Consider the following 72,089-nt stretch of genomic DNA (forward strand, 5'->3'; position numbering starts at 1 on the left):
TGAATTAGAGGTCTTCTCGAATGCTTTTGGATCTGGTCTTCTCCAATTTCATCCTTAACATTTCAACATGCCACATGTCAAAATTCAAGCAATTTGGATGAAGATATCCCAGCCTTCCATCAGGTCAAAGTAGCATTACCCGATTTGGAGGAAACAATCTTTTGAAGTTCAAAATCCCACCAACCTTTGCCATATTTCTGCACTCACATGTGAGCTGGTATTTGAACGTTTGGTATCAGATTATTGGGTGGAAAATGTGTAATTTTTGAATTTTAAAGACTCCCATTTGGTCTCACACATGCTTCACATGTGTGAGACAAGTTTTGTATCTATATTATGCAACAAATGAATGAAATGAAAAAAATGAATTGTGTTGTCTAGTTAGTGTGGCCTATTTTAGCATCTTCTCTTCTTCTTCATCTTCTTCTTCTTCCTTCCAAACTAAAGCCCTAACAAACCTCAATATCACCATACCAAAAACAAACACAACAATCACCTAAATACCAAACCAAAAACCGGATTAAAGGTTGTATATAAGACTAACACCTTGTATACAACACTCTTGGCCAAGTGAACCCAAAAACCACACCAAACTCCAACATGGTATCAAAGCTTTGTTTGAACCATTGAGGGACCTTGTGAGCTTTATCTCTAGCCAATTTTCTTATGAGAGAACCCCCCCCCCCCCATTTCATTCTTTTCACTTTTGGTTTAAAATGGTACAAAAATCTCGCTAGAAAACTCACCAAAAATCCAACCCAAGAGCTACTTTCTTCAAAATTCGGTTTTGTGTCATGGCTTCTTGAAGTTTTGCACCACCCACTCCACCAAAATTTAATGGCCAAAACTACTCCATTTAGAGCATAAAGATGAAATCCTACCTATAAGCCTTTGGACTTTGGGATGTGATGGAGAAGGTTATGATGTTGAGGAGTTGAGAGCAAAAGCCACACAAGCTTAAAGACTTGCACATGAGACCGAGATAGCCAAAGGATTCAAAGCCTTGACAGCCCTTCATTCTTCAGTGAGTGACTCCATCTTCACTCGAATCATGTCTTGTACAAGTGCTAGAGAAGTTTGGTTAAAGTTGCAAGAAGAATTTTAAGGAAATACTAGGACTAGACAAATGCAAGTTTTGAACTTAAGAAGAGAGTTTGAAACAATTAGAATGAAAGAAAATGAGTTGGTTAAGGACTTCATCGATAGACTACTAAAGGTTGTGAACTAAATTAGAGTACTTGGAGAGCCATTGATCGACCAAAGAGTTGTAGAGAAGGTATTGGTGAGCTTACTGGAAAAATTTGAAGCTAAGATTTCTTCCATTGAGGAATCAACAAATCTTAGTGAGATTACTTTGAGTGAGCTTATAGATGCCCTCCAAGATACCGAACAAAGAAGAACCATAAGAAATGAGGAGTCTTTGGAAAGTGCTTTTATATCTAGTCAAAGCAAAAAGAAGAACAAAAAGAACAACAATAAGAACAAAGGAGGAACCGGCTATGGAGGTTTCAACAACAACAACAATTTCAAAAACAACAACAATGCAAGGTAATAAAAAGGAGTACAAGGACAAAACCATGGAGGTTATCCACCATGCCCCCAATGCAAGAAGTATGGACATGCACCCAACAAGTGCTTTTGGAAACTAGATGCAACTTGTGACAAATGTGGGGAAAGAGGACATGTTGACAAAGTATGTAAGCAAGGAAGGAAACAAGTAAGTGTTGTGAATGAGGAGACCGAGACCTTATTTGTAACTACATGCCTTAAAGCTACAAGTAGTGGTTTTGGTTGGTTGGTAAATAGTGGTTTTTCACACCACATGACTTTTGAAGAAACCAAATTTATGGAGCTTAACCTATCCTATAAGACAAGGGTAAAGATTGGGAATGGAAGCTTCATGGATGTAGAAGGAAAAGGAGACATCTCATTGAAGACCAAAAAATGTACAAAACTTATCCAAAATGTTCTATATGTGCCTTCATTGTGTGAAAACTTGTTGAGTGTTGCACAATTGGTTGAAAAGGGATATGTTTTAAACTTTGGTTATGATGGTTGTTTGATATCGGATGCTTGTGGAAATGAGGTGTTTAAAGTTGCCTTAAAAGATAAAAGCTATAGGTTGAATTTACTAGATAGTAAATAAGCTTTGAGAAGCAAAGTTGAGTCCATTTATCAACTTTGGCATAATCCATTTCTCAACTTTGGCATAAAAAGCTTAGTCACTCTGTTATGGTGCAATGAAGAATACAAATGCTTTGGTGAATGATATGCATATGATTGATGATGTTAAAAATGTGTGGGAAGTTTGTCAACTTGGAAAGTCCACTAGGTTGCCATTTCCTAAAGTGGTTGTACACTTTTGACCACATTCCATGTATCTAAAGTCGAAAACATATCATAGAGGTTTTCATTCTCTTTAGTAGTCACATTAGGTTGAATATAATCACTTAAATAATTGCAATACACTAAATTATTAGCCTTTTAAAATCAGGAAAATTTATTTAGCAAGTAACTTCTGTTTCTCCCATACTTTTCAACTATGTTCCCAAGTCGTATTTTAAGGTAGCAGTGAAAACTTTCCTTTGATTTGCAATAATAGTAGAATGATAAAAATAAATAAAAAAATAAAGTTATGGTGTTTAGATGAGAGCCACAATTTAAATATTTTTGCTTTCATAGTAATTTCTGTATTTGGAAGCATTCATCAAACCCTATCTAAACAAACTTCTCTTGGTATCAAATTTTCTCAAAAGGATCTTTACTTTGGATCACACTTAATTTCTCTTCAAGATCCTTAATTCTGGTTAACCAATAATATTCTTATTCCACATTTCAAGGATTTAGTTGTAATGCTAATTTTGTGCCTAACTACCACAGCCCTATCATGATCTACTTTAATATTTAAGTTTCATGAATGACTTCTTCACACATCAAATCCTTTGACCATATCTCCAATATGTGGAATGGTTTAGGAACTATTGGATGATCAACAAACAAATTGAATTGGATTAGGATGGGTCCAAAGTAGAAGCAAAGAGCTGAAAAACTTTGGTTTGCCACCTCTCTTATTATACCACGTAAAGGTGTTTTCAATGACCTCAAGATCGATTACCTAATATGAAAGTTTCCAAATAGAAATTAGACTTACAAGTGACTTTCCTCTAACTAAGTTTCTTTCCTTGATTAGTAATATTGTCATAGTCTCCTATAAACACCTAAGAATTGCATCCATAATTCATTAGTAAAGTAAGATCGAGCTAAAACTTCCTTTGAAAATTTTGCTTAGCAAGATAATAAAAAAAGCACAATATCTAATGGTGACCCTGGTAGGAGATAGTCTCCACCCCAATTAGCCATTGAAAAGAGAATTCAATTTTCATCATAGTTTCTCCATCCAAAATAAAGTTAAACCCCATTTACCCTCCACAACATTGATAACCAGGCTTGGTCTTAATCAAGAGAAAGATCCTAGAGTGATTATTTATGCAATAGGCTATGAAGGCATTAAATTATTAAGGATATCTCAAAACCTTGCAGTTCCACGAGATTACTTTCATCATAAAGGTGGAGACATTGATAAATGTACCTACTTAGCTATAAAAAGCACCTCATTAGTAAAATTCTTCCAACTCATCCACAAATTTAAAGTTTTAGAACTTCTTTGTAATATACTCCTTTGGCTTTAGTTTTGGAGACTTAAAATGAATCAATATCTTAACAGGGGACTTAAAATGAGTCAATATCTTAGCAGCCACATTCTCTTTCTTAACCACCTGAGTCTCCTTATCAACTAGGTTTGGAGAAGCCCTGTTGCAAAAGGGTTTAGTAGATGAAGTTGTCTTTACTTCAAAAGAGTGACAATTGCTTAAGCCAAGCTACATTCATCAGGCCCATCGGTCAAGACCTTAGAGCTACATTCTTACCTCTTTTTAGTATTTTTAAACCTAAAACTAAGATCATAGGCCTCACGTTTGCATTTTAGGCCCATCTTTCTATTCGTCTTATTCTTAAACCCTCTCCTTACTAAAACTACTAACAAAGTTATTAGCTAGCTTTTTAAGGTCTCTAATAAAATCAAAAGCAATCTAAGAAAAGTCAGCTTTGGAGCCACCACCTCTACTATCTATACACTTTATGGTGTTACTTTTTCCTTTTTATCTAGCTCATATTATTGCTTCTATGAGTAATAGCTTCCACGACCCCAATTCAGTATGGAAGGTTAGATTTAACATGACACTTCATTAGACGTCGTTTTTAGCATTTCAATTAATATCATTTAGAAAAGAATAAAAAAATTTCCTTTAGAATGCTTAAAGAGGTTGGAGTAACATCATGGTAACCATGAAGATTAACAATGTTGAAAGTGGATGACATTCACAAATCTAAAGGTAAATCAAGCTTATTAGAAGTATCCTCGCAGTGCTTGAGGATTCAAAATTGCCTTATCATTTTGTTCTTCAAAATTGGAAATCTTTCTTTCTAGGGTGCAGCATAACTAAGTCTCCAAGATTGAAGGTCTTAAATTTTCAATGTGTATTGGCTTGAGCTTTGTACTTTTGATTTGAAGATTTTAGTGTTTAAGTGACTTAATTGATGTGTTTCACTAATATGGTTGGCCAATTTAGTTGTTGGCTTGTCGATGCTATTAGAGTAGGTGCAATATCTAAAATTAGGTTAGGAACTTTAGTGTAAGCAATAGAATAAGGACACAAGCCAGTAGATTAATTGGTCATCGAATTGTATGCAAATCCAATTCATGCCTAAGTTGAATCCCATTGCTTTTGTTTATCACTTGCCAAGCCTTTGTGCATATGCTTAGCACATCAATTTAAGCATCATAGACATTACTAAAGTTTGATACAGTGTCAAATATCTTTCATAGAGTTCTCAAAAAGTAACTAATGAATTTCACATCATAATTACTAATAATAGTCTTAGGAACTTTATGTAATCTAATAATTTCTCAAAAAAATAAAATAAAATTAGTAACATATAAAGCATCTATGGTTTTATTTTAGGGTAGGAAGTGTACCATCTTAGAGAATCTGTTAACGACCATTAGGATAAAATCAAACCTCTTTTGAGTCGTTGATAGACCAAGAATGAAGTCCATAGATAGGTCCTGCCAAATGTTGTTACGAATTGGTAGTAGATTGCATAATCCTATGTTTCTAGGAGTTACCTAGTGCTGTTGACAAATTCCACAACTTTAAACTTAGTATGCAATATCTTGTTTGAGGTGAGGCTAGAATAATAGAGCCTCTAAGAGTGAAATAGTCTTATCCTTTCCAATCTGAGTTGTTAGGCATCTTAAGTGCAATTCATGTATTAGTTTGAGTCTTAATGAACTTTGACAAATACAAAGTTGTAGACCTTTAAATAGATAGCCATTATAAATGTTGAAATCACTAATTGGATTATGAATACCAATTTTCTACCATATTTCACCAAAACATACACTTTTTGTAGAGAGATCTTTAGTAAAATGAAACTAGTGACTGTTGCCTGCATGGTTGTTAGCAAAGTCATTTTCTACTCAATGCATTTGCCACTTTATTCATTGTGCTAGGTTATGCTTGAACGCATAAGAGAACTTCTAAATGAATTCAATCCATTGGGCATGCACAGGATCAAATTTCTTTTGAGATTGTATATACTAAAGGGCTGGTCATTATGGATGATGAATTCATTAGCAATTAGGTAGTGTTCCCAATGTTTAAATGCTTTCACTAGTGCATGCAGTTTCTAAACATAAATATACACTTTTGCCCAACTACATTGAGTTTTTATTGAAGTATTCTATTAGTCTTCCATCTCGAGTGAGAAAAACTCCAACTCCAATTTCAAATACATTTGTCTCTAGTTCAAACACCTTGTCAAAATTAGGAAGCATAAATATAAGCACTTTAATTAGCTTTTGCTTCAATAGCTAGAAACTTTCTTCTTGTTTTAGATCCCAGTTGAAGTTGTTTTCTTAAGGTAATCAATAATTATGCTAGCAATGATACTAACGGAGTAAATTTAGTCACTGAATACAAAGATCTATTATAAGCAAATTCAACATGTGGTAAACATTCCTCCTAAGTTCTCAAATTTCTACTACCTAATGCTCTCAACAATACAAACAAAGTCCTATTCACTATTTCGGTTTGTCCATCAGTTTGTAGATGACAAGTAGTTGAAAATAAAAGCTTAATACTTAACTTAGCCCACAAAGTTTTCCAAAAATAATTTAAGAATTTAGCATCCCTATCCGAAACAATAATCCTAGGCATTCCATGCAATCTCACAATTTCTTTGAAAAATAAGTTAGCAACATTAGATTCATCATTAGTTTTATTACATGTAATAAAATGTGCCATCTTAGAAAATCTATCCACAACAACAATCCTTACCTGTCCTAGACCTAGGCAAACCAAGAACAAAATCTATGGACAAATCTACCCATGGAAAGGTGGGAATCGGCAATGGCATGTAAAGACCATGCGGCTTCAATTTAGATTTGGCTTTTTGGCATTTCAAGCATCTTTCAATATTCTTTCTACATCTCTCCTCATGTTAGGCCAATAAAAATGTTCTTTCAGTAAGGATAAAGTTTTAAAAGCTCCAAAATGACCCATTAAACCATCCACATGACATTCCTGAATTGGTAACTCCCTAATGCTACAATTAGGCACATAAAGTTTGTTTTCCCTAAACAAATACCCCCCAAAAATGTAAAATTTATTAAAACCATGTTTTGAACAGGTCCTAAATATTTCTCCAAAGTCACAATCATACTCATAAAGTTCTTTTGATTGTTTAAATCCAAGCAATCTAACATCTAAGGTAGAAAGTACATACATTCACGATAATGCATTGGCGACCACATTTTCCATATCTTTTTTGTAGCGGATGACATAAGGAAATGTTTCAATGAACTCCATCCACCTAGCATGCTTTCGGTTAAGCTTCCCTTGGCCTTCATTGTGTTTCAAAGATTCATGATCTATATGAATCACAAACTCCTTCGGCAATAGATAATGCTACCACGTTTCCAAAGATCTCACCAAAGTATATATCTCCTTGATATATGTCGGGTAGTTTAGTACAACTCCATTTAATTTCTCACTAAAGTAGCTATGGGTCTTCCTTCTTGCATTAGAACAGCTCCAATGCCTACACCTAAAGCATCACACTCAATTTCAAAAGTGTTAGAAAAATTTGGCAAAACTAGTAAAGGTGCATTGGTTAATTTTTCTTTTAACAAGTTAAAAATTTTTTCTTGTACTTCCCCCCATTTAAAGCCAACATTCTTTTTGATAACTTCTGTCAAAGGTGCTGCAATTGTGCTAAAATCCTTGATAAATTGTTGGTGGAAAATAGCTAAACCATGCAAGCTCCTCACTTGGGTAATGGAGGTGGGTTTCGGCCATTCTTAGATTGCTTGCACCTTGGATTGATCAACTTTTATACTTGCAGCACTTATTACAAATCCTAGGAAAACCAATTCATCTTTACAAAAATCACACTTTTTCATGTTAGTAAACAACCTTTCTTTCCTAAGAATATTTAAAATTTGCCTAAGATGCCCTACATGTTTATCAAGGTTTCAGCTATACACTAAAATATCATTAAAATACACAACCACAAATTTACGTATAAATGGACGCATAACATGATTCATAATCCGCATAAAAGTACTAGGTGCATTAGTTAAACCAAAAGGCATGACTAGCCATTCATACAGCCCATATTTACTCTTAAATGCGATTTTCCATTCATCACCTTCTTTCATCCTAATTTGATGGTATCCACTCCTAAGATCAATTTTAGAAAACATGCAAGTACCATGCAATTCATCAAGCATATCATCTAATCTAGGAATTAGATGTCTATATTTAATGGTGATATTATTTATAGCCTTACAATCAACACACATTCTCTATGAACCATCTTTCTTAGGCACTAACAAAACATGAATAACACATGGACTCATACTTTTATGAATATAACATTTATCAAGCAACTCACTTACCTACCTTTGTAGCTCCTTCGTCTCCTTGGGATTACTTCTATATGCAGGTGTATTTGGTATGGCAGCCCTTAGGAAAAAATCTATTTGATGCTTAATCCCTCTAATAGGTGGTAATCCATTTGGAATTTCATCCGGAAAAACATCAACAAATTCTTGCAAAAGAGAAGAAATAGAACTTGGCAATTCAAGTTCTTTGGGATTAGTTTGATCATTCAAATACACATCCTTAAAAATCATAATCAGCAATGGTTTCTTAGTTGAAATTTCTTTATTAACATCCCAAAAACTCAAATTAAAATTTTTATTTTTCCTCTCTTTTCATTCTTTTCCTTTCTCACTCACGGATTTATTGGTTGTAACATCACTCTCGGTTTTTGCATCAAATTTCTCACTCTAGGGTTTATTAAAATTTTTCCATTCAACCTAGGTTTTAGAGGACTTAGCTTTGACAGCAAGCTCACCTTTTCCCACTTGAATGGATGGTGAAACCGTTGGTGCCATACTAACCTTCTCTTTAAGCCTCTCGGCTTCCCTCCTTTGTTGCATTTGTAATTGGTCTCTAAAAACTTCCTTCGAGGTCAATGGCTCCAGTTTAACCTTCTTGCCTTTAAACTTAAAAACAATGGAGTTCTCTCGACCATAATGAGTACCATCTTTATCAAATTGACATGGCCTCCCCAACAATATATGACCAGCATGCATAGGCATAACATCACACAACACAACATCCATATATTTATTTATGCTGAATTTACTTTGGCTTGTTTATTTACTTTCATTTCTCCACTATCATTAAGCCATTGTAATCTATATGGTTCTGGATGTTTAATAGTTGTTAAGTCTAATTTATCAACTACCATGCTACTAATTACATTTGCACAACTTTCACTATCTATAATCATATTACATATGTTAGCTTGAATTTTACATCGGGTGTGGAAGATATTCTCTCTTTGAACTTGATACTCATCTTTGTATACAGTAAGGACCCTCCTTGCAACTAAACTCAAATTAGCCCCTGAAGGTTGGAGTGTTTCGGATTCCTCATGCCCATCCTTTCCAAATTCTTCGTCATCCAATTTGGCCTCTCCCTTACTTTCCTCACTTTCGAATTCTAATTCACCATTGCCTTTCAGCACTATGATTCTTCCATTTGAGCATTAATTGGCTATGTGTCCTTGTCCTTGGCACTTAAAACAAACAATTTCCCTAGATCTTGAAGGTTTAGGATCAGATTTATCTTCAATTTTGTGTGCTTGGACAGATTCAATTCTAGTCTCTTTCCTTGGCCCATTTGAACTTTTTTCTCCAACTTTTGATTTTGGCTTGTTTTCATAAGTAGGATTGTTTCTCCAGCCACTTGGATTTGACCTTCTACTGTTGGAAACACCTTCAAACAGTGAACTTACACCTCTCCTCCTAAATTGATGCTTAAGTTTACCCACATGCAACATCTCTTCCAATTCCACATATTGTTGCAATTTTAGTTGATTGGCTATCTCACGATTCAAACCACCTGAAAACCTTGCCATAGTTGCTTCTCTATCTTCATTCATGCTTTCATGCTTAACCTCATCATAAGCATCTCCATCTCCTTGTAATAATCCTCCACGGACCTATTTCCTTGAGAGAAAGATTGAAGTCTTTGATGCAACAACCTATGATAGTGTGATGGTACAAATCACTTCCTCATGGCTCCTTTTATTTGTCGCCATGTAGTAATCAAGTCATCACCAACTCTTCTTCGTGTATTTTGCTCATTAGTCTATTATTGGAGTGCATAGTATCCAAATTCTATTGCTGCCAATTTAACTTTCTTGGCCTCCAAATAGTTGTGACAGTAAAAAAGTACTCCATTCGCTCCTTCCAATCCAAATAAGCTTCCGAGTCACTTTTTCCTATGAAACGTGGAATGTTTACCTTGATATTCCCAAGATCATCATCTTCATTCCTTTTTGGTCTCCCATGGTTTTGCCTTCCTTGGAGTGCAAAATTTTCATCAAACTCTTCTTCCAAGTCATCTTCAATGTAACATTCCCACAATTCCTCTCTATATCGCCCTCGGCCTCCTCAACCTCGACTTCGGCATCCATGAGCATCAAACCTTGTATTCGGCATTTTTTGAGATGTTTCTAATTCATCCATCCTTTGATTGATATGGTCAAATTGAGTATTCATCCACTGTAATTGCTCCAAGATGGCCCTCATGTCTGTGTGCTTATCTCCATTTCCCATAGCTCGGGAATCTCCTTTGAATCCTACGGACTCTTCTTCATTAATTCTCAATGATGGATCTCCTCTTCTCACCCTTGAATTTGCCATTTTAGTATGAAGAACACAAAAATAAAATAGGACCTCACCAAATTCACTCCCTTACGTGTTTCACTCAAACAAGGTCTCAACACTTGTGTTTGCACACTAGTTTCGGCTTTTGACCCTCTTTTAAGCTCACAATCTCTTGTCTTTTTCCACTCAAAGAATTATCTCGAATTCTAATTAAAATACCCACTAAACAGAAATTAGATCATAAGTATGTTTTAATTAAACTTATCAATAAAACAGTAGCAAAAAAAATAAACAATACCGAATGAATTATTTAAGCACCTAATTCTTGGCTTTTCTAAGCAAAACTAAAGCAATTTAACAGAGGAAATTTCGGAATCAACAAGAACTAGACCAGATGGTAAGAAATTAAGAGTTCAAGAATAAAATTTAGAAAAAAAAATTCAAACACAAACAAGAATCAAATCGAACAAAAATATAGGATAGTTGTTGGTTGTTGTTCTTTGTAATTCAAGTTTTTGTATCAAATCTTTTATCTAATTTTAATCCAAATAATTTTAGCACTCACAAATACAAATTTCCAGCACAAATAAAGTCCCAGAAACTCCAAATAATGAACAAATATGCAACAATTTAGCAGCTCCAATAATTTCCAGCAAACAAATCAAATTCCAAATTCAACAAACTGCAATTTTTTTTTTTGTGTGTTCAGCTTTTCTCCTTCTTTTATTTATTTTTTTGTTAACTCACAGAATGTAAAACAACTCTAGTAGCAAAGATCAACTCCAAAAATATCAATTCAAACACCAAAAAACTTCCAAACCCTTGATGACCAGCAACAAAAATACAAATTTGCAATTTTCTTTTTTTTTTTTTTTTTTGTAAATTTATATATGTTGCCGCAAACACACTTCTTTTTCTCTCTTTTTTTTTTTTTTGAATATATGAATGAAAATATTTAAGATCAAAAATAGCAAATAAAAATCAACAATAAACTAAATTACTAAGAACAAAGATGAAAGACAACCAACAAACAAGGAAACAAAAAATACGGTAAACAAAGAATTTTAGCTATGAATGAATTTTTTTTTTTTTTTTAATATGCAGAACGTGTATGATGATAGAAGCAACCTTAACCTAATGCTAAAGTTGCAGATTAACACAAAACAAAATAAAACAAACAAAGATAAATCAAACCTGAACAAAATTCAGCTTTGATACCGAATGATACGAACTTAGGTCGATACGCACCTAAACCCGTATTATATTAGCCCAAATCTCAATTAAGTTCATATTTTAATGGAATGACCTCAACCCCTAACCAACCTATGATCAGAAATCTTGGTATAATGAAGACGCCACAATAGGTGATGGATATCCTATTGATAAGTCAAGACCAAAACACTCACTCTCTAATGGTGTTTTAGGTGTTCAAAGAGAATAAAAAAAATTCAATCTCACAATTAATTTTCTGTATATTATTAAAGATGTATTCTTCATAAAAAATAAGCCTGTAAATAGGCTAAAGTCACAAACAAATAAACACTAAAAAGTGAAGCAAAAACCGACCGTTAAAGAATAGGAAACCTAGTTTGGCCGAAATTTACCTAGTTTCCTAAACTAGTTTGGGTTAATTAATTTCTTTATTTTGAATTAGGAATTAACTAATTTACAATGAAAATAATAAAATAATAACTTCCCTAAGTTGATTTGTCCAGAAAATAAATAAATAGAAACCAAATAAAAGACTAATTTCCTAAAACAAAAAGTCAAAATCAAATTAGGAAACTAAAATACTATCTCTTTGACTTAGTTGTCTTTGACCAATCTTTGACCAAGTTAAGCTCCAAATCAGCTTTCAATATGCTTTTTAGGATTCTAAATAGGATTATCATGGAGTCCCACACGTTTCCCTTGCTTGGATCAAAGAGAAAAAGCCAACTCAGTAAAATACAGTAAAGCCAGCAACAAAATACAGTAAAGCCGTCCAAAACTCCTCCTATGCACACAAGCCCATTTTGTTTGCTTTTGATGTTACATTTACCTAATTCCATAACCTCTTAAAGATATTCATTGAATCCATGAAGTATTGGAACCATCTCATGCTGCCTAGAGTCCACATTTGCACGAAAACAGCTACCCGGGTCCATATCGGCTTCCACCACTTGTATGCTCAAAACAAGCCTCCTATCTTTGGGTATGGACAAGCCCCTTTAAGAATGAATTATTCCCTGTATAAAGGCAGCAAGGTTTTCTTTAAACCTCTTAGCTTGAGCCCTAGTGATCGGCCCGTTCTTCATCTGTATCGGGTCAGCATCCTAGTGGGTTGTCGGTTGTGCAAGTTCGGGTGGATTCTCATCAGTTTTTACTGAAGTATTCTATTGGTCTTCCATCTTAAGTGAGAAAAACTCCAACTCCAATTTTAAATACATTTGTCCTAGTTCAAACACCTTGTCCAAATCAAGAAGCATAAGTATAGGAGCTTTAATTAGCTTTTTCTTCAATAGTTAGAAACTTTCTTCTTGTTTTTTATCCCAGTTGAAGTTATTTTCTTAAGGTAATTAGTAATTATGCTACAAATGATACTAAACCCCTTGATAAACCTCATGTCAAATGTAACAAGGCCATGGAAAATTCTGACCTCAAAAGTAGTAGTTGGAGATTTCCACTCTTTTGTAACTTTTACATTCATTGGATTTGTCTTAATGCCATGATGGTTATTGACAAATCCAAGGAATATCAGCTTTAAACTCATGAAATTCTTTAAGTTTAGGTAAAAAAAAATTTCCTATAATATTTGAAAAACTTGCTTTAAATGCTCTAGATGATCTAATTCAGTATTACTATAAATGCAGATGTCATCAAAATAGACTACCACAAACTTGCTAATGATTAGTTTGAGAACGTGGTTCATAAACCTCATAAGGTGGGAGGTGCATGGCAAACACCAAATGGCATCATTTGCCATTCATACAATCTTAATTGAGTTTTAAATATTGTTTTCCATTCATCTCCTAGCCTAATTCTGATTTGATGGTAGCCACTCCTCAAATCTAGCTTTGAAAACATTCTTGCATCCATAAGTTTATCTAGCATGTCCTCAAGTCTTGAAAAAAAGAATCTGTATTTCATTGTAATTTTGTTAATGGCTCTACTATCAACACACATCCTCCATAATCCATCCTTTTTTAGCACAACTAGAGCCTACACAACATAGGGATTTAAATTGACCCTCATCATATGCTTTTGTATTAGGTCATCTACAATTCATTGTAAAATTTTCATTTTCTTTGGGATTCATTCAATAATTAGGTAAATTTGGTAATGATGCACATGGGATGAAGTCAATTTGATGTTGGATTTCCCTCATAGGTGGTAATGCATTTAGTAAGTCATTTGGTGCAATAGAGTGAAAATTTTCAACAACAACAATATCACCAAATATCTATCTTAATCCAAGTAATTCAACACAACTCACAAACTACACCAATGGATAAAGTTTGATTCAATTCGGTTCCACTAATGTATTTCAGCAATTATGCAATCTGATGCAATTTTTTTTATCAAGATAAATATAATGATAATGCAAAATTAATGATTAGAATTTAGCAAGAAAAGATCACACAAAAACCAAATTCTTCAAAGAGAACAATTGATGCAATTTCAGCCAAAATTCAAGATTTGGAAATGGAAAGGACACTAAAAAGCTTTAGACTGAAACAAAGCTTGATACTCAAGGAAACCTAAACAAGAATAAAACTAAAAAAAATTCTAATGCAAGAAATTTTTTTTTTTTCAGATGTTGGTGATAATGAAAAACTAACATAAATATATTATAATGCAATCTAACCTAGTGCTAAATTACAACAAAAACACAAAAATTAAATTAAAAGATAATCACACCTGAAAATTAGAAACCTTTCTCTAATACCAAATTGATACGAACCTAAGCAATCCAACCTAGATTCGTACAAACTAATACTCGATCATCTAATTGATTCAGGTTCTTGTGGAAAGAATGATGCCACAAAAGGGTTGCGGAATTACCTTATTGATAAGTCAAGAATTGAACTTTAATTCTCAAGTTAAAAAAGTTCAAAGGATCATTGTCAGCGAACCAAAAGGTTTAACTCTCACAAATATGAAATTTTGCTAAAGATCAAAAGTTATTGTATTAATGAAATTAAAGCCTTTTTATAGGCAAAAATACATGTAAAAACAATAAGAAATTCATCCCAAATACTTTACTAAACTTAAAACCCTAAATTCTAACTTATTTCCTAATTTAAATTAGACAAGTCAACTACTTTTAGTTTAGAAAAGTGACTAATTATATGACAGCATAAGATTACGAAACTAGTTAATTGTTCAACTAAAAATAATTGAAGACATCATAAAAATTAAAGGTTTCTTAAAATCAAAATATGACTAAAATTGTAAAAATTGAAGAACAAGTAACTTGGTGATAAAGTAAGACACATAATTGGCCTAAAAATGAAACAAGCTGATTTCTTTCTTTTCAAGCCATGTTGGATAGCCACTTAGATGGGATATGTCATGCCATGTGTCCAAAGATGCCATTCATCAAAATGCCACATCATCATGCTCTTAAAAAATTACCAAATTGCCCATAACATTGTCTTCCTTCATAACTTTATATCTATAGCCTTCAATGCTCAATATTGTTGCCAATTTTGATTCTTCCTTAGCAAAACTCTTGCATTCTTGATTGATAAGCATGCCCCAGATAAGACCATTCAATGCTATTTTAAACCTCTTTGCATGAGCTCCAGTAATCGGTCCTGTTAGCAACTCTAATGGCTCATGACTTCATCTTTGAGTGCTCCCATGATGATCCTCATCATTCCCCGTCTGTTGAAAGATGTTTACTACAGAGCTTTAGGTATGTATAGTAACTTCTACACAATGCTAACAAATGGCTGCCCTTGATCTTCATTTACAAGGCCTTCATTTTTAATTAATTCTGCTTTTACATCCTTAAATTCAACAGGCTTACTGTTAGCATATTCTGCATTTCCCATATGGTTAAATTGTTTTCTGAGGGCATTCATTATATTTGTGGCCAGGTTGATTGCATTTGAAACATTTATAGGTTAACCTCAAGCATAAGGGTTAGAAGGTTGAGATGTGGACTAATGGTATAGTTGTTTGGTGTTTGTTTTAGGTTAGGGACTAGGTGGCTTGGTGTTTGGATTGAGTGGTGTAGGTTTGTCACTATAAAAGTTAAAAGGGGCTTCTATTTTGCTAGAGCTCGGCTAGTGCTTCTTGTAACTGCTTCTCAACTTTAGTTATGAAGTAAATGGTATCATCTAGATTACATGCTGTATTCAACTTAAGTATATCTTGGATTGGCAAGCTCAATCCAATCATATACCTGGTGACTAATTGCTCTTTATTTTGATTAAGGTTGTTTCTAGCATACAATCTACAAAATTCAATAGTGTAGGATTCTACACTCTTATCACTTTGGTTGTAGTTATGATGCTTTTGGAATATGATTCAATGGTAACCACGATTCAAAGACCTTGCTCTTAGCAATTTTCTCATTTTGGGACAAGTTTCAGTTCCTTTCTCTTTGCTGTTGCAATTCAATTGTTCCCACCAAACTAAGGCTCTTCCATTGAACCTATAGGCCACCACTTTAACTTTCTTTACTGCTGATGCATAAGTGGACTCAAGGAATGCCTTAGCAGTAGCAATCCAATTTAGAAATTCCTTAATGCCAAATTAACCATCAAAATATTGAATATTTATCTTCAATTTAAATTCATAGTGATGGTGTTAAGCATTATACCTACGTTGCTCTTTATAATGTGGTTAATAAAAGTTATGGCCACCAATCATCTCCAATTCATCATCCCATTTTAAATTAAGGGTCAGCTGTCTCTAAAAGCATCATAGGTAAGGTTTCTAAGCAAATGGTGGTGGTTATAGAGCTAGAATTTAAGGTCAATCCATAAATGGGTATCTAGTAGATATGAGTCTTACTGAGTGGTTTATGGGGGAGTTTGATGGGTTTGAACGTCGATAAATGAGTGTAAAGGTTGTTCTAAGCTTGCAACCCATTTACTACCTCGTCTTGCTAGTGAGAATGGAGTAGAGCTATCGTACCTCTCTCGTGAGTGATTTTGCAACTTTTCCACTCATGTCATGAAGTTTTGAAGTGCTTTAATACTTGAGATGATGAGAATCCACTTGTACCCGTACAACCTACAACCAGCTGGGGTGCTGATCTTGTACAACTAAAGACCAAGCCAATTACAATAGCACAGGCTAAGAGATTTAAGGATAACCTGGTTAGTTTCATTCTAGATGTGATTACATCTGAAGAAAGCATGGTCATACCTGAAGATTCAAATCCTGTATTGTGCATCCAAGTTGTAAAGGCAGAAATGGACCCGGGAAGTTAGTCAAATTCAGTCGCACCTTTTGTTTCCTTATCATTGGCCAGTTTTGACCTAGTTTTTTAGGGTTTTGTTTTATGACTTTAAACCTATTTAAAGGCTTATTTTTCAATAATAGGTAGATCATTATTCAAATAGAAATTTAATTGTAAGAAAGAATTATCGTTGTTCTCTTTAAACACCTAAAACATCGAATAGAGATAGAGTGTTTTAGTTTAATTTATCAATAGAATATCCATCACCTATTGTAGCGTTTTTATCATATACCAAAGTTTCTAATTACAAGTTGATTAGGGATCAAGGTGACCATAAGAATCTGAACTTAATCACGATTTGGGCTGATATAATACGGGTTTAGGAGCAAGTCGACCTAGGTTCATATCATTTGGTATTAGAAACGAATTTTATTAAGGTTTTATCTATCTTATTTGCTTTGTTTTGTTTTGTGCTATTCTACAATTTTAACATTAGGTTAAGGTTGTTTCTTTCTCATACACGTTCAACATTAAAAAAAAAAAAAAAATTCTTCCTAGCCAAATTAGGTTTTGTTGTTTTAGCCGAATTTTTGTTTTCTAGTGTTGATTTTTCTTTTCTTTTTTAATCTTAATTAGTTGCATTCATATATTCAAAAATTTTGCAATTTGTTTTGTTGGAAATTGGATCGGGTTTGACACTTTATTGGCTTTGGAGTGTGCATTTTTGTGGTGATTGTGACGCTGGAGATTGTGTGATATTATTTTTTTAGTGACCCAAAAAAAAAAAAAAGGAGAAGAAGAAAAGCAGAAATTAAAATAAAATTAAAAGGCTGGTTTATGAGAATTGAAAATTTGAGTTTGTTTGGTGTGGAGTTTCGATTGAGAATTGTTGGAGTTGCTATTTATTCATTCAATATTGGTTGTTGGATATTAGAATATTGTGTGCTAAATTAATTAGATTAAAATTGTTTAAAGGATTAGAGACAAAGACCTAGATTATGAGAACTACAACCAACAACTATCTCACATTCTATTCAATTTGTTGTTCTTGTTAATTAATTAAATCCTTTTCTAAATTTGATCTTTGAATTTTGGTCCTTCATATTTTAGTTTACCTCTTTGTTAGAACCGAAAATAGCCTTTGTTAATTTTCTTTCTTTTTGGTTAGAAAAGTCGAGAATTAGGTGTTAAAATTCACTCGGTAATTGCTTGATTTATTGCTATTTTGTTGATAAGTTTAATTAGGACATACTTAGATCAGGATATACTTATGATCTAATTGCTATTTTGAATGTGTTTTAATAGAACTTTAAGATATTCTTTTTAATGGAAAAAGACAAGAGAGTATGAGCTTAGAAGAGGGTTAAAAGCCAAAACTAATGTGAAAAGATGAGTGAATGAGACCCTTTTGAGAGAAACATGTGAGGGAGTGAATTTGGTGAGGTTGATAGATTCAAGAATGAGATGAGGAGGAGGCTCGTTAAGAAATCTTGAAGACGAATCCATGCAATTCAAAGGGGAATCTAGAGCAACGGGAAGTGGAGGAGAACCTACCGGTATGTTGGCAGTTTTGGAACAACTTTAAAGCATGAATGCTCCCTTTGATTAAGTTGATCAAAAGATGGATAGAATTGAACATTCCCTAGGAGGATCTAACCTAAGGTCAACATTAGAGATAACCTAAGGTAAGAAATTCATGGAGGCCGTGGTCGAGGTTGAGGAGGCCGCGGATGTTTTAGGGAGGAATTTGAAGGAGATAACTTTAGAGATAACCTTGAAGAGGAGTACGAAGATATATTTACACTCCAAGGAAGGCAAAACCATGGAAGGTAAGCCCGAGATGAAGATGATGATCTAAAAAATATTAAGGTCAACATACCACCATTTTTAGGCAAAAGTGATCCGGAGGCTTACTTAGAATGGGAAGAACACATGGAGATAACCTTGAGAAGGAGTACGAAGACATATTTGCACTTTCAGAAAGGTAAGCCCGAGATGAAGATGATGATCTTAGAAATATTAAAGTCAACATACCACCATTTTTAGGCAAAAGTAATCCGGAGGCTTACATTAGAATGGGAAAAACGCATGAAGATGATTTTTTATTGCCATAACTATTCCGAGGCAAAAAAGGTTAAGTTGGTCACCTTGGAATTTGGATATTACACACTATAATGGTGGAATAATGAGTAAGGTACCCGAAGGAGAGTTGGTGATGAACTAATAACCACTTGGCGACAATGAAAGGAGCCATGATGAAGAGATTTGTGCGGACACATTACCATAGGATATTGCACCAAAGACTACAATTTTTATCATAAGGAAGTGGGATAGTGGAGGACTATTACAAGGAGATGGAGATGCTCATGATGAAGTTGAGCATGAACGAGGACCATGAGGCAACCATGGCGTGGTTTTTAGGAGGTTTAAATCGAGATATAGCTAACTAAGTGGTATTGCAACAATATTTGAAGTTGGAAGAGATGCTACATGTGGCCATCAAAATTGAGAACCAATTCAAGAGGAGGGGTACTAGCTCATGGTTTGGAGGGGTTTCAAATAGTGGGAGGAGTAGTTCAAGTGGTTAGAGAAGCAATCTCATATTCAAACTAAGGTTAAAACTGAAACAAGGTGACGAGAGCTCCAATCGGCCAAGGAAGGACAATCTGGCCAAACATACACCAGCACCAAAATCGAGTGGTAAGTTTGATTCTAAACCATCTAGAACTCGAGATATTATGTGTTTTAAGTGTTAAGGCTAAGGACATATTGCCAATCAATGTCTAAACAAAAGAATAATGGTGTTGAAGGATAATGGAGAACTTGAGTTCGATAATGATGAAGCTGAAATTGAAGTCGAACATGAAAAAGAAGAAATTGAAAATGAAGAACAAGATGAACCTGTGAGCTTACAAGCTTCAAGATCCGAGCTTAGCTTAGTGGCAAGGAGAGTCTTGACCGTGTACAAAGATGAGGATGAAGTGCAAAGAGAAAACATTTTCTATACTAGATGTGATATTTAAGGTAACATTTGTAGCATGATTATTGATAGTGGAAATCATGATAATGTTATTAGCAATGTTGTAATGGAGAAATTAGGATTAACAAAAATTAAACATCCTGAATCTTATAGACTTCAATAGCTAAATGATAGTGGAGAGACGAAGGTACATAAACAAGCCAAGGTAAAATTTAGCATTGATAATTATATGGATGTAGTTTTATGTGAAGTTGTACCCATGCATGCTGGACATATTTTATTGGGAAGACTGTGGTAATTTGATGAGGACACCATACATAATGGTCGAGAAAATACCATTGTATTCCAATTTAAAAGTAAAAAAATTAAGCTTGAGCCATTAACTCCGAAAGAGCTATATAGAGATCAATTACAAATGCAACAAAGAAGAGAGGCCGAATGGCCAAAGGAGAAGACAAGCATGCCACCCATGTCTTCATCTACCAAAGAAGAGGGCAAGGCTAAACAATACAATCAAGGTAACATTTCTAAACCCGAGAGTGAAAAGAAAAAGAAAGAGGAAGCTAAGAGAGAGAAAAAAAAGTGAAAAAGCCAAGAGCATGAGAGAGAAAGAGAAATCCGAGAAAGAGAAAGAAAGGAAAGAGCAGAAAAAGAAGAATTTTTATTTTAGCTTAGGTGAGATTAAAGACATTTTTTAGTAAGAAACCTATGTTGATCATGATTTATAAATATGCTTATTTAAATCATCTAGATAACCCTGAAGAGCTTGTATTGCCAAATTCTATATCTTCTCTTTTGCAGGAATTTGATGATGTCTTTCAGCAGAAAATTCCTAGCAAATTGAGGGATTGAATAGCAAATTGATTTTATTCTCAGAGCTGCGATTCCTAAAATACCTGCATATTAAAGTAATCTCGATGAAACAAAGGAACTACAAAGTCAGATAATTGAATTGTTTGAAAAGGGATATATTAGAGAAAGTATGAGTCCATGTGCTGCCCCTGTTTTATTAGCACATAAAAGATGGTTCATGTTGTATGTGTGTAGATTATAGGGCCATAAATAATATAACCATTAAGTATAGGCATCCTATTCCTAGACTAGATGATATGCTTGATGAATTAGATGGTGCATGCATATTTTCAAAGATTGATCTTAGGAGTGGGTATCATCAAATTAGAATGAAAGAGAGGAGATGAATGGAAAGCTACATTTAAGACTACGTATGGATTGTATGAGTGGTTAGTAATTCCTTTTGGTCTAACTAATGCTTCTAGCACTTTTATGAGATTAATGAACCATGTTATATGACCATTTATTGGAAAATTTGCGGTTGTTTACTTTGACGATATTCTTGTATATAATAGAAATTTAGATTATCATGTAGGACATCTTAGGTTAGTTTTAGAAGTACTTTAGGAAGGAAAGATTGTTTGCTAACATTAAAAAGTATGATTTTTTCCAAGATGAGCTTTTTTTTCTAGGATTTGTTGTAAGTACTTTAGGAATTAAAATTGACCAATCTAAAGTCAAGGCAATACAAGAGTGGCCGAAACCTACATCAATTACCCCGGTAAGGAATTTTCATGGTTTGGCTAGCTTCTACAGAAGATTTGTCAAGGATTTTAGCACCATTGCATATTCTTTGATCGAAATTGTCAAAAAGAATATTGGATTCCAATGGGGAGAAACACAAGAAAAGTCTTTTAATTTATTGAAAGAAAAATTAACTAATACTTCTTTATTGGTTTTACCAAATTTTTCTAAAACTTTTGAAATTGAATCTGATGCTTCAGGTATAGGTATTGGGGCTGTATTGATGCAAGAAGGAAGACCTATAGCTTATTTTAGTGATAAGTTGAATAGAGAAGCATTAAACTATCCAACTTATGATAAAAAGATGTACAATTTGATAAAAGCTTTGGAGACATGGCAACATTACTTAATGCCAAAGAAGTTTGTGGTTCACACAAATCATGAATTTTTGAAGCATATCAAAGGCCAAGGGAAGCTTAACCGAAGGCATGGAAGGTGGATTGAATTCATCGAGACTTTTTCTTATGTTATCTGCTACAAGAAAGATAAGGAAAATGTGGTTGCTGATATATTATCCCGAATGTATGTTTTATTTTCAACCTTAGATGCTAGATTTCTTGGTTTTGAACAATTAAAAGAACTTTATGAGCATGATAGTGGCTTTGATGAAATATTTAGAAATTGTGTTAAACATGGTTATAATAAATTTTATATCTTTGAGGGGTATTTGTTTTGGGAAAGTTAACTATTTGCACCTAATTATAGTATTAGGGAGTTGTTAGTTAGAGAAGGTCATGGCGGGAGTTTAATGGGACACTTTGGTGTTGTAAAAACTTTATTCATATTGCAAGAATATTTTTATTGGCCGAATATGAGGAGAGATGTGGAGAGAATATGTGAGAGGTGTCTAAAGTGTCGAAAATCCAAGTCAAAATTGAAATCACATGGACTTTACATGCCATTGCCAATTCCATCACATCATGGGTTAATTTGTCTATGAATTTTATACGTGGTTTGCTTAGGTTTAAGATTGGAAAAGATTCCATTTTTGTAGTTGTTGATAAATTTTCTAAGATGACACACTTTATTACATGTAATAAAATTGATGATACATCTAATGTGGCTAATTTGTTCTTTAAGGAAGCGGTGAGATTTCATGGTATGCCTAGAACTATAGTTTTGGATAGGGTTGCTAAGTTCTTAAGTTACTTTTTGAAAAACTTTGGGGGCTAAGTTAGGGACTAAATTTTTATTTTTAACTACATGTCATCTACAAATTGATAGTCAAACTGAAGTAGTAAATAGAATTTTGTTTGCATTATTGAGAGCATTAATTAGTAAAAATTTAAGAACTTTAGAGGAATGTTTGCCGCATGTGGAGTTTGCTTATAATAGGTCTATATATTTAGCTACTAAATATTCTGCATTTGAAATCATTTATGTTTTAATTCTTTAACTCTATTAGATTTAATATCTTTGCCTTTAAATGAATGTGCTAATATTGATGAAAAATGAAAAACTGATTTTGTTAAGTAGATTCATAAGAAGACAAAAAATAAACATTGAAAGGAGGATAGTGAACATGCTAATGTAGATGCAAAGTGTTATTCCCTCCATTTTCTAAGAAGTTAAATTATAGATTTTTTTTTTTTTTTTGGGTCAACCATTACCGAATATCTCTTAAATAAATTTTGTTCACAAATTCTATCAAAAAAATAAAAAAAAAAAAGAAAAAAGAAAAAAACCAAAACAGTTTACAAATGTGGCCGTCTAGCACTAATTGTTGGCTGGGTAAGCGTGCGCCACTGACCGATGAACATTTAATTTAAGCAAAGGTACGGGGCTTATCTATAATTTTCAAATCTATACGGGGGGTGTAAATTAAAAATGAGAATAATAAAATAAAAACTACTGCAGAGCTAAAATTAATAAAAAATAGGAAAAAGAAGCTGAGCCCTAGCTTTTCGTCGTCGACACAAAAACCTCACACTCAGTGTCTCTTGCGCTTCTGTTGTCCGGGTAACATTTTCTTCTTCGTCGCTGCAAGAATCAATATCGTTCGGTATTTATTTTATTTATCTATTATTATTATTAATATTGTTATTATTATTTTTATCTTAAAATAATTCGTTTTTTATCCGTAGGATTCAGTCTAGTCCTATGGCACCAATTTTTCGCCATCATTGATTACACTAATTTCTTTTGTAATCGTATGGAAAATTTAATCCCATTTGACTGGAGAAAACGAGGACGTAAAAATCTCGTTTCTCACATGATATTGATTCTACATTTTAGCTTTTAATATTGGAAGAAATAGTAGTTTGGAGTGATTATGATTTCTGTTGTAGGTAAATACCCAAATTATCCTTGCTATGTGTTGGAGTTCTGTGCTTATTTGTTATTTTTGCTACTCTGTTCGGAAATTGTGCTTTTTTCTCTGTTTTTTTTTTTTTTTTTTTTTTTTTTTTTTTTTTTTTTTTTTTTTTTTACTTTTGTTCTATTACTAAGCCAAGTTTCGAGTGTGTCGAAATTTTTTTTTTTTTTTTGCGTGGTTTTTTTTCAAAAATTTTTGTTGATGTTTGCAAATATTTCTCAACTGTATATATCATGTATATGGTACTGCTTTTATGATGTATGAAATGCATATTTTTGTATATAACAGTGTGTTGTTTAAATGAAATGTGACGTCTAGTTTTCTTTTGAGTTTCATTTAATTTGATTTGCATTGTAGGAGCTAAGTTTGAGCGGAAGTTCTATTAGATGGCAACCAGATCAGACCAAGATATTGATGATGATTTTAGCGAAATTTACAAGGAGTACACTGGCCCTCTAGGATCTAATGCCACCAATACACAAGACAGAGCTAAGGCAAACAAAAGGTCTCATGCAGGTTCTGATGAGGAAGAGGAACCTCGTGATCCCAATGCTGTTCCAACTGATTTTACTAGCCGAGAAGCTAAAGTTTGGGAAGCTAAGTCAAAAGCTACGGAGAGAAATTGGAAGAAGAGGAAGGAAGAAGAAATGATCTGCAAAATATGTGGAGAATCAGGTCACTTTACACAGGTATTCATTTGATACTCCAGGTTGTGGTATATTCACCGCTGGTTCTGTTAGGACTCACTTTGGTTGGATTTATGGTTATGTCAAAGTTGAACTGTTATCGTTGGATTTATCTTGTGCATACACCCTTTGGAGGGAGGTGGTTGCTTTGTTTGCATACAAAGAAAAATACCATCATAAGCAGTTTTCTTAATTGTTTCTCATTTGGATTTTGTGTCATCCATAAACTTTCAATTCCCTTTCTCCAGTGCCACTCTAATGCTTCTTAAATAACATTCAATAGGATTTTTCTTTAAAATGGTTAACTTATATACTCTTAAAGAAATTGGAATGCTTTCTTGATAAAGTTACAGAATATTGTGTTGATTTGTTCTTACACAAGCCATAATAATCAGTTTTTGACCTCATAATGCGCAAGCACTTTAATCCTATATCAAAATGTAATATTTAAAGATTATAGAGCACATGTTAGAACAGGAGAATTTGAATTTTGTTTGGAATTGTTTCTGCGCTTGCTACATTTATAGGGTTGCCCTTCTACACTTGGAGCAAACCGCAAGTCTCAAGATTTCTTTGAAAGGGTGCCTGCAAGAGAAAAGCATGTTAAAGCACTTTTCACGGACAAAGTGATACATAAAATAGAGAAGGATATTGGGTGCAAAATAAAAATGGAGGAGAAATTTATAATTGTTAGTGGCAAGGATAGGTTAATTTTGGCGAAAGGTGTGGATGCTGTGCGCAAGGTGATTGATGAAGGTTGTGATCATAGAGGTTCTTCTAGTTCCCATGTCACCAGATCTAGGTCGCCAGAGCGACGCACTGATTCTCAAAGATCTCATTCTGGTCCTCGAAATGGATCACAATTTCAGCATAGATTTCACAGGCAGGAGAAGGTTGTGGAAGATCGTGTTCGCAATAGTCTGCAGAAATATTCAAGAGATTCTCCACAAGGTAGGGACAGCATAGGATATGTTTTCGGCGTGCATAGGAAGCTGGTAATCCCATGTTCGTAGCTTCTTAGGTTCCAACAGAATTTCCTTACTGTTCTCCTGTATATCTTCTCCCTTACTGAATTCTTAAATGATGCTGCTTTTTGCTTATCATTTTGTTTGCAGCAAGAGGTAAGTTCTTATGTTCAAGCATTATGTGTACAGTTCTGAAGTAACTTTCGTGGGTGGGTCTGAATTGGTCGGATTGTCTCCAAATTTAGTGAAAGCATATCTGGACTTTTTGCCTCGGATGGTTTCACTGTGAATATAAGATACTATGTTGAATTAAGCCATCTTGAATCAAGTGCTTAACATACTCTTCATTTCATGAAGCTTATGGTAATGATGGAGCCAGAGGCCGTGCAAGCCATTCAAAATCTCCAGCACATCCTCCTTACTTGGGAAACTCATATAATTCATACGATGGTCATGATCAAACCATGGGTGCTTATAGAACTGATGGATGGGATTCTGAGAGAAGAGGATCTGATATTCACTCTGGCCGTCAGTTTGATTACCCTGCCTTCCCCCAGACATTAGAGGAATTAGAGATGGAGTTTAAAAAGGAGGCAATAAAACTTGGAAGAATTCGAGACAAGGAAGAAGATGAAGAAAATTATAAGCACCGTGAGGTATGAACTTGATTTTCTAAGTGTACATGGTTGTAAAAAATTTTTAATCTCCAGGCCTATTGTAAAGTAATTATTAGCTTCTAGAAGGCTTTATTGAAATCTGACTAAAATTTTCATTTTTTATGCTTTTAATATTAGAAGTTTGTTTCTACCTTTAATTATACCAACTTCACTTGGTCAATAAGCAGGATTTTATTTTAATTTTAAATCAACTTGGAAATGTATGAAATGGCCCTTGTTTCCAATTTCCTTATAGATGATTTTGTTGCTTAGGGAAATATGTTTTAGCATTTGAGCTTTTAGAGTTTAGTGTTGATCTAACAGACATTTTGGAGTAAGCTTTCATCGATATGTTAAAGCTTGAAGTTAAATGTCAAAGATGAGAACAACCATCAACCTTATTTGAGTGTATTCTTCCATCAAAATGTAATACAAAATTGAGAAGAACAAATCCTATGATACAACAGCTAAAGCATGCAATTTTATATTGTTTTAAAGAGCAAGGCTATGGTGTGGACGGTCTGCATATATTGACTACGGTTTTTGAAAAATTTGTCTTCAATACTCATACACAGAGAGAGTATTGACGACCGTTTTTTTGAAAACCTTCGTCAATACCCATGGTCTGCATGCGGATCGTCCGCACCGTAGCATACCCTTTGTTTTACATATATTATCAGCTTTGTTGCCTGGTTTGGGACTGTGGAAATATGATTGATTTAAAACATCCCCATAAGCTGCTTGCTTTTATGTCTATTGGTTAGAATATTTTTGATTTCTGACTATTGGTTCTACGGTTATAAGGCTATTAGGGATATGGGAGAAAACTACATGAAGAAACTGGCTCTCATGAGGGGTATGCATGCAAAACAGTGGGAGGAATTTCTTCAACTCGATGCCCAGAGGCGTCAACAACAGGCACATCAGCAATTATCTGCTTCAGGTTTTGGTGGTTATAAACAGAAGACTTTTCCCGATTATGATGGCCCCTCAGCAAATCCTCATTACGGTGGGGCCAATATAGCAATGGATTCCAGGAACAGGTTCCCAAATCCTGTGGAAAATTATCCTTCTAGACCTCATGATAATTTCAGTGAGTTCCAGCGCCAGAGGCGTGAAGATTATGGGAAAGCTTACCATCGATACTAAGTTGGATTCTGGAATTAAGTTAGGTGAGTTGCCTTGTTCTTAAGGGAAGCTAGAAAATATAGTTCGATTTATCTCATAGTTTTGTCATATAATTTTTAACATCTCGTGATCTTCTCATCCAAATCTGTGGTAAGCTCTACATATTAGAAGAGTTGGTTTTGGGTGGGCTCAAATGTTAAAGTTTATTATATATATATATATATATATATATTCAGAGATGTTAGAATTCAGAAACTTTGCTGCGCGCGAAATGGACTACACAGTGGGGTTTAGCTTTCTTCAATGCAATTGCTATGTGTTTAGATATGATGGCAATTATTGGTGTTGTTTCTGTGGGTACTTTCTTCTGCTTATTTGGCAGCTTAAACTTCACTTCAAAAATTTTCAGGGTTCTGTCTGGTTGGTAGGGCAAGGGCATAATGCAAATGGGAGCTCCCAATCTGGGTGAGTGGTGGTTATGATTTTGGATTTAGAACTCTGCAATTTAATGTTTGACAGATGTTTTTATTTTTATTTTTTTTTCTCTCCCTGTTGTCTTCTTCTTCTTCATTTTGTTAGGTGCATTGTGTTCTGAACTTCAGTGTTGTTTGGAAGTTATCGTCTACTAGATTGAGATTTTTTATTTAAATGATTTTCATACTAGAATATACCAAAAAGACTAACTTTTACCTTACAGAGTTAATACGATCTCTGCAACAGTATTGTGTATATTTTGAGAGCACTAGGTACCAAAGCACCAAGGTAAAGGACATCTGTAGTGTCTATTTTGCTATGCCTGGTTCTAATACGCAAAACTAGTTATCTACAATTAGAATACACGCCAAGAGAACTTTTATTTATTTTTTATTCCTCGTGAATATGCCTAAAGAGTACCTAGTGGTGAAGAAGATAAGGGCTTCTTTCATGAATTATGCTTTGGTATGTTGTCTAAGGTCCTATATAGCATAATCGTTAATTTTGCCATTGTTATTATTAAATTGTTTTTTCCTCCGTGAATACGCCCAAAGTGTACCTAGTGGTGAAGAAGACAAGGGGGTCTTTCACGAATTATGCGTTGGTACCTTGTCTAAGGTCCTATATAGCATAATTGTTAATTTGTCATTGTTATTCAAGTTGTATCCAAATGGTACAAATCATTATGGTCCCCTTTTGTTAACGGTTAATATTGATTGCTGTAGTGGTTCTGATTTTCAGTTGGTGGCCATTGGCCTGATTTTCTTTATGTACTAATTGAGTGAGTGCTTGGGAACCCATTGCGCAAGTGGCACAATTACAGATTTTATGAATTGAAAGGGTTTGATTGGGAGTGATTATTTGGATGTCAAGAATTATCAAATCGGTATTTCTTAAAAATTGGCCAAAAATGTCATTTTCCCATAACAAAATATCGAAAAGTGATTTTAAATTTCATTGCCAAACACTATAGGAAGCGATTTTATTTGATTGGAAGTGAAATTAGTTATTTCAAAATCGCTCCCAAATAGGCATTAATAGTCGTTTCTATTTGCACAATGAGCATGTTTGGTCGCATATAAGTTCACCTCATATTCCAATCATTTTAGGAATGGCGATTAATAATATGTGTGTGTGTGTGTATCTATATATATATATATATATATATTGTTTTGTGCTTGAAGTAGAAGCTTTTTAACTTTATGATTAATAGAGATTTTTAAATTAATTCGTAAAGCTTTTAATAAGTTATATTGTTTTAATGATTAATTATCATCAAATTTTGTAACTCCAACTTTTAGGAAAGATTTAATTATGTGATATGTCTCTGAACCACTCTTTTTAAGTTTTAATAATATACCTATTTGATGTATTGGAAATTTGTTGGTGAGACTAGTATTGAGGTTCCATTTGCTCAACTTGGTTTATTTGGTTTTTGGAAATTTTTATCCAGTCTTAGTCTTGGATTGACACTGGTCGTGTTTACCAAATGACGGTCATGTTTACATGAATCAAAGACTCTCTGTGTCCTATTTTATATTAGGAACTATACTTTTCACGTCTGTCCCTTTTGTACTTCTCGGCTCAAGCAAGAGTCACTGTTACTGGAACATTGGCAAGCCACCCTAAGAGTCATAACTCTAATATATATATATATATATATAGGGTAATTTTATAGTGCGGTCTATTCGTATGCGAATCCGTATCAAAACTGATATTTTTGCGGTTTTGGTACAATTTGCATGCGGATAGTACATATTGTAGTCTCACCCTATATATATATATATATATGTATATAAAATATAATTAGGTAGTTTCTCATAACTATTATGAATTTTGATCAAAATTTTATTTATTAATTTTTAAATCTCAATAAAGATTGAGATTTAAAAATGTATTTCCGATTTATATAAATTAGGATCGAGTTTATTTTATTTTTTAGAGTTTTAATATTTCATTAGATTTATATAAAATTTTAAATACATTTTTAAATTGTAGCCATTGAATATATTTAAGGGTTGGTGTGTGAAAACTGATGGGAAATTTATTTGAAAATTTTGATAAGATATTAACTGTAGATATAATATATATATTTTTGGAAAATGTATTTAATTGTAAATTAAGAACAAAAGGAGAATAAAATATTGTAAATTAAGAATAAAAGGAGAATAAAATTTTAGGAGAAAAAACAATTGGATAGAAGTACAGCAAATACTTAGGAATTAGGTTTCAATTAAAAAAAAAAGAAAAAAACAAAATAGAACAAGTACTTTTTTTATAAAAAAAAAAAAAAAAAAAAAGAGCAAATAGTAAGGAGTAGCGAAACATGAATAGGAATAAGTTCTAAAATACCTTCTTTTTTTTTTAATTGAAAAAAATAAAAATAAAAGTACCGAAACTATAATGCGGCTATTTGGAGTCTTTCAAGTGTTTGGTTTAGGGCACAAGAATAGTTCTGAAATTAATTAAACAATCTGAATTAATTATAAAGTTTATATGGCAAACACATGGATAAATAACATGAAGACATGGATAAGGAGAAGCTTCCCAACACCAGTGTGGAAGCTATAAAAATAGCATTTTTGTGGACAGCAAAAATACAGGTCTTTTGAAAATTCGGTTGCATTTTGAAAATAGTAAGTTCCGCACCTCCAAAAAATTGTGTAGAATGCTATAAAGAGCAAAGTGTCAATAGCATGTCACTAAATAGGAGAAAAGGCAGGAAAAAGAAATAATATCATGAGCTAAACATTCCTGGTTACATATCAGTGATCAAATATATTGATAAGCTGATGAACTGTACATTTTGAAAGTATTGAAGAATTGTCGTATCGAGCATAGGAGAAATTACAAGAAATGAAGCCAAAAAATAAAACGCGATTTACCCTAAAAAATACATGACAAGGAAGAAAAAGTGTAAAGTTCGTGGCAAATATGATACTGATAGAATTAGATGATCCACCTGATGATGGTTTTTGGGCAGTTCCTCTATTTTCTTGGCTTGTTTGATTCGTTGAATCTTTGCCCTCTTCTTTCGAGCAATATGAGCTAAGACCTCTCTTATGAACCTCAAATCAGCAGCATCCAATGTTGGACCATTAGGAGATCTTGGCGGTTTCTGAGCCTTTCTAGCTGCATTCTTCTTTTGCTTCTCTGTTATAAACTCTATAGATTTCACCAAAGTGCTTTTGCTTTGGTTCAAAGTCTTCTCCTTTGCTGGTCTTTTGTTTGGAATAATCTCTTTGCCCCCATTTTCGAGGTCAAATTCAAATTCTTTTCCACTTGAAGCCATTAGAAGAAAACCAAACAGAGCTTAAAGCAAGTTCTGTTTCTTTTTCTGCCAAGGGAAGGAATTGATTTTTCGTAATATTGCTGTGGTTGTTTTCATCAATCTCTAAAAGATTTGCAATATATATATATATACACACACACATATATATGCATATATATTAAACAAAGATAATAATCATAAAAGATTTATATGATGTCCTTAAAAAAAGTACCATCTAAATGTTCTTTTCATATCAAATTAGTGTAAAAATTCAACAAACAATTTTTTTATTTATAATGTTAGGTAATTTTTGATTTTTAAAGCATAAATATGTATATTTATCCCACAACTTCTAAGTATATATATTTATCCCACAACTTCTAAGTGTATGGGGCTTATCATCAGACTAGCCTTATCCACAATCTACCCTCTCCCCATTCCTGCCCCGCCTCCTTAAAGATATTCCTAACTCTGCCCTTCCTGAAAACCATATAAACAATATCACACATACGAAAAGAAAGATTAAAGAAAAACCAATTTATAGTCGAGGTAAGAATTTTACTGTCTGGCCTTGAGACAATTTTTATCCTGCACTTCCATATGATAAACAATGAATGTCTACTAGACCATAAAAACTTTTTTTAAGAGTAGCGGCACTTCACACTCAGAAAATCAACAAAACAAAATTAGTGAATAGTTTTGTCTTTTGTGTAGATGAATATATGTATAAAACAATTTTTTTTCTGCATCTCAAATGTAGAAAGCCAATGACATGTATAGAGAAGGATTGCATAGATGTAATGAGATACAACGCTTTCAAAAGTATGAAGCGTTAAAGGTACCACGTTTCCAAAACCAATGAACCTTTTTTCAATGTATATTGTATCCATCCACGAAAATATAGTTTTCTAATTAAATAAATAATTCAAGAATTTTCGAAAATCAGGCAAACAAATTTTTTAACACAAGTAAATAATAATTAATCAAAAAATAATTAAAACTAATTTCTATTCACATATAATTCCTAAACATAGAACTCTTAGTATCAATTCGATAAAAAATTTGGAGAGATATGTTTGGTAAAATTGATTTTGAGATATGGAAGTGATTATATAATAATCTTTGTTGTTACACAATAGTTTTAGAATAGGAGGTGCTTTTAAAATTATGATTATCCTACTTTATCTGACCTTTTTTTTTTTGGGTAAATATTTTTATTTTACTTTGTATAAAATCAATTTTTGATTTTTTTCAAATATTTTGAAATACACATATAACCCTTATCTAACGAGTCCCTCTGGTAGGCCTACATGTTTGAGTTGACGATATCATATCAGAGCCGTATCAGTATTATCCAATAAAATCCAATAAATTAACGGGTTTTAATGGAAAAATACGATGATACATGATAAATCCATTAGATCCATTAAAGAGGGATACTATTGTAATCACATAAGTTTTATAATATTAAAATTACTTAATTTATTAAACATGTATTAAATTATTCTTTTTTAGTTTGATTGTTAAAAAATCTAAAACAAACAAGAACCTTTGTAAGTTTTTAAAAAAAAAATATTATTTCATTATTTGAAAACTAAATCAAATTTAAATTTTCAAATTTGTATTTATTCTTAATGGTTAACGGATCGGATGATAGGTTATATGATAATTTAACGTGGGTACGAATTTATTTATTTTCACATGAAAGATTAACGGGTTGTATTTGATTTAACTAAATTCCACAAAAATACGACACAACACAACACGAACACGATTCAACAGGATACGTTGCCAGATCTACCCTCTAGGGATAGCTGATGACAATATCCATTACTTGCATGAGGTTTTGGACTTAAAACACCCAATGATATAATAATAAAAAATCGTAACTAATGATTTAATTCACATTTATATATATTATAATATCGATCATTTGGAGAGAAAAAAAAAAAGGGCACAATTATTTGTATAAACTTGATTTTTAGCTTCATTATTTTTCCTCATTATTTTTTCTTTGAATTCAGCCAAGTTTTTTTGCCCTATTTATCCGTTGTTACCTATAACTTTCAATTTTTTTTTTCTCTAATGTTATACTTGTCGTATATTTATTGCTAAATAATTTATTAAATTAATATTTGATTATTAAAAGTTCAAACTACTTAATCTAAATTCCAACTTTAATGTAACAAGACAACGTACTTGCATATAAATTATCTTTTTGTTCAAGGTATAAACTTTTATGCATTATGTCCATTTTAGAAATTACAAAATGTAAAGCAATTACACTTTATAATTTACCATAAACTTATTTGCAATTTTTAAGGGAGGAACCATACTAGAAAGAGAATAGAAAGGGCCCTCAAAAAACATGATTTATGGAATAAATGCAGCAATCAATGCTTCCTTTTTCATGAATTATTACAAATTATTTAATATAAAGGTAATTAAGTTAACTTTTACCTATGAACAAGATTCTTAATTTAAGTAGCGTTCATTTTTATACCTTGCAAAATTAAACAACCACCATAATGCCCTCTTATACATCTGGATGCTAAACATGATGACTGCGATAGGAAAACACAAAAGTTAGGATTAGTTGTTCTTTAATATCCTTTAGTTTGGAAAGCTACAATTTTGGCCTTCAAAATTTAAAATGTTCCAATTCAGACTCTTTAAGTTCCAATTTATTGCATTTGAATTTTAAACAAATAGTAGTTAATGGTTTGAAAGTATAAAATCGCTTTTTCTTTGTTTTTTTTTTTTGGGGATAAAAATAAATGGCCTAAGTTGAAATAAATTAATTATAGTCCTAAATTAGAGCACATTTTTATTTTAATATTGATTAACTATTAAACAAATTGTCAATCACTATTAGCCCAAAAAAAAAAAAAAAAAAAAAAACTCCAACTGAAACATTTTAAATTTAAAAGCCAAATGTGCAACTTCACCAAACTAGAGCATGTTCAAATGTAATTAACTTCAAAAATTGTTTGAATAAAAAAAAAAAAAAAAAAAAAGAAGACTAATGTTTGAACTATTAACCATAATTTATATTTTATTTGAAGTGTCCCGAAGGATAAAATCATAATTGTTTCGTAATTGCCTGTTCCTAACTTGTATGGAGTGCATGCGTGGTCCCTTTTTATTAAAAGCAATTTGGTCATTTCTCTTGAAAGTTTATTTTATAAGCTCTCCAAAACAACAAGAAAGAGAAATCATTATGTGAGGAGAGCTAGGGTGTCTTAAATTAGGGCAAGAAAGGAGGGTGGAGGCAAAAGAGTAGGTTTCTTCTAGTGAGCATAACTTAGAAGAATTGGCTCTTTTGTGGGCAATATCTTTCTTGTATTTATTTAGATTGAGATTTTTTGTTTATATTCTATTAAGTTGGAGACTATATTGTATCCATTTGATTTAATAGTGGAATTCAATTGTTGTCCCATGGATGTAAGGATATCTTGGTGCTGAACACGTATATTCTTGTGCCTTGTTTGTTAATTTGTTGCATTTTATTTTCTATTTTCTATATTGTTAACTTTGTGAGATAGAAACTTTGGGATACTTGTTTGTTAGATCTTGGAGCAGGAGTGCGTACAAGATGTTTGATAAATTGTCAAACTTAGGTTGTGCACAACAAATAGGTATCATGGTAAGGTTTTAGCAACCGAGTATGGCAGGAAAGCCAAGTAAAGTTTTTAATTCAAAGTTTGATGGAACAATCAATTTTGATTTATGTCAAGTTCAAGTGAGGGATGTGTTGATCCGACAAGGTTTACAGAAGTTGTTAAGAGGAATAGATGGAAAATCAAGTGATATATCAAAGGAAGATTGGGACACTTATGATTTATAAAAATGTAATAAAATATATTTGTGCTTGTTAAAGGATATTATTTCTCATATGGTAAAGGAGAATTAATAAAGAGCTTGCGGAACAAGTTGGAGAAATTGTACAAGGTAAAATTTTTGTATAATCGATTATATCTCAATAAGATATTGTTCAACTTTTGGATTCAAGTTGCTGTGTCCATGAATGACCATTTCATTGATTTTAATTAAATTATTAATGGTTTGGCTGATATGAGTGAAGTTCTTAAGGATGAAGACATGATCATTATTCATTTTTTTACTTCCAAACTAATAGTTTAACTATGGTGCCTAGTTAAACTAATAATTTTAACTCTCTAGTACTAGAAGAACTATGACTATAATTATTAAATATAAGCATCTTTTATTTTGGTTTTTATTTGTTTATTTGCTGGACAAATTAACTTAGGAACGTTGATATTTTATTATTTCAATTGTAAATTAATTAATTCCTAATTCAAAATAAAAGAATTAATTAATCCAAATTAGATTAGGAAATAATTGAAGTTCGGCCAACACCATTCTTTCCTTATCACTATGTGGCCACTTGTAACCTAGTGTTTTTGGGTTTTTTTTTTTTTTTTTTTTTTGGTCTTTAAAACCTATTTAACAGTTTATTTTCTCAATAAAATTTAGTACATTATTTATACAGAAAAATATCTATGAGAAAAAATTCTCTTTGTTCTCTTTGAATACCTAAAACACCTAATAGAAATCAAGTGTTTTAGTTTGACTTATCAATAGGACATTCATCACCTATTGTGGCATCTTCATCATATACCAAGGTTTCTAATCATAAGTTGACTAGAGGTTAAGGTTTCCAATAGAATCTGAACATAATGAAAATCTAAGCTAATATAATATGGGTTTAGGAGCAAGTCGACCTAAGTTCATATCAGAATGATTGTCATGGAAAATCGAGATTGATTCCTAGCATACCAAATGACTAAAGAAGCATCAAATACTGCAAAACAAAGGAGATTATGAAATTGAGAACTAAGATTGAATGCAAGAATACACATAAGAAATCTTTATAGGAACCCAAGAAGTCCAAAACTAAGCAAAACGCCACACCAATACTTCCCCAAATCCCTTCAACATAAGCACAATTAACTTTTCATATTTAATACAAAGGTTGCTAGGAAAAGGTAGCATATAAAAAATAGCAACAAAAGCCTCATCAACAAGAAGATGATTTTAAATGCTTCCAAACCTAGATAAAATAAATGGAGGAAAGAATGAAGACCATACGTATTTTATTTTGGCAAAGAAAGGCACTTCCATAGAGAAATACTTATAGAATTTTAGAGAAAAGACTTGATCGGATGTAGTGGTCTCCATATCATTATAAAAAAATTAAGGACAATCTGGTTAGCTTCATCTAAGGAGTGATTCAATCTCAAAAGGGTATGACAATACCCGAAGATCCAAAGCCCATCTTGTGTATCCAAGTTACGAAGCGAAAATGGACCCAGCAAGCTGTTTTGGTACATTTTTGGACCCTGGACAACAAGTAATGGATTCAATACTTTATGAACTCAATTGATGTCACTAAGAGGCCACGAAATCATATCAAGGTAGAATTGTAGTTCTTGTAATTAAGTCTCTGTATCAAATCCTTTAGCCAATTTTAATCCAAACAATTTTAGCACTCAAAATTCAAATATCTAGAACCAATATAAAATTAACAAACAGCAACTCCAACACTCCTCGTTTAAGATTTCACACCAAACAAACTCAAATTTTCAAACTTCCACAAACTGGCCTTTGTACAGTAATTTTTTTTTTTTTAATCTTTGGCTTTTCTTTCTCTTTTTTTTTTAATCACTCATAGAATATAAACACAAACTCTGGTAGTAAGAAACAACAACAATAATCACAATTCCAATTCCAAAATTCCACTAAACCATATCCAAACTTTCAACAGAAACAAATTGCAAAAAGTTGTGATTTTAATGAGATATGTTCTCAAAACTCCTCCTTTTTTTTTTTTTTTTTGAATACATGAATGCAACTAATTAAGATTAAAACAGCAAAGAAAAATTAACAATAAGCCAAATTACTAAGAACTAATATGCAAAGCAACCAACAAACTAGGAAGCAAAAACTTGGCTAAACAAAGAAACAAATTTAGCTATGTAGAATAATTTTTTTTTTTGTTTTTTGCTTTTTTTGTTTTGTTTTGTTTTGTTTTTGTTTTTGTTTTTGTTTTTGTTTTTGTTTTTTTTTTTTTTTGTGATGAAGAATGTGAAGAAGATAGAAGCAACCTTAACCTAATGATAAACTTGTAGATTAACACAAAACAAAATAAAACAAATAAGATAGATCAAATCTAAACAAAATTTGGCTCTTATACCAACTGATTACGAACCTAGGTCGACTTGCTCCTAAACTCATATTAAATTAGCCTGAATTGAAAACTAAGTTTCGATTTTAATGGTCACCTACACCCCTAAACAACTTGTGATTAGAAACCTTGGTATTCGATGAAGATGCCACAATAGGTGATGGATGTCCTATTGATAAGTCAAACTAAAACACTTGATTTTTATTAAGTGTTTTAGGTATTCAAATAGAACAAAGATAATTGTTTTTCACAAATAAAATTGTGTATAATAACTAAGTTGATTTCTCATTGAAAAATAAGCTTTTCAATAGGCTAAGAGTATAAAACAAAAACTCTAGAATATTAGGGTAAAATTCGGCCAACATTGGTAAACAAAAACAAATTGCCAAATTTCACAACCTTTCCTAATCTAATTTATATTAATTAATTCCCTAATTTTGAAATAGAAATTAATTAATTTACAATCAAAATAATAAAATAATTACTTTCCTAAATTAATTTTTCCAGCAAACAAATAAATAAACACAAAAATAAAGATTATTTCCTAAAACAAAAGTCAAATGTACAAATTAGGAAACTAGTTGACTAGTTTACCAACTAAGCTGTCTTTATCCAATCACCAGCTAATATAGACTCCAAATCAGCTCCAATATGACATTTAGAATTCCAAATAGGATTAATATTGATTCTCATACATTTCCCTTGATTGGAATAAGAAAAACTAGCTTGAACAACAAGAAACTTCAATCTCAGTGCCAAAATGAGCATTTTCGGCCAAACAGAAGGCTTGTTCGCAAATGGCCTGTTTGATCACTCTTGCTTCTACCTTGACATGATTCCATGGATTCTTGATGATCCTATCTCATTCATAAGCTAACAAACTCAACCCTTGCTGCCCAGAACCCATAAATGTTCCAAAACAACTTGCCAGGTCCATATCCGCCTTCATAACTTGGATGCATAAGACAGGCTTTGGATCTTTGGATATTGTTATACCCTCTTGAGTTTGAATCACACCTTGTATGAAGCTAATCAGTTATTTCTTGAATCTCTTAGCTTGTGCCCTCATGATTGGCCTTGTCTTCATTTATATCGGATCAGCACCCCAGCGGGTCGTCGGTTGTACGGGAATGGGTGGATTCTCATCATTACACTAGCAAAGTATGGTTTGCTCCATTGAAACCTTGCTTGTGTTTCCTTTTGTTGTAGCCAAGAGCCATCTTAGGTGAAGGTTGATTTTGTTTGTTTTTCTTAAAGGCTTTCATAGTTTCTTGTTTTAAATTTTAAGTATGATAGTATTTTGTATCTTGATAATCTAGCACGTTGAATCTAATAAGAATGTTTAAAGAAAATTAGTGATTTTGGTAGAGTATAATGAACTCGAACTATATGGATTTTCTAGGCATAAAATTTTCTAAATTTTTCTTTTGGTTTCTTTTATTTTTCTTGTTCTAAGATTTGACCTTGATGTCTTGATCTTCAGATGTCTTTTAGGTATAATGATCCATGCATGTTGTTTTTCTTTAAGACATTTTATGAGAAAGTGATGATTGTTGGATGGTGTTGAAATGGGTTATGTTGGATTTCAAACTTTCAATTTTCTTTTGTTCCTTTTGATTTCGCCTTGGATTTAAGAAGATGTTTTGGGTAATGGTTGTTAGCTGGTTAATGTTTAATGGTATGTTGAGTTTTTTAAAGGATCTTATATAGTTGTTGAGATGAAATTTAAGATGGTGGAACTAGTTCAGTGGAGTTCATGCTTTAAGTTTCTTTTGCATTCTTTTTTTTTTTTTTAATTATTTTAAATGAAAATGTTTGATGGTTGATCTTCTGAAATGATGTTGAACTATAGAATTTTCATGGGCACATTGATTTAATTGATGATTTTGTAAGAAAAAATTAGAAGAATTTCCAGAACCTATATGTATGGAATTGTGAGAATTATTTGAAGCCTGTATGATACCGTAGTCTCTTTAAGACAAATTTTGCTCCACCAGTGCAGATGGCTCTATGACGTTCATCTCTCAGGATACAATGGATTAACTTAGATTTTGAACATAGCACCACCAAAATCTTCCACTGCAAACTAATATGTACCTAAGCTTTACCACTTTTTTGAAGAAGAATATATTGATAGGGCGGGAGGGAGAGAGGGATAAGAATGGAAATCCTTTTGGTTTTGGGAGTGTGATGTTTTTTAAGAAAAAGAAGTTGTGGTATCAACACAAAGAAAAATTAATCAAGTAGTGATTTTTACTTAAAGAGGATTCGCAACTCCATTAACACCCATAAAGCACTTAGCAATGCCATTAATTATTCGTTAAATCATTCAAATTTAAAAAAAAAAAATAAAAATGTTACAAATGTTGCAATCCCCCACATGAATGATTTAACAACTAGGAACAATGCAGGACTCTAGTGGTAAAGCTCTATGGTTGGAATCTACATAGGATAGGGAAATGTTACTTTTTGAATCTTCCTTTGTGAGACTATATTTACTTACTGGCAAATGGTAGATACAATATCTTTGAACCATCTGGTTGTTTGTGTAAATACAATATAGTTCACACATGATTCTTTCTTGATACACTTCAATTCTCACTGTTGTGTTTATTTTGGCCCTGAACACTTTCTTAGTTCTACAAGAGTTGCCCTTAACAATTTTCCTTTAAAATGGCCACTCTTCTCTCTCATGTAGGTGATTTCTATTTCCAATGTAATCAGCATGTTTATGCATAGATTACCAAATGCACACAGATAGAAATTATTAAAAGCATACTGTGCTTAACCTTCATCTATCACTATTTCATCATCAGAATGGGTAGAAGATTGACCCCCATAGTGATCCTTACCAGTCTTCACAATTGTGTTCTCCCATTGAACCTAGATATTGGGATCTCCAGTTAACTAGGTTGGGTTTCCATCGCATCGACTTTCCTTACGAGCTTCAATCCCATTCCCTTTAATGACTTCTCAACTAAATCTCTATTTAACCTTTTGGTTCGCGGATCCATAATGTTATCTTTCTACTTTATATACTCTATCGAGATAAGTCTAGTTGAGATTAACTATGTAATGGAATTATGTTTAAGACAAGTGCATCTAGACTTTCCATTATACATAATATTTTGTGCCTTACCAATCACAGATCGACTATAACAATGTATACTTATTACTTGCATAAGTTTAGACCACCTTGGAATGTCCTCTAAAAATCGCTGTAGCCATTTAGCTTTTTCACCACATTTATCTAATGCAATGAAATTAGATTCCATCATCGATCGAGCTATAAAGGTTTGTTTTGAGGACATTCTAATGTGAACACATAACCACTCGTAGACTTTGAATTCTTGATATCTAATATCCAATTTGCATCACTTATACTTCTAATACAGCAAGATATCTTGTATAGTGTAGTCTGTAATCACGAGTATATCATAAGTATCTTAGTACTCTAATGATTCCTTTCCAATGATCTTCATTTGAATTACTTGTGTATTTACTCAGTCTATTCACATTGTAGGCTCTGTCTGGTCTTGTACAACTCATCAGATACATAAGACTTCCAATTATCCTTGCTTATTGCACTTGAGATACACTAACCTCTTTATTCTTGGATAAGTGCAAACTCATATCTATGGTTGTTCTAGCTACACCGGTATCATCTTTACTAAACTTAGCCAATATTTTATCCATATAATGTGTTTGACTAAGAATGATTGCATTCGAAGTCCTAGTAATTTTCACTCCTAAAATCACATTGGCAAGCCTCATAGCTTTCATGTCAAATTTGGATTTTTGCATGGCTTTTGTAGTTCGGACCATATTGTTGTCACTGCCTAATATACTATATCATATACATACAAACAAAGAATGATATATCCATTCTCTATATCTTTTACATAAACACATTTGTCACATACATTTATTTTAAATACATTATTTAGTATGACACTATCAAATTTTTTATGCCACTGCTTTTGAGCTTGTTCTAGTCCATACAAGGATTTCACTAATTACAAATTTTCTTTTCTTGTCCTGGTGTGGAGAAACCCTCAGGCTACTCCATGTAGATCTCTTCATCAAGATCCCTATTAAGAAAGGCTATTTTAATATCCATTTAATGTACTTCAAGATTCCACAATGTAATGATCACTAGTACCATCCTTATGGGATTTATTCTCGTCACTGAAGAAAATGTATCAAAATAATCAAGGCCTTCTTGTTGCTTATACCCTTTAATTACAAGCCTTGTCTTGTATTTATCTATTATTCGATCTGCTTTCATTTTTCTTTTATTTTCATCTGTAACCGAATAGTTTACAAGCTGGAGGAAGATTTACTAACTCCTAGGTGTGATTTTATAAGATGGAATCAATATTACTTTTTATAGCTTCTTTCCATAAATTCCCTTTTGGAGAGTTTACAGCCTTTTGAAAGCTTTGAGGTTCACTTTCTAGCATGTAAGTAAGAAAATTCGGATCGAAAGATTGTTCCATTCTTACTCTCTTGCTTCGTCTAAGCTCAATCTCAATCTCAACTTCAGTTTTTTGTCCTTGATCACTATCATGGTTATGTTCATTGATAGTATAATATGTTCGTTTAGACGAACTCGGTCCTTATTTGAACTTATGTGAAAAAATACGATCGAAAAATGATGCATTTGTTGATTCCATTATCATGTTCTTATGTATATCAGGAATTTCAAACCTATACGCAAGAAGCCAATATGCATTATTACCTTCTTCCTTCCCAAAGCTCATAGAGTGTCTTCACTTGATTCTTCCAAGGCACCTTATTTAAAACATAGTTTGCCAACAAAATGGCTTCCTCCTAAAAGTTTTAAGATAATCCAAAACTTATAAACATTGCATTCATTATATCTTTTAAGGTATGATTTTTCCGTTCAGTTACATACTCACCACCTCGATCACTTTTTATTACTTTAATCTTTTTGTTGAGTTGATTCTTAACTTCAGTTTTATAAATTTTTTTTTTTAATTTTTTCCTTGCTTTTAAGTAAGTATACATAGCAATATTTCATATTATCTTCAATAAATATGATAAAATACTTTTGCCTCCTCTAGTTTGTGCAAATTTCAAGTCACATGTATCACTATAGATTAAATACAAAGGTTCAGTATTCTTTTCAATTGTTTGATATGATAACCTTGTTGTTTTTGCCTCTACACTAATTTCATATTTATATTTGGAATCAATTTCAAATGTGGGAATATGATTCAAGCTAATTAATCTCTGCAGAAAATTATAGTTAACATAACCTAGTCTACTATGCCACAAATTGGAAGACTCAAGTAAGGAAGCAAAAGAATTACTAGCTTTATTAATCTCATTAGGCTTTACAGTCATTATATTTAGTTTAAACAAACCATTGACTACATAGCCTTTCTCCATAAACATTCCAAACTTAGACAAAACAACCTTATCAAACTCAAACACCAAATGAAAATCATGCTTACTCAGAAGCGATCTAGACACTAAATTCTTACGAATATTTGGAACATACAGCATATTGTTTAGAGTCAGGTTCTTTATAGAGGTCATCTTCAGGACTACCTTGCCCTTCCTCTGGACATCAGACATGGCATAATTTCCCATAAACAACTTCTCTCAATTTTTACTTGCTTTGAAGGAAGTGAACAAGTTCTTATTTGAACATACCACTTTTTAAGGTTTGATCCACCAGGTTAACTTCAAAGACAATAACACTGAAATCAATATCATTAATCTCTTGCATGGTTTGCTCCACCATCCATGGCTCTTTTTTATTCTTCTTTTTCTAAAATCTACAGTCCGTCGCTTTGTGACCCATCTTATCATAGTTGAAGTATTTACCTTGAAACTTGGCTTTCCTAGAGATTCCTCCTTTAGGCCCCAGTTTAGAATCTGTGGAATCTCTTGCAATCTTTTTGTTATTCTTGGTGCTTTGACTATGCTCTATGATATTGGCTTTAACATCGGCCTGTGAAAATCTTTTTTCAGATCTCCTATTGTCATATTTGATATGAAGTTTTCCAATAAGAGTCTCCACATCCATTTTCTTCCTCTTATGTTCAAGATAATTCTTGAAGTCTTTCCTCTTATAGATGCTACTTGAAAGGTTTTACTAATTATCATCCTTTCAAAATGAATCTCTTGAATGAACACTTGTAATTCATGTACTTGAATCATCAGAGGATTTGAATCCTCCATGTTGAATTCCAAGAACCAGCCTACTACAAACTTATTGGCACTATCATTCTCTGTTTTATATTTGCGGTAAAAAATTTCCCACAACGCTTTTGCTTTTTTTGTGCTATAGTAGACCCCATACAAAGCATCTGATAAGCCATTCAAGATATAATTTTGACATAAGTAATCAAAATACTTCCACGGATCCATCATCATGAATGTTTCTTTATCACTGTGTTCATTACTTGGAGGTGCATCTTCAGTTAAAAACCTCGGAAGGTTTAGGGTGGTCAAGAAAAACATCATCTTTTGTTGCCATGTCTTGAAGTGTATTCCATTGAATTTCTTTGGTTGCTCAGCATGATTTAGAGGTATAGGAACTGGTGCAGGAGTAGGCATTTAGACCACAAGAGTTAGAGTTGGCACTTATGCAGCATGCACAGTTGACCTCATATCAAAAGTCACATTATTAAATCCACTTGCCATTTCTCTAAAGTCACAAAACAGAAATCAATTAATTGTTATTCTAAACCCTAACAACTAAATAAATCTAATTTCAAGGAGGAAAGTACAACAATGTGATTTTTCTGTATTTCTCTTTATACACCCTTAAAATACTGTATGGACATGTAAAATTGCTGTATACACCTAAGAATTACTTAAAATTGATGCCACATTGACATCATCCATTGACATCATCCATTGTCGTCATGTTGATCTGGCATGCTAATGTGGCATTATGCTGATATGGCATGATGAAATCACCATCTGGTGTCACACGTGGCTCTGCCATTACACAACATGTGGCACCCTAATTCCCTTTTGGGCCAATATGTCACAGGCCAAGTTTTGGTATTCGGCCTTGCATTTTGGTTGAAACACCATCCTACTTTGGGCTAAGCATTAACATTGGCCGCACCCAGTAAAACTGCAGGCTACAACCCACATGCTCATAATTCAACATGCCAACCCATGGATTGACTCCTCTTCAACATCTAGTCGGTCATTTGATACGAGCCTAGGACGACCTGCTCCTAAACTCGTATTATATTAGCCCAGATCTTAATTAAGTTCAAGTTCTAATGGAATTGACCTCAACCCCTAACCAACCTATGGTTAGAAACTTTGGTCTAATGTAGATGCCACAATAGGGGATGGAAAACCTGTTGATAAGTCAAGCTAAAGCAACCAATTCCCTAATGGTGTTTTAGGTGTTCTCAAAGAACAAAGAGATAATTAATCTCACAAGTATTTGCTTTATCAAATCAAAGTTATATTCTTATTGAAAAATAAGCCTTTAAATAGGCTTTGAAAGAAACAAAATAAACCCTAAAAACCCTAGGAAAAACAGGCCACACAAGGAAGAATTCTAGCTTGGCCGAACCTTTCCTTTTCCTAATCTAATTAATTAATTCCCTTATTTTCAATTAGGAATTAATTAATTTGCAAACCAAATAATAAAATAAAAACTTTCCTAAACTTATTTGTTCAGTAAGTAAATAAATACAAATCCAAAATTAAAGATAGTTTCCTAAAACAAAAAAGAAAGTAAAAATAACTTAGGAAACTAAATATGGTAATTTTCGGCTATGTTGGTAATGACCCTTCTTTGACCTAATTGGACTCCAAATCAGCTTCAATAGTCTTTGTGGAATGCCAAATAAGCTTATTATGAAGTTCCTCACGTTGCCCTTGCTTGGAAGTATGATAAAAAGGCTAATACAGTAAAATACAGTAAAGCCAGCAAGGAATACAGCAAATTTGGCTTTTCTTCCCTTTGTGCGCAAACCATCATGTTGTTCGGCTTTGAAGCTGCTTTGGCTGGTTTCTATGACTCATCCACCATATGAATTGAACCCATAAGAATGGGGATCCAATTCATACAACCCGACCTCCATATTGGCACTAAAAACGTCACCCGGGCCCGTTTTGGCTTCTATTGCTTGTATGAGTAAAACAGGCCTTGGTTCTTTTGATATGGGCAACCCCTCTTGATTATGACTTATTCCTTGTATAAAGACAGCAAGATTATCCTTGAACTTCTTGGCTTGGGCTCTAGTGATCGGCCCCACCTTCATCTGTATTGGATTAGCACCCTAGCGGGTTGTCGGTTGAACGGTCTCGGGTGGATTCGCATCATTCCCCTCCTCTTGAAAATGATTTGTCCTCAAATCAAAGTCATCACTGCACCAAAAGGAGACAAATCAGCAACATTGAAGGTGGGACTAACATTATACTCACCCGGTAGATCAAGTTTGTAGGCATTGTCGTTTATCCTCTCCAAAACTTGAAAAGGTCCATCTCCCCTCAGCATGAGTTTTGATTTTCTTTGTTCGGGAAATCTTTTTTTCCTTAAATGCAGCCACACCCAATCTCCAGGTTCAAAAACCATTGGTTTTCGGCCTTGATTAGCCACCTTTGCATATTGCTCGGTCCTCCTCTCAATATTTGCCTTTGTCTTCTCATGAATCTGTTTTACAAAATCAGCTTTTTGTTTTCCATCTAGATTAGCACACTCACTCAAAGGTAAAGCTGTTAGATCTAATGGAGTCAAAGGATTAAAACCATAAACAATCTCAAATGGTGTATATTTAGTAGCTGAATGTAAAGACCTATTATAAGCAAATTCAACATGTGGCAAACATTATTCCTAAGTTCTCAAATTTCTACTAATTAAACCATGTACAAGGTTTCAATAAATTCAATCCACTTGGAATGCCTTCAGTTGAGCTTTCCTTGACCCTTAATATGCTTCAAAGACTCATGATCCGTATGAATCACAAACTCCTTTGGCATGAGATAATGCTGCCACGTCTTCAAAGCCCTCACGAAAGCATACATCTCCTTGTCATATGTCGGGTAGTTTAGTGCAGCTCCATTTAATTTTTCACTAAAATAGACTATGGGTTTTCCTTCTTGCATTAAGACAGCCCCAATACCTACACCCGAAGCATCACATTCAATTTCAGAAGTCTTAGAAAAATTTGGAAAAACTAATAAAGGTACATTACACAATTTTTCTTTCAACAAATTAAAAGATTTTTCTTGTATTTCCCCCCATTTAAAGCCAACATTCTTCTTGACAATTTCATTCAAAGGTGCAGCTATGGTGCTAAAATCCTTGACAAATCTTCTATAAAAATTTGCCAAGCCATGGAAACTCCTCACTTGCATGATTGTTGTAGGAACCGGCTACTCTTTGATTGCTTGCACCTTAGCTTGATCCACTTTGATTCGTGTAGCACTTACTACAAATCCTAGAAAAACAAGCTCATCTTTGAAAAAATCACACTTATTCATGTCAGTAAACAATCTTTCCTTTCTAAGAACTTGCAAAACTTGCCTAAGTTGATCCACATGCTCATCCAAATTTCGGCTATACACCAAAATATCATCAAAATAAATTACCACAAATTTACCAATAAATGGACGCATTACATGATTTATAAGCCTCATGAAAGTACTAGGTGCATTAGATAATCCAAAAGGCATAACTAACCATTCATACAGCCCATATTTAGTTTTAAATGTTGTTTTCCATTCATCACTTTCTTTCATTCTAATTTGATGATAACCACTCCTAAGATCAATTTTAGTAAACATGCAAGCACCATGTAACTCATCAAGCATATCATCTAATCTAGGAATGGGATGTCTATATTTAATGGTGATGTTATTTATAGCCCTACAATCAACACACATTCTCCAAGAACCATCCTTTTTAGGTATCAACAAAATAGGAACACCACATGGACTTAAACTCTCACGAATGTATCCTTTATCAAGCAAATCATTTACTTGTTTTTGCAGCTCCTTTGTTTCTTTGAGATTGCTTCTATATGATGGTCTATTTGGTATGGTAGCTCCTGGGACAGAGTCAATTTGATGTTCTATCCCTCGAATAGGTGGTAGTCCACTTGGAATCTCATTCGGGAAAACATCTCCAAATTCCTTCAAAAGAGAAATCATTGAACTTGGCAATTCAAGTTCTTCAAAGTTAGTTTGATCATTAAAATAATTTTCTTTATATATCATGACCAGCAAGGGTTTTGTACATTCAATAGCCTTATTAATATCCGCAAGACTCAAAAATCAAAATTCTAGTTTTTCCTCTCTTTTCTTTCTTTTCTTTTTCTTCCCTCGGTTTGGCTTTCATTGGCAGAAATTTCCAGATTTTTGGTGCTCTCGGGTTTGCTCTCTTTTCTCACCCCTCTCTTGGCTTTTTCTTGGTTTTTCCACTCAATTTGGGTTTTAGAAAGCTTATCTTGATTAGCAACCTCAATCTCACCTTCTTGAAAGGATGGTGAAGCCGTTGGTGCCATACTTGTTTTCTCCTTGAGTTTTTCAGCCTCCCCCCCTTTGTTGCATTTGTAGTTGATCTTTGTAGACCTCTTTGGGAGTCAATGGCTCCAGCTTGATTTTCTTCCTTTTAAACCTGAAAACAATACTATTTTCTCGACCAAAATGAGTAGCATCTTTGTCAAATTGCCATGGTCTACCTAGTAAAATATGTCCAGCATGCATTGGTACTATGTCACACAAGACAACATCCTTATACTTACCTATATTGAATTTAACTTTGGCTTGCTTATTTACCCTCATCTCACCACTATCATTTAACCATTGTAACCTATAGGGTTCTGGATGTTTAATTGTTTTCAAGCCTAATTTATCAACTACAAGATTATTTATCACATTGGTACAACTCCCATTATCTATAATCATGGTACAAATTTTACCTTGTATTTCGCAACAAGTGTGGAAGATGTTTGTATCTACTCTTCATCTTTGTAGATAGCAAGAAATCTCCTTGAAACCAAGCTCAACTCGGCATTAGATGTATCTACAGGTTCGGCTTCATCATCATTGCAATCCTCCTCTTGCTCGGTTTCAGCTTCACTTTCTTCATTTGCAGATTCTAGCTCACCATCACCCTTTAGTACCATGATTCTTCTATATGGGCATTGGCTGGCTATGTGTCCTCTTCCTTGGCACTTAAAACAAATTATTTCTCTAGATTTTGAAGGTTTAGGATCAGATTTTACCTCACTTTTATGGGCTTGGACAGATTCGGTTTTATGCTCCTTCTTTGGCCGATTGGAGCTTTCTTCCCCCACCTTCGGCTTTGGTTTGATTTCACTAGTTGAGTTGTTTCTCCAGCCACTTGAATTGAATCTCCCACTGTTGGAAAAACCTCCAAGCCGTGATCCTACTCCCCTCCTCTTGAATTGGTGCTCAAGCTTAATGGCAACATGCAACATCTCCTCCAACTCCAAGTATTGTTGCAATTCAAGCTGGTTGGCAATGTCACGGTTCAAACCACCAAGAAATCTCGCCATTGTTGCCTCCCTATCCTCATTCATATTCAGCCTCATCATTAGCATCTCCATCTCTTTATAATAATCCTCCACGGACCTACTTCCTTGACACAAAGATTGAAGCCATTGATGCAGCAACCTATGGAAATGTGATGGCACAAACCGCTTTCTCATGGCTCCTTTCATTTGTCGCCATGTTGTGATCAAATCATCACCAACTCTCCTCCGTGTGCTTTGCTCATTTGTCCACCATTGGTGTGCATAATGGCCAAACTCCATTGCTTCCAACTTCACCTTCTTACCCTCCGAATAATTATGGCAGTTGAATATCATCTCCATCTTTTCTTCCCACTCCAAATATGCCTCGGGATCACTTTTTCCCACAAATGGTGGGATGTTGATCTTTATATTGCTAAGATGGTCATCTGTTTCTTCCCTCCTATACCTTCCTCAGCCAGCTCTCTCTTGGACAGCAAAGGTTTCATCCATGCCTTCCTCAAAGTCTCCACCGAAATTCTCCTCCTTAAATTCCTCTCTCGGTCTTTCACGGCCTCCTCGTCCTCAACCTCAACCTTCATGGTATTCTTGCCTATTTATTGTGTTCAGAATTCCTTGGGAAACTTCTAGCCTTCCCATCCTTTGATTCATGTGCTCAACTTGAGCACTCACCCGCTGTAATTGTTCCAAAACAGCTTTCAAATCCGTTTTCTCACCATTCCTAGTAGCTCATGGATCACCATGAAATCCGACAGACTCTTCTTCATTAATTCTCAGTGGTGTGTCTCCTCTTCTTATTCTAGAACCTGCCATGTTAGTAAAATACTGCAAAAATAAAATAAATCCTCACAATATTCACTCCCTCATGTGTTTCACTCAATCAAGGTCTCGACACTCGTGTTTGCACACTAGTTTTGGCTTTTACCCTCTTTTAAGCTCACACACTCTTGCCTTTTTCCACTCAATGCATTATCTCAAAGTTATAATTAAAACATCCACAAAATATAAATTAGATCACTAGTATGTTTTAATTAAACTTATTAACAAAACGGTAAGCAAAAATAAGCAAATACCGAACAGAATGAAAATACCTATTTTCGGTTTTTCTAGACCAAATAAAGAAAATTAATGAGAAAACTTTGGAATTTTGAAGAACTGGACCAGATGGTAATATATTATGAGTTCAAGAATAAAATTCTAGAAAAAGAAATTCAAATACGAACAAGAATCAAAGAGAACAAAAATTTAGAAAAGTGTTGGTTGTTGTTCTTGTAATTCAAGTTTTGTATCAAATCCTTTAACTAATTTTAATCCAAATAATTTAGCACCCAAACTCAAATATCCAGCAGCAAAGATAACTCTCCAGAAACTCCAAATATGAAATAAATAATCAACACAGCAGCAGCTACAAGAAATTTCCAGCAACAAACTTCAACACCAATTTTCAACAAACCGATATATATATATATATATTTGTAATATTCGGCTTTCTCTTTTTTTTTTTTTTTCACTCACTGAATATCAGACACAACTGCATTAGCAAGAATAAACAACAAATTTGCAATTCCAATTCCAAAACAAACACCAAACCCGTGACTCCAACAAAAACAAAAGTACAGTTTTTTTTTTTTTTTTAATATGTCGCCACAAACCCTTCTTCTTTTTTTCTTTTTTTTCTTTTTTTGAATATATGAATGCAAATATTTAAGACTAAAACAGCAAAGAAAAATCAACAAAAACCAAAATTAACAAGAACAATGATGAAAACAAACAACCAACAAACTAGTAAACAAAAATACGATAAATATTGGAAACCTAATTCAACTAGGAATGAATTTTTTTTTTTTTAATGATGCAGAACGTGTATGGGATGCATGCAACCTTAACCTAATGCTAAAATTGCAGAATAACATAAAAATAAATAAACAAATAAAGATAGATCAAACCTGAACAAAATTTATCTATGATACCAAATGATACGAATCTTGGACGACCTGTTCCTAAACCCGTATTATATTAGCCTGGATCTTAATTAAGTTCAAGTTCTAATGGAATTGACCTCAACCCCTAACCAACCTGTGGTTAGAAACCTTGGTATAATGTAGACACCAAAATAGGGGATGGAAAACCTATTGATAAGTCAAGCTAAAACAACCAATTCCCTAATGGTGTTTTAGGTTTTCTCAAAGAACAAAGAGATAATTAATCTCACAAGTATTTTCTTTATCAAATCAAAGTTATATTCTTATTGAAAAATAATCCTTTAAATAAGCTTTGAAAGAAACAAAATAAACCCTAAAAACTCTAGGAAAAACCGGCCACACAAGGAAGAATTCTAGCTTGGCCGAACCTTTCCTTTTCCTAATCTAATTAATTAATTCCCTTATTTTCAATTAGGAATTAATTAATTTACAAACCAAATAATAAAATAAAACTTTTCTAAACTTATTTGTTCAATAAGTAAATAAATACAAATCCAAAATTAAAGATTGTTTCCCAAAACAAAAAAAAAGTAAAAACAACTTAGGAAACTAAATATGGTAATTTTCGGCTATGTTGGTAATGACCCTTCTTTGACCTAATTGGACTCCAAATCAGCTTCAATAGTCTTTGTGGAATGCCAAATAAGCTTATTATGAGGTTCCTCACGTTTCCCTTGCTTGGAAGTATGATAAAAGGCTAATACAGTAAAATTCAGTAAAGCCAGCAAGGAATACAGCAAATTCGGCTTTCTTCCCCTTGTGCGCAAACCACCATGTTGTTCGGCTTTGAAGCTGCTTTGGCTGGTTTCTATGACTCATCCACCATATTAATTGAACCCATAAGAATGGGGATCCAATTCATACAACCCGACCTCCATATTGGCATTAAAAACGTCACTCGAGCCCGTTTTGGCTTCTATTGCTTGTATGAGTAAAACAGGCCTTGGTTCTTTAGATATGGGCAACCCCTCTTGATTATGACTTATTCTTTGTATAAAGACAGCAAGATTGTCCTTGAACTTCTTGGCTTGGGCTCTAGTGATCGGTCCCACCTCCATCTATATTGGATCACCACCCCAACGGGTTGTCGGTTGAAACGGTCTCGGGCAGATTCGCATCATCATTCTTGACCTATTTCACTGGTAAACAGGTCGACAGACCCTGTTGAATGTTTTTCCATCAATTCCTTGCTTTCTAACAACCAAAAAATCACTGAAAAATCTTCCAAATATTTCTAAAATCATGGGTAATCAGATTGTTAGGACCCATTTAGGATCCCTTCCTAGAACCTTATATAAGCCTTGATCCCAAGGGAAACCCTACCGGACCATTCTATAGAAAATTTGGCAGCATCTCCCCTAAGGTAGAGCATGCCCTAAAAATTACCTGCATGGAAATACACTTCTATATGGTACCACCTTATCCCTCCCACTTTACTACAAATAATTCCACAATTGGCGGCGTTTCGATAACAAAATATAAATACAGATGCACATATTAGAAATAACTTCATTAACACAAAATACCTTTAATTGTTCACGTCAGCCCACACCACCCACTTAGTGTTGTGTTACATTTCAATATCGTTTATGATGCACCAATGCATAATATACATAGGAGGGAGATAACATAACAATAATAATGGTAATATTAATAACAATAACAAAGCATTTTACCTGCATGCTACCACACTTGCCTGAAGACTTTCATACTTGCCCAAAGGCTTACATATTTACCTGAGGCTTTCGTATAATAATAATAATAATAATGACAATAATAATAATTGATAATAATAACAATTAAAATAACAATAGTGATAATGGTAATAATAATAATAGGTAATAATAATGAAATAAATAATAATAATAATAATAATAACAACAACAATAACAAATAATAATTATAATAATCTCAGCAATTTATTATAATAACTACGATAATAATTGACAACAATTTTATTGGTAAATACCACCGATAATAGAAATAGTAACAACAATAACTATAATAATGATAATGATAACAATATTAATAACAATAATAATAGTAATAATAGTAATAAAAATAAAAGCAATAAAGACAATACTAGGGAATTAATTTATGAATAAAGAAGGTAACATAAGATAAAAAAATATTTTAAAATTCATAACATACTATGAAATATGCACACTCGTACCGGATGTACTTATGATATCATCTAACATGCCATGTGATCCATGATACCAACTGTCACCAATGCTCTGCTACTAATACAGACCGGGATGTGGTTTCCATATTGGTCGTTCGATCTCCTAGACTCGTAGACAACATAGTTTCGAGGCTAGCTCTACATGGACCACGTCGGATCATTACCCCTGTATGGTGTGTTACATACGAACATAATATAATATAACACACACACACACACACATATATAAAGATACTTGATGCACCACACTATATACTAGTGGTGCGAGACAGTACCCAGCGTTCTGAGTACTACCTGATGGGGAGTTAAAGAGAAAACCTTGCAAACAGTTACCTTGGCATCCCAACGGCGCCGATGGTTATAACAATCATCCTGGCCATGGAGGGGGGTGGCTTAGGCTCACTGTATAACTTGCCAACCCTTAGGTCTATGGCATCTCACAGGACAATCATACAGACTTATGTTCTAATAATAGCTATTTTGTGGTACGCCAGTAGTAGTGTTGCCAGGCCGTATCCAACATCCTAAGTACCACTCTGACAGGAGGTTAAAGAGAGAAACTTAAGTATGGTCGCGTTGGCATCCCAATGGCGCTGATGCTTATAACAATCATCCTAGCTAGGGAGGAGGGCGACTTATGCTCACTGTATAACTTGCTAACCCTCAGGTTCATGACATCCCATAGATATAAACTTGCACACTTAACAATAATACAGTAAAGAGCACCAATACTGTATGGTGCATCTAAAAACTATACAATTTTATCAAATTTATGCACTTTTATCAATCCATCAAATTTCGTATTCTCTATTAAACCAATCCATCAATTTACATAGTCCATCTCTACCACCATAAAATCAAATTCATGAATAAATAAATAATTTAATGCATAAATATAGTTCGATCATATTAATTTAATATAATTAATTTCTCAAACCTTCAACTCAATTTACGCCAAAAATATCATTTAGGACCGTGTACAATTTCACATATAATTAAATATATAAAACCACATTTTGTTATGTGCCATAATCTCAATAGTAAAATTTAACAATAATTTAGTAGCCATTTAAAACTGTAGCTTCCTAAATTTTGAAAATAATAATTCAATGTCATATTTATTTAATTCAACATCATTTAGCATTGTAAATTTAAATAGCAATTTATTTAAATATTGAGCATGTACATTTTTTTTTTTAAATTTCCACATTTAAATAATATTTTATTAAAAAATGGCATCTTCCTAAAGTCCACCAAAATTCACAAACAACATACCAATAGAAAGCTAGGAGGATGAAGAATACGTTACTAACCTCCATTGGACTCAATTTAGCTGGAGGTGGCCAAAAAATGGTCCAAAAATTTTGGCCAATCTCCCTTCTGTGCATCTCACAAATCTTTCATAATTTGGATGAATGGAGGTAATTTTTAAGATCAGAGGACCCAAAATAACAGGGAAAGGGTATGAAATTGGGCTGGATCAGTTGAAAATTGGTGAAATTACCAGAAAACTTATTTTTCCCACTGCCAACATAGCCTGGGCACGTTGCTGTCCAGCCGACCACCAAATTTGGCAGCTTAGCTCGCCGACGACTGGGCTTTGTCGACGTCAGCTTGTGTGCAAAGTGGTGGTCAAAAAATATGGAATCTGGCGGGGACCCAAAAGGTGAAGGAAGAAGGTAGGAGAGAAGGAAAGGAAGAAGAAAAAAGAAGATGAAGAATTTACCAGTCTAAGTGATAAGAACCTAGGATGACCTATGCCTAAACCCGTATTGTATTAGTCCGGATCTAATTATGTTCAAGTTCTAATGGTCACCTTGACCCATAACCAACCTATGATTAGAAACCTTAGTATAATGAAGACGCCACAATAGCTGATGGATTTCCTATTGATAAGTCAAACTAAAACACTCATTCACTAATGGTGTTTTAGGTGTCCAAAGAGAACAAAGAGAATTCAATCACACAAAATAAATTCTGAAAATTATTAATGGTGTGATCTTCCTAAAAAACAAGCCTTTTTATAGGCTAAGAAAAAACAAAATAAACCCTAATTACAATAGGTAAAACCGGGCATGCAATGAAGATTTCTATTATGGCCAAAACTCTCTCTTCTTTCCTAATCTAATTTTGATTAATCAATTCCTTTATTTTAAATTAGGAATTAATTAATTTACAATGAAGATAATAAAATAATAACTTTCCTAAACTTATTTTTCCAGAAAATAAATAAATAAAACCCAAAAGGTAAAGGTAATTTCCTAAAACAAAAGTAGAAAACAAATTAGGAAACTAAAATACTAGCTTTTTGACTAAGTTGACTTTGACTAATCTTTGAACAATTTGAGCTCCAAATCAGGTTCCATATACTTTTTAGGGTGCCAAATAGGCTGATCATGAAGTCCCACACGTTTCCCTTGCTTGGAGGAAAGAGAAAAATCCAACTTAGCAAAATACAGTAAACCTAGCGGAAAATACAGCAAAACCGGCCAAGCTTCCTCTTATGAACACACCACCTATTTGTTTGCCTTCGAAGCTGCCTTGAATTGGTTCCATGGCCTCTTAGAGATATGTATTGAATCCATAAAGTGTTGGAACCATTTCATGCTGCCCGACTCCATAAATGTACCAAAACCACTACCCGGGTCTCTATCGGCTTCCACCACTTGCATGCTCAAAATAGGTCTTGGATCTTCGGGTATGGACAAGCCTTCTTGAAAATGAATTACCCCCTGGATAGAGGCAGCAAGGTTTTCCCTAAATCTCCTAGCTTGAGCCCTAGTGATTGGCCTAGTCTTCATCCATATCGGGTCGGCACCCTAGCGGGTTGTCGGTTGTGTGGGTTCGGGCAGATTCACATCATTCCCTTCCTCTTGAAAAGGATTTTCCCTCAAATCAAAATCATCACCTGCAGCAAAAGGAGACAAATTAGTAACATTAAAGGTAGCACTAAGTACAACCAAACCCAATCTCCAGGTTCAAAGATAACTTGTTTTTGACCTTCGTTAGCATTCCTTACATATTGCTCGGTCCTCTTCTCAATATTTTCCTTACTCTTTTCATGAATCTGCTTCACAAAATTAGCTTTTTGTTTTCCATCTAGATTAGCACATTCACTTAAAGGTAAAGGTGTTAAATCCAATGGAATCAAATGATTAAACCCATAAACAATTTCAAAAGGACTACATTTAGTCACTGAATGTAAAGACCTCTTATAAGCAAATTCAACATGCGACAAATATTCCTCCCAAGTTCTCAAATTTCTACTAATTAATGCTTTCAACAATGTAGACAAAGTTCTATTCACTACTTCAGTTTGTCCATCAGTTTGTGGATGATAAGTAGTTGAAAATAAAAGCTTACTACTTAACTTAGCCCACAAAGTTTTCCAAAAATAACTTAAGAACTTAGCATCCCTATCCAAAACAATAATCCTAGGCATTCCATGCAATCTCACAATTTCTTTGAAAAATAAATTAGCAACTTTAGATGCATCATCAGTTTTATTACATGCAATAAAATGTGCAATCTTAGAAAATCTATCTACGAAAAAAAAAAATTGAATCCTTACCTATCGTTGACCTAGGCAAATAAAGAATAAAATCCATAGACAAATCTAACCAAGGATAATAAGGAATCGGCAAAGGATGGTACAACCCATGCGGCTTCAATGTGGACTTGGTCTTTTGGCATTTCAAGCATCTTTCACATATTTTCTTCACATCTTTCTTCATGTTAGGCCAATAATAATTTTCTTTCAGCAAGGATAAAGTTTTAAAACACCAAAATGACCCATTAAACCACCCCCATGACCTTCCCAAACTAGTAACTCTCTAATGCTACAATTAGGCACACAAAGTTTGTTTGCTCTAACCAAATACCCCTCAAATATATAAAATTTATTAAATCCATGTTTCAAACAGGTTCTAAATATTTCTCCAAAGTCACCATCATGCTCATAAAGTTCCTTTAATTGTTCAAAACCAAGCAATCTAGCATCTAAGGTAGAAAAGAGAACATACCTTTGGGATAATGAATCGGCACCACATTTTCCTTACCTTTCTTGTAGCGGATCACATATGGAAAGGTCTCAATAAATTCAATCCACTTGTTATGCCTTTGGTTGAGCTTCCCTTGACCTTGAATATACTTCAAAGATTCATGATCCGTATGAATCATAAATTCTTTTGGCATGAAATAGTGTTGCAACGTTTCCAAAGCCCTCACCAAAGCATATATCTCCTTGTCGTATGTCAGGTAATTTAGTGCAGCTCCATTTAATTTCTCACTAAAGTAGGCTATGGGCCTTTCAATTTCGAAAGTCTTATAAAATTTTGGTAAAACTAATAAAGGTGCATTACATTATTTTTCTTTTAACAAATTAAAAGATTTTTCTTGTACGTCCCCCCATTTAAAGCCAACATTTTTCTTTACAACTTCATTCAAAGGTATTGCAATGGTGCTAAAGTCCTTGAAAAATCTTCGATAGAAACTTGCCAACCCATAAAAACTCCTCACTTGAGTGATAGGGGTTGTTTTCGACCACTCCTTGATTGCTTGAATTTTATATTGATCAACTTTGATTCCTGCAGCACTTACTACAAATCCTACAAAAACAAGCTCATCTTTGCAAAAGTCACACTTTTTCATGTTAGTGAACAACCTTTCTTTCCTAGGAATATTTAAAACTTGCCTAAAATGTTCTACATGCTTGTCTAAGTTTCAGCTATATACTAAAATATCATCAAAGTACACAACCACAAATTTACCAATAAAAATCGACGTATAACATGATTCATAAGCCTTGTGAAAGTACTAGGTGCATTAGTTAAACCAAAAGACATGGCCAACCATTCATACAGTCCATATTTAGTCTTAAATGTGGTCTTCCATTCATCTCCTTCTTTCATCCTGATTTGATGGTATCCACTCCTAAGATCAATTTTAGTAAACATGCAAGCACCATCAATTCATCAAGAATATCATCTAATCTAGGAATTGGATGTCTATATTTAATGGTGATATTATTTATAGCCCTACAATAAACACACATTCTCCAAGAACCATCTTTTTTAGGCACTAATAAAACAGGAATAGCATATGGACTCATACTCTCACGAATGTACCCTTTATCAAGTAACTCACTTACCTGCCATTGTAGCTCTTTTGTTTCTTCGGGATTACTTCTATATACAGGTCTATTTGGTATGGAAGCCCCTGGAACGAAGTCAATTTGATGTTCAATCCCTCTAATAGCTAGAAATCCATTTGGAATTTCATCTAGAAAGACATCTCCAAAATCTTACAAAAGGGAAAGAATTAAACTTGGCAATTCAAGTTCTTCAAAGTTAGCTTGATCATTAAAGTAATTATCTTTATAAATCATGACCAGTGATGGTTTCTTACTCAAGATAGCTTTATTAACATCCCCAAAACTCAAATAAAAATTTTTATTTTTCCTTTCTTTTTTTTCTTTCTCTTTTTCTCTGTCGGCCACCACATAACTTCCCTCTCTCTTGGGTTTCTCACATTGGCTCTCGAGTTTCTCCATTTTTCTCACCCCACATTCAGTTTTCTCATGATTTTTCCATTCAATTTGAGTCTTATAAGACTTACCTTGAACAGCAAGCTCAAACTTACCTTCGTGGATGGTTGGTGAAGCCGTTGGTGCCATACTAGCCTTTTCCTTGAGCTTTTTAGCCTCTTTCCTTTGTTGTATTTGTAATTGGTCTCTATATACTTCCTTGGGAGTTAATGGCTCCAGCTTGACCTTTTTACCTTTAAATATAAAAATAATACTATTTTCTCGATGATAATGAGTAGCATCTTTATCAAATTGCTATGGTCTACCTAATAGAATATGTCCGGTATGCATAGGCACAACATCACACAAAACAACATCTACATATTTATCTATGCTAAATTTTACTTTGGCTTTTTCATTCACTTTCATCTCCCCACTATCATTAATCCATTGTAATCTATAAGGTTCTGGATGTTTAATGGTTGTTAAACCTAATTATCAACCACAATGTTACTAATCACATTTGTATGACTTCCACTACCAATAATCATACTACAAATCTTACCTTGGATTTCATACCGGGGGTGGAAGATGTTTTCTCTTTGAACTTGGTCCTCATTCTTGTATACAGCAAGTACTCTCCTAGAAACCAAGTTTAACTCGACTTTGGATGCATGGAGTGTTTAAGTTTCATCTTCAAGTTCTTCCTCTCCTTGTTTGGTCTCACACTTACTTTCTTTGCTCTCCGATTATAGCTCACCATTATCCTTTAACGCCATGATTCTTCTATTTGGGCATTGGCTAACAATGTGTCCTTATCCCTGGCACTTAAAACAAATAATTTCTCCAGATCTTGAAGGTTTAGGATCATATTTTACCTCATTTTTTGATGCTTGGATAGATTCAGCTTTGGACTCCCTTTTTGGCCGATTTGAACTTTCTTCTACAATTTTCGGCTTTGGCTTGTTTCCAGAGGTAGGATTGTTTCTCCAGCCACTTGGATTTGATCTTCCATTGTGGGAAACACCTTTAAACCCTGAGCTTACACCCCTTCTTTTGAATTGATGCTCAAGTTTAATAGCCACATGCAACATCTCCTCCAATTTCACATATTGTTGTAATTCTAGTTGATTGGCTATCTCATGATTCAAACCACCTAGAAACCTTGCCATGATTGTTTCTCTGTCTTCATTCATGCTTAACCTCATAATAAGCATCTCCATCTCCTTGTAATAATCCTCCACGAACCTATTTCTTTAAGATAAAGATTGAAGTCTTTGATGTAGCAACCTATGATAATGTGATGGTACAGATTGCTTCCTCATGGCTCCTTTCATTTGTCGCTAAGTAGCAAATAATTCATCACCTACTCTCCTTTAGGTATTTTGCTCATTAGTCCACCATTGGAGTGCATAATGACCAAATTCTATTGTTTCCAATTTCACCTTCTTAGCCTCCAAATAGCTATGGCAATCGAAGATCATCTCCATCCGCTCCTCCCATTCCAAGTAAGCCTTAGGATCATTTTTCCCCATGAAAGGTGGTATGTTTACCTTGATGTTGCCAACATCATTATCTACCTCCTCTCTCCTATGCCTCCCATGGCCTAGCCTCTCTTGGACAACAAGTGTTTCATCCATTCCTTCCTCGAAATCATCTCCAAAATTTTCCTCTTCAAACTCCTCTCTAGGTCATCCACAGCCTCCTCGACCTCAACCTCGACCTCGACCTCCATTGAACTCTTACCTCAGATTTGGTCCTCCATGAGATGTTTCTATTCTATCCATCCTTTGATTTATATGGACAATTTGAGCATTCATCTGCTGCAATTGTTCCAAGACAACCCTCATGTCCGTTTTGTCACCACTCCCCCTAGCTCGGGAATAGCCATGGAATCCTACGGATTCTTCTTCATTAATTCATAGTGGTATCCTCTCCTCAACCTTGAATCTACCATGTTAGTATAAATAATTCAAAATAAAATAAATTCTCACCAAAAATCACTCCCTCACGTGTTTCACTCAATCAAGATCTCCACACTCATGTTTTCACACTAGTTTCAGCTTTTACCCTCTTTTAAGCTCATACACTTTTGCCTTTTTCCACTCGGTGAATTATCTCAAAGTTCTAATTAAAAGATCCCAAAAATAACAATTAGATCACAAGTATATTTTAATTAAACTTATCAACAAAACAGTAGCAAAAAGTAAGCAATACTGAATGAATTAACAAAACCTAGTTTTCGGCTTTCTAGGCAAAATAATAAGGAAAATTTCAGAATTGACAAGAACTGGAAGAGATGGTAAGAGATTAAGGATTCAAGTTTATATCAAATCCTTTAACTAATTTTAATCCAAATAATTTAAGCACCCAAAATTCAAATATCCAGCAACAAAAAGCATTCTCCAGCAACTTCAAATATTGAATAAATAATCAACAAAATAACAGCTCCAAGAAATTTCCAGCAACAAATTTCAACAGCAAATTCAACAAACCGAAAAATTTTTTATTTGGCTTTTTCTTTTTCTTTATTTTTTTTAACTCACATAAAACAACTATAGTAGCAGGAATCAACACCAAAATTGCAATTCCAACACTAAACAATCACCAAACCTGTGACATCCCAAACAAAATACAAATTGTGTAGTTTTTTTTTTTAAATATCTGTTCGGCTTTTCTTTTCTTTCTTTTTTTTTTTTTTGAATACATGAATGAAAATATTTAAGACTAAAACAGCAAAGAAAAATCAACAACAAACTAAATTACCAAGAACAATAACAAAAGACAACCAACAAACTAGGAAACAAAATACGGTAAAACTAAGAAAACCTAATTTAACTAGGAATGAGTTTTTTTTTTTTTTTTTTAAAATATGCAGAACGTGTATGATGATAGAAGCAACCTTAACCTAATACTAAAATTTCAGATTAACACAAAATAAATTAAAGCAAATAAATATAGATAAAACCTGAACAAAATTCGCTCTGATACCAAATGATACGAAACTAGGACGATCTGCGCTTAAACCCGTATTATATTAGCCCGGATCTAATTATGTTCAAGTTCTAATTTTCATCTTGTACCCTAACTACCTGTGATTATAAACTTTGGTATAATGAAGATGCCACAATAGGTGATGGATTTCCTATTGATAAGTCAAACTACAACACTCATTCACTAATGGTGTTTTAGGTGTTCAAAGAGAACAAAGAGAATTCAATCACACAAAATAAATTCTGAATCTTATTAATGGTGTGTTCTTCCTAAAGAAAAATCCTTTGTATAGGCTAAGGGAAAACAAAAATAAACCCTAATTACAATAGGCAAAACCGACCATGCAATGAAGATTCCTATTATGGCCAAAACTCTCTCTCCTTTCCTAATCTAATTTTGATGAATTAATTCCTTTATTTTAAATTAAGAATTAATTAATTTACAATGAAGAGAATAAAATAATAACTTTTCTAAACTTATTTTTCCAGTAAATAAATAAATAAAACCCAAAAGGTAAAGGTAATTTCCTAAAACAAAAAGTAGAAAACAAATTAGGAAACTAAAATACTAGCTTTTTGACTAAGTGGACTTTGACTAATCTTTGACCAAATTGAGCTCCAAATCAGGTTCCGTATACTTTTTAGGATTCCAAATAGGCTGATCATGAAGTCCCACACGTTTGCCTTGCTTGGAGGAAAGAGAAAAAGCCAATTCAGCAAAATACAGTACAGCCAGCAAAAAATGCAGCGAAACCAACCAAGCTTCCTCTTATGCACACACCACCTATTTTTTGGCCTTTGAATCTGACTTGAATTGATTCCATGGCCTCTTAGAGATATGTATTGAATCCGTTAAGTGTTGGAACAATTTCATGCTGCTCGGATTCCATAAATGCAACAAAACTGCTACGCGGGTCCGTATCTGCTTACCACTTGTATGCTCAAAACAGGTGTTGGATCTTTCAGTATGGACAATCCCTCTTGAGAATGAATTACCCCCTGGATAATGGCAGCAAGATTGTCCCTAAACCTCTTAGCTTAAGCTCTAGTGATTGGCCCGATCTTCATTATCATGTCGGCACCTTAGCGGGGTTATCAGTTGTGCGGGTTTGGGCAGATTCGCATCATTAAGACTCATATCAATGAGCATTTTCATATAACATATGGGTCAATGCTAAAATCCATGTAAATGAAAAGTCAACTTTGGATTTGTCGATCAGTCGGAATCGCATCTTGTTTTGCTCGTAACTTTCAAACCTAGCTTCGTTTTTAACGTACTACTAGTCTACGAACTCGGGTCAACGTGTACTCCACAATGGTGCCTCGGTCAACATGAAATTTCACCCACACTAAAAAGTCAACTATACAATCCATTTGGTCAACCCCGACCAATCTTTGGTCAACTTGATCAAAACTTCAAACTTGGGGCATTTTCTCAAATCCAGGTGTTACATAAATTATGAGTATAATTTTTTATAAAAATAGGGAAAAATTATACTAGCTCAATTTAAAACCATGAGTATGGAGTTTTTTTTTATTAAAAAAAATATTAATGAAATTTAATCTCACGACAACAAAATGAACAGATATACATAGACGATTAATGAGAAAATTCATCTTAAGATTTTAAGAAAAATTTAAAAGAGTTTTCAAAACCAGTACGTATGAAATTGTGTGATTGATTCGAGGCCTATGTGATAGGCATAGTTTCCTTATGATGAATTTCACCCTACTTGTGCAAATGGCTCTGTGACGTTCGTCTCCCATGATACAATGGATTGACTTAGATTTTGAATATAACACCACCAAAATCTTTCACTGCGAACTAATATGTTCCTAAGCTTTACCATACTTTTGAAGAAGAAATACATTGGTAGAGAAGAGAGAGAGAGAGAGAGATATACAGGAATGGAAATCCTTTCAGTGTTGGAAATGTGATGTTTTTGAAGAAAGAGAAGTTACGGTATCAACACAGAGAAATTTGATCAAGTAGTGATTTTACTTGAAGAGGATTTGCAACTCCATTAACACCTATAAACACTCATCAATGCCATTAATTACTCGTTAATTCATTCAAATCTTAAAAAAAATATATATATGTTACAAGCATTATAAATAATAAATTTCCTAAACTTATTTTTCCAGAAAATAAATAAATAAAACCCAAAAGGTAAAGGTAATTTCCTAAAACAAAAGTAGAAAACAAATTAGGAAACTAAAATACTAGCTTTTTGACTAAGAGGCTCATCTTAATTATTTGTTTGATAAAAACTTTTTTTATATGTTTTTTTTTCCCTCTTTTTGTAGGTAAAGTTGCAATCAAGATTTTTGAAGAATATTTAATAAAATTATAATTTTTGGAGCTTAATGGAGCATTTTCTTGAGAGTTACTTTTTACTCTCCAAAGGGGAAATTCTAGTAAGATGGCATTACTTCAATGAGGAAGTGGCCATGCCAAGCTCAAGACTAAGAGAAATAAGGTTGAATGATTTTAAGTTCTTAAGGAGCCCAAGGCCATGGGTTAGCTAAAAAAAGCCATCATCTATTGAGATTTCTTTAATTCTCTACCTCTTTTCTTAATTTTCTTATCTTTGTAATATAGTTCTTGGTTTATGTATAAGACAATGATTTCATTTATGGAATTCTATTTTGTTTTTGTATTTGGTTTTCAATTCAACATGAGTGGCTAGATCTTTTGGATCTAGGTCCTTGATGTAGCCTATATTATTTATAGAGTGACTTAATTGGTTAGTTTTAATGGATTTTCTTTCAATTACTTGTGTTTCCTTGATTTTTATGAAAATTAAGCACTTAATTATATGAAAATTTGATTGGGTGTTACTTAGATGAAACCTTTCCTTTATTTTATTAGATTAGCTGGAGTACAAGTGTACTCCTTGATCTTTAGTAAAGGCGGATTAGACTAGGCCAAAAACTTTTTTTTTTTTCGAATAGTCTCAACGCTCATGCCTCTTCCGTGTACCAGTGGATGCTGCGGCAGTGCCTAATATGAGTTAACGAGCAGGAATCGCCGAGATATTTATGCAAATAGGTATAATCCAATCAAAGCAATCAAGTTTTTGTTTATTTTGGTTGAGAATTTGAGTTGTGGAGATCATCAATCAAGTTTTTGGCACCATTTCTTAGGATTGAATATTTGTTATTAAAAGTATTTTAGTTGATATTCGAGCTAAGCTAATTAATATTGATTTGGGACTTTATTTTTGTTGTTCTTTCACATTGTTGGTTTTTTATAGTTTTTCTTTTTCGTTTTATTTTTAGTTTGCTTGATTTCAAATATTTTTGTTTTATAAGTAATTTTCGAGAAAATTAATCAAGGTCTATCAAGATTGCAAAAATATTTGAATTCTTAATTAAGTTGACTTATAATTTACTATAATTGGCCTCCTAAAAAAGAAAAAGATACGAAGTCGATGAGTATCATGGAGCCAAATTTATTTTCTAGCATAGTTTCGGAAGATGATGAGTTGTCTAATCAAGTAACTTTTCTGAATTCTCATATTTCTATTTCATCAAAGCCAAAGAGGGATGATAATCGTTCAAAAGATTTGATTTTTTTTTTTTTTTTTTGGTGAGTGAGACATTAAAGAGATATAATTGAGATGAAGCAAGATTGTAGGCTATTGAAATGCAATTGAATAGTTTATGAGAATCTATTAAGAAGAAATGTGGTTAAGTGGTTAATGAAGCAAATTCTATTTCAAGGATTTGTAGCACTGTTATTTTGAAGAGTGAAAGGCAAAATGAAGCACCAATGTCATGTCAAGATGATTCTTCTAGAAAGAATGATGTTGATGGAGGGGAATTTATTATGATGAGGATCTTGTCATTGAGAATCATGATGTTAAGAGGTCTAATGGAGATTGGTATTCTAATAAAATTGTGAAGAAGAAGGAAAATCTAAAGTTTGTCAGGGTAAAACTACATGTTCTAATACTTTTCCTTTAGTTAGACCCCCATTTTCTTATCCACAAAGATTTCAAAGAGTAATAATGATGCTCACTTCTCTAAATTCCAAGAGATTTTCAAGAAAGTTCAATCAATATACCTTTGTTGGAAGCTTTGCAACAAATGATGCGTTATGCAAAGCTTATGAAGACTATTACGTCTAAAAAAAAAAATAGAATATTCCATCTAGACTCCTTAAGGTTTGTATTAATTTGAATTTAGTTCCTCAAGTTTTGAAAATTAAAACTAGCACTTTTATAAGGGATGTAAATGAAATTATTTGAAGGTTGTAAATAAAATAACAAGGTAATAAAATGAAAACTGTTTGAAATATGAGGGAAGGTAAATGACATTTTTTAACCACATGGATAAAATTGTATTTAAATCAAACATCAAGGGAGGTAAATGAAATTAACCCAAAAAAAAAAAATGGAAAACTTAAGAATCATGATACTAATATTATGCTTACAAGTAGCATTATTCTTCAACAAAGTTTTCCTTAAAAACTTAAACATTTAGGTTAATCCATTGTTCCTTGCATTATTAAAGACATGGTGATTGAAAAGGCATTGTACGATGTTAGAGCTAGCATAAATCTTATGTCACTTTCTATTTTTAAGAAACTTGATCTTGGAGAAATGTAACATGCCAAGATGATTTTTCAAATAGTAAATAGATCTATTATAAGTCTTTATGACATTATTGAGGATGTCATTGTGAAGGTTGATAAATTCATCTTCCTAATGGATTTTGTCATTCTTGATATGGAGACTAATAAAGAAGTTCCAATTATTCATGGGGGGTCATTTCTTGCAACCAATAAGCCTTTTATTGATTTCAAATAGTCTTACATCAAGGATTAATGATGAGGAAGTACAACTTGATATCCTTTCTTCTATAGCTTTTTGGATGATATGCATTTTTGTGATAGAATTGATCTTATTGATAGATGCATGGAGTCTACATTTCGTAGTAGCTATCATAGTTATCCTAATGGTTCTCTTGAAAATTGTTTGGTTCATTTAAATTATATGAAGGAAAGTCTAGCTCATTTTGATTATTATGTTGTGAGACACGATGTGGATGACGAGATTGATACTTTGATTAATGATTTATTTTATTCATAAATCTTGTGAAAATGTGGAGAATGTGTATTATTTGGTCTTTTATGATGAGGGAACTCATTCTCATGATTTGAGGGGCTACTTCAAGCACTTTGAATGAAGCTTTTTGGGTGTCTAAAATCAAGCTTGTAAGCTACTTTGAAACTCTAATAGTCAAATAAGTATGTCAACATAGCCTTTTGTCTTAAGAGAAGGAAGAACTTTTAAGAAATTTTGAATGGTTATTGCTAGTAGAAGTGTCGAATTTAGCTTGGAGTATTGGGTTGGGAATTTTAGTTTGATTTTTGTTAAAATTTCTCTTTAGGACTTGTTTGTTAAGGTAATTTCAAGTATTTGTGAACTTATCTTCAAAATTTTGGTTTGATTTTGGAATTTTGAGTTTTTATGGAGTTGTTTTGTTCTTCAGCTAAAGTTGTTGAATTTGAGCATATAAGTTTTTGCGGTTTTGTTTGTGAGAATCTTATTTGAAGCAATTGTTGGTAATTTCAAAGCTCAAAAAGAATCATGATTATTGTTGCTGATTTTGAAGTGTTGGTATTGAATTTGAAAGGTTTAGGGCAAGGTTAATCTAAAGACAACAAGGTTTATAAGTTGCTGGAAATTGATTTTTGATGGTGTTGTACTCGACTTTGTTTGAATAAGCTGCTGGAATATTTTCCAGCAAAGCTGGTTTTGATTTCTCTTGGTTTCAAAAGGAAACTAAGGTATTTTTTCTCCAAAAAACAACTAATATTATTCATTGAAATGTCATACATATTTATAGCATACAAAATAGGTGTGAAAGCACACTATGGCCAGTTCTATGCTCCAATGTTCTACAAGTCCTTCATGGTGAAGTAGTCCTCATGCATGATGCCACATGTCTTCACATGTATTGGAGGAGAGGTTGGTCGAATGGTAAGGCTCCATGTCACCAAGCAGCTTCCATGTCACCATCCTTGTCACCAAGATGCTTTCTATGTCATCAAGGTGCTTAGTTTTCCTAAAACCCTAATTTAGCTAATATACTTTAATTAGCACATTTTTTTGTCTTTGTGCACTAACTTCACCAACTTAACAAGCCTAGATTACACAAAAATGGCTTTAACAATTATAAAACAAAATATAAAAAAAAAAAAAAACTAAGGAAGTGACCCCTCGGCCAAAGTACCTTTGCTTGGTCTTAGGTTTGGCTCATTTATAGCTAACAATTGCCATGATTCTCTAACACTCCTCCTTGGTAATGTTGAGCATGATGTGAAGAAGACTCCAAAGCATTTGAAGTCTTTATTTTGGCAATGGTTTTGTAAGGATGTTGGCCAGCTGGTCTTGAGTGTTACGATGCACCAAATTGGTTACTTTGTTTCTTTCAGCCTCTCGGATGCTATGGTACTTCACTGGGATGTCCTTGGTTCGTCTATGTTGTACTGGATTTTTGGTGATGGAAATGGCTGAAGTGTTGTCACAATAAATGGTGGTTGCATTTGTTTGCTTACAACCTGAGTCATCAAGCCATTTCCTTAGCCAAATTGCTTTGTTTGATCCTACTACAACCAAGATGTATTTAGCTTCTGTTGTTGATTTTGTTGTGGTTCTTTGCTTGTGTGAACTTCATGAAAATGGACCTCAATCAAACATAAACAAATATCCAAAGATACTCTTCATATCTTCCAAGCTACCTGCCCAATCACTATCACAATCCTAATAACTCACATATGTTGCCATGCTTGTATAGGATTCCAAAGTTGGACGTGCCTTTCACATACCTTAGGACTCTTTTTGCAGCTTGGAAATGGTTTTGAGATGGTGCACTCATGAATCTTGATAAAACACTTATGGCATACATAGTATAAGGTCTTGAAGCACACAAATAAAGCAAGCTTCCAATTAAACTTCTATAAATATTTTAAATGTTAGACATTGTTTGATAGTTTTTCCAATTTTAGGTCAATTATTTTAATATTAGATAAAATTGGATTGCATTTGGACACAATTGGACAAATTGGACAAAATTAAAGTTGCACTAGTGTAATTTAATGTTAATAAGACCCATGGGAAGGTTCAATTTCATAAAATTAGGCTTCAGATGAGAAATCCTAATTTTGGATATCGAGTATTAAGGGCTTGCAATATAATTAGACTGTTTGGTGACCAACTTTGGTAGTTGGAATGTTGTAAAAGTTATTTTAAAATATTTGGTGCTCACTGATGTCTCTAATTTGATTTTTGAAAGCCTAAACAGTGTTATTATTATATTTTAGGCACCAAGATGGAGGCCGAAGGTAATCCCATGCAGATAAGAAGTGAGCTATATTTCTATGAATGGGTTTATTTTTCTAAATATTTGGGTTATTAAATTTATGATTCATGGTTTTCAAGGTTTTATAAAATCTTATATAATTTTTTGTTATATATTTATATATGTTTATATAAGTGAATGTATATAAAAGTTATCACTTCATGTGATTTTTAGTAAATTTTTAATTATTTTCAAATTTTAATATGCTTATGGTAAAATTGTGGATCTTGGTATTTAAAGTTTTGCTAGATGGATTAATTACTGCTGTATAACTTTACATGGTAGTATTTTGGACATCAAAAAATTATTTATAATTTGATTATTTTATTTAGTTTTTTTTTTTTATATATATATATGATATGAAAAATCATTACATTAAGCTTTTGTGTTTAGATATAAGGAAATAAATGGCATTTTGTTTTGGGATCTATGTGAGATAAGCAATACCAAAGTTACAAATACAAATATAAATTCCATTATGGTTACAGTTATGATTACATATATATATATATATATATAACTCAAGCTTCTACTATTATCACTTGATATAGAGGTTGACTGATAGATTCAAGTGATGCAATGGCAAGGGTCATATGACAATTTTCAACTCCTCCATTGGCTTTGCAATGCCTTAGGATGCTAAAGGTCATATGACAAGATTTGATATTGGGTATGACATATAGGTTCTTGTATTATGTTCATTATGGTTATAAAACTATTACTTTTGCTTATGGGTAATTTTTTTAAAAATATAATTTATTTATTTAAGAATAGAAAGTTGTGACTTGTATCATATTTACAAATATGTTTATATGAAATATGAAATTTGCAATATTTTAAGAAAAAAATCATATATTTTGTGAAAGATGTTTTTCAAAATATAGAAACTTTCAAAATATTGGAAATGAGGCTTTGAGAGAATTGCTTTAAAGATAAATGATTATCTTCACATTATTATTTTATTCCACTCACTGAGTAGTTTTGTTTCTAAATTGTTCTTAGTTTTGTTTTTAAACTATTCCTTTAGGCCTCAGTTGACAGGTTATGTCTATCTCGTCTAAGCATCTTTGTTATTTGTATGATATTCTGCTGCTGATGTATTCTTCTTTTCCTTTGACTTTAGTGATACTAAATATCCTTAAATTGCTTTAAAGATAAATGATTAGTTTCACATTATTATCTTATTCCACTAAGTTAATTTTGTTTTAAAATTGTTCCCCTAGGTCTCATTTAACATGTTATGTACATCTCATTCAAGCATCTTCGTTGTTTGTATGATATTCCACTGTTGATGTATTGCTTCCTTTCCTTTGACTTTAATAATAGTAAATATCCTTTATTTCATTGAATTTTCATGTATATATTATAGTAAGCACTTTCAATGTTTAACATTAATTCATTGTACTCCTATATTGCTTTGGTGGATTAATCTAGTATGTATGACTTTTATATTATTTTTTTATTGATAATTTTGCAAGGATTCCATAAAAAATATTTATGTGTTTTATCAATATTTTTGGATTACCTCCAATTAAGGGAGGGTTTTTTAATTTTGGATAGAAAATTAGGTAGAGCTTCCCTAAATGGCACCACTTTGAGTGTCCAAAAAGGACCCGAGAGTGATTATATCACACTCAAAATCATGTCACTTGCTACTTATTTTAATCTTCTAAAATTTTGAATGGTTTTCCAATTGTATTTTTCTTTTACGTTGGTTATAAGTTTGTTTTTACACTTTGATTTTTAGTTTGTATGATTTGGTAGTTTGGTTTCTTTAAGGACAAGTGAATGCTTAAGTTTAAGGCTGTGATTAGTAAGTATATTACTCACTAATCTATCCTATCTAAGCTTAATTAGTTGATTGATTTCTCAGGCTTTGAATTGTTTTTAAGCTTAATGTTGCATTTTCTTTAGAGCTAACCAAAAGGATTAAAGTTAGGACCCTATGTTTGGACTTTTGGGCTCATACACTCACTGAGGAAGTGACCATGCTAAGCTTAAGTGTTCTAAAAAACAGGAATGGCGTGCTCAATAGCATTTTCAAGATGCACCATTCCATTCAATTTCCCCTCCATTTGGCCAAAAAATTTGTTTAAGTATACATCTTGGAGCTTATATTTTGGTCTTAAACAAGGGATGTAACCTAACATGTGCCTTATTTTTTATAATAGCCTTATGTTAGAGGTCAAATGATGCAAGGAAAGACCAATAGGGTAAAGTTTAGTTAACAAAACGAGGCAAGACTAAAAGGGAAGAATATTATTCATTGGAGACAAAACAATTAAGAGAGAAAGTGTTTATGAAGAGAGAAGCTATAGGGATTTGGAGTTTTTAACGAGCCCAAGACTTTAGGTTAGCTTAGAGGAGATATCATCTATTAAGATTTCTATAATTCTCTACCTCTTCTATTAATTTTCTTATCTTTATAATAGAATTCTTTGTTTATGTATGAGACAATAATTTCATTTATCAAAATTCTATTTTGCTTTTGTAATTGATTTTAGTTTGAACATGAATGGCAAGATCTTTTGGATCTAAGACCTTTATGTAATCTAGATTATTAATGGAATGACTTAATTGGATAATTTTAATGGATTTTCTTTCAATTATTTGTGTTGCCTTAATGTAACACCCTGACCCAAGAAAATACCCTGAATTCGAATTTATGACCAAGTTTGGCCAGGGTTGACTTGGTTGACCAATTGGGTTCCACAGTTGGCTTTTTACTGTGGGAGGAATTTCGTATTGATTGAGGTACCATGGCAAAGTACTTGTCGACACGAGTTCATAGACTAGTAGTATGCCAAAATTAGAGCTAAGAGTAGAAAATTATGGTCAAAACAAAATGCGATCCACACTGATCAGCGAGCCCCAAGTTGACTTTTTTATTTATATGGATTTTGATGTTGACTTTTATACTATGCGGTAGTGCTCATCAATATGAGTCCGTAGAGTTGAGGCATGTTTAATTTGAACCTACAGTTGAAAAGTTATAGGTCTGTAAAATTATATATATTTTTCCCAGGACTCATTTTACTGGGTAGTGGAATATTCAAAGGAGTCTTTAATTTATGCTATGTGTCACTAGTTGGGATGCACCATGTGTCATGTTTATAAAGTGTCACATGTCATCCTTAATAAAATATTATTATATTATTTTATTATTTTACTTTTTCTTTTTCTTTTTTTTTCTCCTCCCCCACGTGGGGAAAGAACATACCCTCTTCTGTTTCTCTTTCTTCCTCCCTCTCAGGTCCTAGCCAGAACTGAATTTTCTAGCCACCCATATATCATATGCGCCAAACGAGGAGGAAGGTCGTGAAGCATCTGGTCGGCAGCCAGAAAATCACAGCCAGCAAATGTCGAGTGCTTCCAGATTAGGCTTCCATCGATAGCAATGGCGAGGCTGATTTTCTGGCGATTTGGCCACCCCACGGACAAATTGATCCCCCTTTCCATCATTGTTGGACCTCCTAAGCTCAATTTTGAGGTCATTCAGCTCAATTCCTTACCATTTAAGAGATGTGACAAGTTGAACTATGACCG

At 33.2% G+C, this 72,089-nt stretch overlaps 1 protein-coding gene across 3 annotated transcripts; it reads left to right on the forward strand.

Annotated features, from left to right (window-relative positions):
* Positions 1-23,081: 23,081 nt before the first annotated feature.
* On the forward strand, positions 23,082-27,677 carry LOC107417191 (uncharacterized). Of its 3 annotated transcripts, none has more exons than XM_048471968.2 (6): positions 23,082-23,238; positions 23,951-24,282; positions 24,807-25,284; positions 25,602-25,900; positions 26,705-27,072; positions 27,438-27,677. In XM_048471968.2, exons 2-5 carry the CDS (start codon positions 23,980-23,982, stop codon positions 27,047-27,049), a joined length of 1,425 nt encoding a protein of 474 aa, XP_048327925.1. In that variant the 5' UTR covers positions 23,082-23,238; positions 23,951-23,979; the 3' UTR covers positions 27,050-27,072; positions 27,438-27,677. The 3 variants fall into 3 exon arrangements, with proteins under 3 accessions (XP_048327925.1, XP_015881273.1, XP_060672509.1); XM_016025787.4 differs by having other exon boundaries at positions 24,807-25,230; XM_060816526.1 differs by having other exon boundaries at positions 23,127-23,281.
* Positions 27,678-72,089: the final 44,412 nt, after the last annotated feature.

This window comes from Ziziphus jujuba, chromosome 4 (assembly GCF_031755915.1).
Source record: "Ziziphus jujuba cultivar Dongzao chromosome 4, ASM3175591v1".
Lineage (NCBI taxonomy): Eukaryota > Viridiplantae > Streptophyta > Magnoliopsida > Rosales > Rhamnaceae > Ziziphus > Ziziphus jujuba.

What these genes read in the sequence shown, in the direction of transcription:
- LOC107417191 (XM_048471968.2), top strand. Translation starts at nt 23,980, where the DNA reads ATGGCAACCAGATCAGACCAAGATATTGATGATGATTTTAGCGAAATT. An exon ending in AATCAGGTCACTTTACACAG is followed by an intron (nt 24,283 to 24,806) that starts GTATTCATTTGA and finishes CTACATTTATAG; the next exon opens with GGTTGCCCTTCTACACTTGG. An exon ending in AAAATTATAAGCACCGTGAG is followed by an intron (nt 25,901 to 26,704) that starts GTATGAACTTGA and finishes TACGGTTATAAG; the next exon opens with GCTATTAGGGATATGGGAGA.